Here is a 60,948-nt window from a genome sequence, read left to right on the forward strand (position 1 = left end):
AACAGAACCTGGCATTAATCGGCATGCTGTGAAAATTTACTACTGAGATTTACTAATTTACTAATATTTACTAATCGGAATGCTATGAATATTTACTAATCATGCTATGAATATTTACTGATGGAGGAATGAATGAATGAATGAGTGAATGAATGATTTTGAAACTAGCCCCAACGGGCACCGTTGACACAGAGGTGAGTGAATTAGAAGAGCCTACCTTTGTGTCTGCTAATTTGCTCCCCTGGCTTAGATTTAAAAAAAAAAAAAAAAACAAACAGCACAACAGAATCTGACTTCTTTAAAAGAAAATCCACCAACAAGCTGACAGGGAAAATACCAACGGGTTGTCTTCACTGCTGGACATACTCAGCTATTGAGTAAAACATTTAGAAAGTACCCTGCATCATCCACCTCTGGGCTTCCTGACATTCTTTGAAGACATTAGAGCTAAATAATAATAATAATAATAAGCACCCAAGTCAACTATTTCACTGAACTGAACATTTATAAATATAAACCTTGATAGAAGATGCCTTCAAGGTAAAACGGTGCATACCAGAGTCGCCTGGACCTTCTGCTGCTCTAGAAACCATTTCCTATGTTAGGTGCAGACTATGTGTGATTTTATCTGTATTAAGAAAGAGAAGTCACAAATTACAATGAGACCTTACCTTATTGCAGTCATTATCATTTGGACACCTGGAAAAATTTTTAATTTTATTTTTTAACGTTTATTTATTTTTGAGACAGAGAGAGACAGAGCATGAACAGGGGAGGGGCAGAGAGAGAGGGAGACACAGAATCCGAAACAGGCTCCAGGCTCTGAGCCGTCAGCACAGAGCCCGACGCGGGGCTCGAACTCACGGACCGCGAGATCGTGACCTGAGCCGAAGTCAGATGTTCAACCGACCCAGCCACCCAGGCGCCCCTAGAAAAATGTTTAAATCACATAAGCGATTCATACACCTTACACAAAAATTGGAAAACGTAAATAAAAAGAGAAAAGAAAAACAGTTCAAAATCCCACTCCCCCCGGAAATCACAATTATTACCATGTTGATGCACCTTTTACCATATACATATTTGTACACACATATTTACATTTTTCTTGTTAAAATGGAACCATATCGAAACAACTGCTTGTTCCCTTAACATGCAGGCAGGTTCCCCAGATGAGTGGGGCCTTCACAAGTTCTCAAAGGGGGTTTTCACTTTTCCCATATGAAGCATAGTATGTTTCGGGAAAACAAGCCAGTACATGGGCTCAGGGCATCTGGATCCTGGTCGCCAGTCGGCAGAGTCTTAGATGATCGGACATCTGGTAAAGACACTGTAATTTTCGGAACCTCAGTCTCCCTTTTTGTTAAAAGGGGACAAATGGCTACCACCAGCAGGCAAAAGAAGCTTGGTGGCTTCTCCCTTTAGGCACTAAAATGTTACAAAAGAAGCAGCATCTCCCTGCCACCCCTGGCTTACTGGAGACATTCCAGAAACTGCTGACGCCCCAGGAACTGCTGAAGCTCCTGCCACGTGTATTCAAAAGCCAGGTGATTTACATGCTGATGTACGTTTCCTTGTGGAAAATGCCATTCATTCATCCACTCACTCATTCATTCCTTCTCTCCCTCAACGAATGCACATCAGGCAGCCATTCTGTGCCAAGTGCTGGGGAGAGAGAAAAAGGTTAGAGAGATGCCTGATACCCACCAAGGAATTGGTCTAGTGATAGCAGAGAGGCAAAGAGATTAGAAATCACAGCCCGGCCCAGTGATCATTGTGGAATGTGTCAAGGGCCACTAGGAAGGAATGGCTGGACTGCCGGCGTTGACTGGGACGTCCACAGAAAACTTCATGAAAGAAGCGACACCCTGAGTCTTAAAGAAAGAACAGGGTACCAGAGCACAATGATGATGGAGGAGGTTTGGAGAAGACAGACGGTGACAGGAGAGGAAAGAACTCTGAGGAAGGGAAAACTACCCCGTGCAGAAACCCACAGCATGTCTGGAAATTACCAGTCATTCGGAAGCACCAGAGTAAGGAGTGTGAAGTGTGTCCAGCCACAGACGGGACACAGAGTGGGGCAGTGAGGCTGACAGAGGGACACCTGCTTTAGAATCACAAGAAACTCAGTGGGGTCTTGGACCCTCTACATCTCATCTCTGAGACATTTCTTATCTCCAAAGTGTGAAGGATAAAACTCACTCCTTGCAGGGTTCTTCTAAGGATTAGAAAGAGTACGTAAAGTGCCTACCACCCAGGAGACACTCAATATGCTAATGTTGTGGTCACTGTTACTAAAAGTCAGCTGGAGTCAGATTGCCACACTGTAACCAATGTTTGATCCGGCAGGCAATAGGGGTCACGGAAAGATTTTAAACAGGGAGTTACATAATTATATTTGTGTTTTACAAAGATCTCTGTGGACCATGACCTTAGAACCTCTTGAAATTCGATCTAGGATAGTAGTCTGTGTAATTGTATGTGTGCTTTACTGGAGGAGGGTCCCCTAGTCCTCTTTAGAGCTCAGGGGGTCTGAGGCACAAAAAACGGTCAAGAACCACTGCTGAAGGGAAGAACGTGGTGAGGGGAGCAGGCGGGGGCGGGGGTTGGAGGAATGAGGAGATGGAATATCGTGAAAATACTCGAGGTGACCCATGGAGAGGACCACATGGTAAGTTAGGACTGAGGCCTCCTGCCAACAGCCAGATGAGAGCGCCATCTTGGAAGTGGGTCCCCTCCACCCCCGGTCCCAGCCAGCTTCTTGAGTGCATCCTCATAAAAAACCCCAAACCAGAAGCACCCAGTTAAATTGCTCCAGATTCTTGGCCCACAGGCCCTGTGTGAAATAATAAACATTCATTGTTTGGAGACAGTACACTTTGGGGTAATTTGTTACAGACTAACCATTTTCTGATCCCTCTAATGCATTCCAGCTCCATTCCTGGGCATCACTGCCTTTGGCTCATTTGAGAATCAAGTTTTCATGATATTCTCCTTCTTGATATTCTCTTTAAAAAAAAAAAAAAAAAAAAAAAAAAAAAATATATATATATATATATATATATATATATAATTTATTGTCAGATTGGCTTGCATTCAACACAGGGTGCTCATTCCAACAAGTGCCCTTCTCAATGCCCATCGCCCATTTCCCCCTCTCTCCCCACCCACCCTCAGTTTGTTCTCTGTATTTAAGAGTCATCCTTGACATTCTACATGTGGACCCAGGAAAACGAACTGCAGGGCCTAGATCTCAGCCACTGCACTATACTACCTCTTGCTACATAATAACATCACATTTTCACAGTGCTCTACCGTGAACAAAATGTGCTTACATACATGATCACCCTTCACCCTCACAGGAACCTTGGGGTAGGGGAACTCTTACTTTTGCATGTTTCCATTGGCGATTGATAAAATTGAGGCTCAGAGACACTGAAGTGATTTGTCCACGGTCACACAAGTTGTTAAGTGGTAGCTGGGGTCCTGACTCAGAATCCCAGACTCTCTCTGCATTAACTCGCTGAGGCCGTCATAACAACGAAGCACAAATAAATGTCAAACGGGCAGACACTTACTCTCCCACAGCTCTAGAGGCAAAATCAAAGTGTCCACCCAATTGGTTCCTTCCGGAAGCTCTGAGGGAGATCTGTTCCTTGTCCCTGCCCGAGCTTCTGGTGAGGCTGATAATCTTGCGTGTTCCTTGGCTCAGAGCTGCGTCACTTCAGTTTCTGCCTCCCTTCTCACGTAGCCTTCTCCTCCCCTGTGTCCCTCTCCTCTTATAGAAGGACAGCAGCCATATTGGATTTAAGAGCCCACTCTACTGGCCTGATCTTAACTTACTTCTTAATTATATGCGCAAAGACCCTGTTTTCAAATAAGCTCACGTCCACAGGTATCAGGGGTTAGGACTTCAACATATCTTTTCTGGGGAGGTCACAAATTAGCCCACACCACTGTCATAAATTACATTCTTGCCTAATAGACAATCCACAGAGAACCATCAGACTGGGCCTAAACCAGAAGTAATCCTTGCTGCTGCGGTCTTGCGTTGCCAGAGCCAAGGTTCCTGGAGAGTACATCGAAGTACCACAAGGGGGCACCACTTGACCAAGAAAGTAACAAAAATGCCTGCGCTCTTATTAAATCCCTCGCTGAATTTGTTCCTCAACTTTTTTTTTTTTCTAAGTTTATTTATTTTGAGAGTGTGTGCATGAGTGGGGAAAGGGCAGAGAGGTGGAGGCGGGGAGGAAATCCCAAGCAGGACCTGCGATCAACACGGAGCCCGCCACCAGATCATGACGCCAGCCGAAATCAAGAGTTGGACGCTCAACCAACTGAGCCACCCAGGCGCCCCATCTTCATTCTGTTCCTTAGATCAGGATCTTCAAATAGGACAGCCCAGAGAGATTCAAAGATTTCCTGATTTCCCAACGATGATTTCCAAGCAGCTTCAAAACTCACTGTTCCCGTCGTGTAGCAGTGGATCTGCCCTGTGCTGGTAGATTTTTCAGGAAGAGAGAAGTAGCTCCTCAGTGTCCTTACCACGGGGCACCCTCTGGGGATTCCAGAAAAGCTCAATTAGAGGGGCCAGAAGCTCCCAATGAATCCAAGATTCAAGTGAAATCACTCGTGAAAAAATAATTTGAAGAGTAAGATGGCCACCCTTCCAGGGATGGACCAACCTTGCATCTCTGAGCTAATTTTCAATGCTAAGCAAATCTGGCCAAGAAGAGTCTGCATTAGGCCACCACTTCCTTGTGGACCCCGTCACTCCACCCCTTCTTCCATTCAGACACATGCTCCAGCCACCTTGTTCCCACACCCCCATTGCATATTTGTTCCCACAGAGCCCCTCAAGTTCCGAAACCACTTCTCCTGCAAACAAAATTTCCATTCCTTTAAGCTCAGTAGTGAGGAAAGACGCCTCTTGACTCAAACACGGTGTGAAGCCTTCTAGGCTGAGCAAACAAAGGAGGCTGGAAGGAAAACCCATAGAAAGAGCCTCAGTAAAAACAATCTCTGATTCTTACCCCTAAGTGATTCACCTGTTCCTTGGTACTCTGGCACTTAGCCTCCACACAGCCTTAACATGGGCTCATCTGAAATCGTTTAAAGGCTCCATATATTCTCCACAGTCAGCTCTGCTGTTTACGGGTGGTAACAGCATTCATTTGTTCATTCATTCATTCATTCACTCATTCAATTCCACAAATACTTTGAGGCACCTAAAATGTGCCTGGCACTAGGGCAGGTGCTAGAGGGGGGAAAAGAGTGAGAACAATGAAGGTCAAGTCTCTGCACTCAGAGAGTTTACATTCTAGTGTCAGAGGCAAACTCCTTGCCCGGTGAATCCGGGACTCTTGCTAAATTATGGGGGCAAGCAGAGGAAAAGAAAGAAAGAAACCAGACTGTGCTCTTAAGGAGATTCACCACCTCAACAGAGGATCGAGGGTAAGTCTTTGAGTCAAGATCCTCCTTAGGAAGGATCAGTCGGTCAAGTGTCCAACTCTTGATCTTGGCTCAGGTCACGATCTCACGGTCCGTGAGTTCGAGCCCTGCGTCGGGCTCTATGCTGCCAGCTCAGAGCCTGGAGCTTGCTTCAGATTCTGTGTCTCCCTCTCTCTCTCTCTGCCCTTCCCCCTACTCATGCTCTGTCTCTGTCTCTGTCTCTCTCTCTCAGGAAGGAATAAACATTTTTTTTTTAATTTTTTTAAAAAAAGAAGAAGCAGCACACTTCACCCAGCTGTTGGTTGGAAATGGTATTGACTGCTGTTTGGGCTCAGAGAGCAGCAAACACAAAGGCGATTAAAAGAGGGAGAAGGACAGTCTGTCAAGATGTCTGCAGTCAGAGGAAACCGTGGTTAGTCTCTGCAATGGGAAATCCCTACCCAATCTCATACGACATATTTTCTCATGTGACAGCCAGTAATCCTCTATCAAAGCTTCCTACGTCAGCCCAGAAGGCATTGCAAAGGGACGTGGAAGAAGTTTGTGGGGGATATAAAGGTTCTATATCAAGGGGCGCCTGGGTGGCGCAGTCGGTTAAGCGGCCGACTTCGGCTCAGGTCACGATCTCGCGGTCCCTGAGTTCGAGCCCCGCGTCGGGCTCTGGGCTGATGGCTCAGACCCTGGAGCCTGCTTCCGATTCTGTGTCTCCCTCTCTCTCTGCCCCTCCCCCGTTCATGCTCTGTCTCTCTCTGTCTCAAAAATAAATAAAAAACATTAAAAAAAATAAATAAATAAAGGTTCTCTATCAAGATTGTGTTGTCTTTTGTCATACAACTACGTATAATTTGTCAAAACTTACGGAATTGCATAGTTAAAATTGTTGAATTTTACTGTATATAAATTATACCTCAATAAAGCTGATTAAAGTAAACAAATCAGCTCATAACATAAAGTTCTGGCTAAACGTATTTGGTAATCAGGAGGAAAATCCAAAAACAAAAACAAAAACCACTCATTTTGCAATCTTTTTTTGAAAAAAAAAATTTTAACATTTATTTCTTTTTGAGAGACAGAGCGAAACAGAGCATGGGTGGGGGAGGAGGGGGGGTGGGGGGTGGGGGACACAGAATCTGAAGCAGGCTCCAGGCTCTGAGCTGTCAGCATAGAGCCCAACGTGGGGCTTGAACTCACGGTCCACGAGATCATGACCTGAGCCGAAGTCGGATGCTTAACTGACTGGGCCACTCAGACGCCCCTACAATCTTTTTAACAAGAAACCAGACTGGAAATAGGCCAGTTGATTCAAAATGTGTAGAAAAGTTTAGATCTAAAGATTTAGAAAAGAAATGGAAAAATAAAACAAAGATAATTGTAGTTTTAACAGAAAATGGGAAGAAAACACATGTATTCTAGTATCCTCAGTCAGATAGTTAATCTGAGCTCTAAAACATGATTAAAAGAGGGGTGCCTGAGGGGAGCTGGGTGGCTCAGTCGGTTGAGCGTCCGACTTCGGCTCAGGTCACGATCTCGCGGTCCGTGAATTCGAGCCCCACATCGGGCCCCTGTCCTGACAGCTCAGAGCCCGGAGCCTGTTTCAGATTCTGTGTCTCCCTCTCTCTGACCCTCCCCCGTTCATGCTCTGTCTCGCTCTCTGTCTCAAAAATAAATTTAAAAAAATTTAAAAAAAAAAAAAAAGAGGGGTGCCTGGGTGGCTCAAGTCGGTTGAGCTCAGGTCATGATCTCACATTCCGTGAGTTCGAGTCCTGCTTTGGGCTCTGTGCTGGCAGCTCAGAGCCTGGAGCCTGCTTCCTATTCTGTGTCTCCCTCTCTCTGCCCCTCCCCTGCTCATGTGCTCGCTCTCTCTCTCTCTCTCTCTCTCTCTCTTTCTGTGTGTGTTAAAAACAAATAAACATTTAAAAAAGTTTTAAAATATGATTAAAAGAAAAGAAGAACCAGAAAACCCTCTTTACTGAATGCAGAACAAAAATCAAAAGGACTCAGAAAAAAAAATCTCTGAGTATCAATGTTGTTAAATGCAGAAATAAGCAGAGAAGCATTCCCATTAGAACTAAGAAGATTTGCTGGTAACTTTCAAATTAAAAGGTGAAGGTGAGGGACTATTACGTCACCGAACTAAGCACTGTGCCCACAGCTCTAGCCTCTACCTTTCATACTGTTACACGGAACATTTGCAGTATATTCTTGTTGGGTAAACACAAGTCTGTTTGCCTTTAGAAACAGGTTCAGAGACTTGAGTGGAGTACTGGAGAATTGGATGTGACCTTCAGGGTTCATGTTCTAGCTTAGAGCTAGCTTGAGCTTATGCTTAATTTATAGAGGTGCTCAGGGAATTTTTTTCTCCAGGAAACACTTTCCCACTCCTGTCTCCGTCTTTATTTAGCATCATAGTGCAGTAAAAAAAAAAAACAAAAAACAAAAAAAAAAAAAACCCTGGCCTGGAGCCATCCTCGACTATACAAGGAGGGTGAGGAAAACCACCTTGTCAGGAGACGGTCAGGGAAGTTACATAAAGCATCCAGTACAGGGCAAGACCCCAAGGGCACTATTTTCCATAGGTTCCCTTCCATTGAACAGTTTGATGCCTTGTGAAGTCACGCTTGTTTGGGATGTTTTTATACTGCATTTTCTTCCCTGTTACACACTATCGATGAACAGGAGAGGTGTCTAGTTCAGTGTGGTTTAGAGAAAACTCCAAACATTGACACACATTAGCCCTGAGAATTGGGGCAGACTATATAATGCACCCGCACCTTTGTTTCCTCATCTACAAAACAGGATAACATCTCATGAGCCTGTAGTAAGAAGCAGGTTTTGCAATAATACGTGTGAAGCAGGAGAATCTCAAGCAGGCTCCGTGCTGTCAGCACAGAATCCAACGTGGGGCTTGAACTCACGAAACTGAGATGGTGACCGGAGCTGAAATCAAGAGTTGGGTGCTTAACCAGCTGAGATATCCAGGTGCCCCACCAAAGGCTATTTTAGGCACGAGGACAGACCTGAGAATAAGAGAGATACAACCCCTTCTCTTATAGACCGTGCCATCTAGAGGTAGAGTAGACAACATACTAATAAATGATATATGTGTTAGGTGGTGGTAAATGCTATGAGGGGGCACCCGAAGTAAGGAGTGTATGAAATGCTGTGCGGGGGTGGGGGGGGGAGCAGGGGAAGAGGGATCACTGTTCTGAAAGGGAAGGCCTCACAGATGAAGTGCCATATAAGCAGAAAACATAAAGGCCACGAGGGCACAAGCCATGTAGAGATCTGGGACAAGAGCATTCCAGGCAAAGGAAAGGGCTCGTGCAAAGGCCCTGAGGCCAAAATCTTCTTGATGGGTTCAAAACACAAGAAGGCCTATGTGAGCAGAGATAAGAGACTAAGTGTGAAAGTGGAAGGAGAGAAGTTGGGAGACCATAGACGATCTTTCAAGCCAGGGTAGGTAAGATGAAGGGTTTTGAGCAGAGTGGCAGGATGGAACTTACATTTCCCTTCCCTCCTTCTCCACCCACCCACCTGCCCCCAACCCTGGCTGCCTTTAAAGCGGTATTGTTCTTCTTGCTTTTGTTTTTGTTTACTTACATTCACTGGGATCGCTCTGGCAGCTGCGTAGAGAACCGACTGCCAGGAGACAAGGACAGAAGCAGGAAGGCCAGTTAGGAGCATAATGCAGAGAGAGGTGACGCAGGCTTGGACCAAGAGGGAACGACACAGGGGTAAAGTGGCCGGGTTCTGGATGTCTTGAAGGCAGAAAACTTGCTAATGGACCAAACGTAGGCATTAGTGACAGTGAGGAGTCAAGGAGGAAATCAAGATTTTGTCCGGCACAAACTGCCACTTAACTGAGATGGGAAAGATTGCACAAGTTCGGTTGAGGAATTTGGATGTTTGCTTTTTATTCTTTTAGTGTGAAGAAGCCTAACAAACGTTCAAGTGGAGGTAGCAAATGAACAACTGTATGTAGGAGCCCAGGCAAGAGAGAACTTGGAAGCATCAACTTTAGACGGTATTTAAGGCCTTTGCAGCTGGATGAGATCCACTAATGAGTAAGTGAATTGGACACGGGAGGAGAAGGTAGCACTCCCTGAGCTCGGGAGACGGTGCTGGGAGGCCATGGAAGCTGAGAGGTAGCTAGGGTCCTCAGGGCCCAGTAAGGGAAGGAGGGAGCTGTGCAGAGACATAGCACCAGAGATTTGAAAGGGTTCCCTTCCAGCCCTCACCTACTGATGGGTGCAGGCACCTGGGGGAAGTACCCAGGGCCAGGTAGAATCACGTCTAAGGGCGCCTGGGTGGCTCAGTTGGTTAAGTGTCTGACTCTTGATTTCAGCTCAGGTCATGATCTAATGGTCTGTGAGGTGGGGCGCTGGGCTGACAGTACAGGGTCTGCTTGAGATTCTCTCTCCCTCTCTCTCTGCCCCTCCTGCACTTGCTCTTTCTTTCTTTCTTTCTTTCTTTCCCTCTGTCTCTCTCAAAATAAATAAAGATTAAAAAAAAAGGATCCCCTCTAATTTTTACATCAATCCCCAGCACACACACAAAGCCCAGAAGAATTCCTAAACCTTATATATTATACATACAATTAAACAAAGTAAGCTCCTCAACGTCTGGCATCTAATCAAAAATTACCTGGCACGTAAAGCAGGAAAACACCACCTACAACAATCAAGGGGAACTGTGTCAGAAATTCCTCAGATGATAACATTAGTAGAAAATGACGTTAAGAGCATTATTATAACACATTCTATACGCTCAAGAAGCTAAAGGAGAAAATGAGAATAAGTACTGAATATGATAGGCATATATGCAAATGGAACTTCTAAAAATGAAATTACAACGTCTGAAAGGGAAAACACACTGGATAGGATTAACAGAGTAAATATCGCAGAAAAGATTAGCGAACTTAAAGACATGGCAGTGGAAGTGATCTAAAATGACACAGAGAAAGAGAAAAGGTTGGCAAAAAATGAACAGAGCATCAGTTACCTGTGGGATAAATTCACATGGCCCGATACATGTACGATGGAGTCACCAAAAGAGAAGAGAGGGAGGGGCAGAAGAGACATTTGAAGAAATAATGGCTGAAAAAAAACAAACCAACTCCGATAAAAACTATAAATTCACAGACCAAAGGAGCTTAATGGAACGTGAGGACAAGAACTAGGAAGAAAACCACATGAAATCACATTGGAGCACCCCATACAAAAATGCAAACACTGGTAATAAAGACAGCATCTTTAGGGGCGCCTGGGTGGCTCCGTCGGTTAAGCGTCCGACTTCGGCTCAGGTCGCGATCTCGCGGTCCATGAGTTCGAGCCCCGCGTCAGGCTCTGTGCTGACAGCTCAGGGCCTGGAGCCTGCTTCCGATTCAGTGTCTCCCTCTCCCTCTGCGCCTCCCCTGCTCACGGTCTGTCTCTTTCTGTCTCTCAATAAGAAATAAATGTTAAAAATTAAAAAAAAAAAAGATAGCATCTTTCAAAAAGGCAGAGATTTAAAAAAAAAAACAAACCCAATGCATACAAAGGGATCAAGAATGGCCACAGACTTATCAGAAACAATATAAGCCAGAAAACACCGTGTTAGAAGGAAAAAAAGAAAAAAAAAACTTCTGAGAAATCTAAACTTAGGAAAAACATCACTCAAAATAGAAGTGAAATAAAGATATTTTTAGATATATGAAAGCAGAAACAATTCACTCCCAGCAGACCTGCCCTTCAGGATCTGCAAAGAGAATTACTTCCAGCAGAAAGGAAATGATACCACATGGAATCTGAATCCACACAAGGGATGGAAGAGTGCTACACATAGTAACTAGGTGGATACATGGAAGTATTTATTTAAATCGATTGAGGACAGAATTTTCTGGAAACTATTCCAGAATTTTCTGGAAACGCATATGTGTATGCGTGTTTTATAGATCTCATACACACACATAGAATGTACACACACACACACACAGGAACATTATTCATTCTCGAAAAGGAAGGAAATTCTGACACATGTACGACATGGATGAACCCTAAGGACATCATGTTAAGTGAAAGAAACCAGTCACAAAAGGACAGATACTGTTTGACTGCATTCATACGCGGTACCAGGTTCTTATACTCTGCATAAAATGGCATGGCACTTGAAGGTGGACTGTGACAAGTGAAAAACCTGTACCATGAACCCTAAAACAGCCACTAAGATAACCTTCCAAGAAGGTATTCCTAATCAGCAACAAAGAAGATAGAATGGAATCGTAGAAAATGTCTCCACTGAAAAGGCCCACAGTAGTGACATCCCAGTGGCACAAGCATGGGTAGACACCTATACCAAAAGTCATCACTTGTGTACTTCAAATACACTTCAACAAAGTTGTTTCAAACCAGAGCAGACCGAGCTGCCTCGACAGGTACAAAGCCCTGTGGTGGTCATCACATCTTTCCAAATACACCCTCTTCTCCTTTCCTTCTGGGACATACAATGTGGTACCCCCCACCCTCTTCGAAATCAGGTGTGGGCACGTCACTTGCTTTGGCCCATGAAACATAAATGGAAACGATTCTATCCATTCCCGATGGAATCTTCAGGAGCGGATGCACAATCGGTGCCGGTTCCTTCTCCTGCCTGGGTAATGGTGGGAGCGTGTGTTTATCCGAGACTTGGGTCAGCCTGGGTCTATGGGTGCTCACGCGGAGCTGAGTCTCTGCACCATGAGTGGGGCAGGTGGTCTGAGAGATGAACGCCATTGTGTCAGTCATAGGCATGTTGGGAGATCTTTGTCACTGCACATAATTTAGCCCATCCTGACTGCATATTCCCGAACAACAGGCGTGTCCAATGAGAGATGTGGTAGTCTTGTTCGGCCCTGGAGAGCAAACTGGTCTAGTGGCCTCTGAGGTCTCGTTCAACCTGAAGAGTTACAGGTCACAGGTGTCACCAGCCTGGGTGTTTAACTGAGGTCACCTTTTCAAGCCTCTACCTACCTGGGCAGAACCTGGGTCCTTCTTTTTGTTGTCGTTTTTTTTTTTTAATTTTATTTGAGAGAGCATGCAAGCAGGGGAGGCAGGCGAGAGGGGCAGAGGGAAAGAGAGAGAGAATCTTAAGCAGGCTCCATGCTCACCACGGAGCCTGACAAGGGGCTCGATCTCACGACCATGAGACCATGACTTGATCCAAAATCAAGAGTCAGACGCTTAACCGACTAAGCCACCCAGGTGCCCTTCTTAAAGTAACACCAAGATATTTCTGAGTCTGCAAGGACCCAGACATAAGTTGGCTCGTGTTCTTCAACTCCAGCCATCAAGTAAAGTCACCAAACCACATAGGCTGTAACCAATGCTCTCCACCAAGCCTAGCTCCACCAAGGATGCCATTTCCTTTCATTCCCAATGCCATTACTTTCTGGGCCAACAAGGCTATGCTGGATTCTCATTCCTAAGCCTTTTTAGGGCTCCACTCCATGGGACTGGACCACTGGTCTCGGTCCAACCCTTGCCTAGGAGTCTAAAAGGCCCCTTCAGTCATTGTCCATCTGTGCTCACTGTTCCCTACAGAGACCGCTGTCCCTACCCCTGTGGTCCTCTGCTGGTCCTGGAGAACATGAATCCTTGTGAGGCCGGCAGCCCCCTGAGATTCCTAATTGCTCATTTCATGTGAAGCATTGCCAGGGAGCAAGAAGGAAAGTAAAGGAGGCATTGGAGGAGTGGATCTTCTGGAAGAAATCCTTCTCCCTTCATTTCCTGTGGACACATCCCCAGTGTGCTGAGGCTTTTGGAAACTTACTTTTACTCCACCACAACCCCCCCCCCCGAAAAGAAAGGAGAAAATAACTGGAGAAAACACTAATTTTGCAATAAGTTTTCCTTCCACAATCAACAGCACCTCAAAATCAAAGGTGGTCTCGAAGAGATTTTAGGAGAAATTTGGTTTCTCTCAAAGATCCACAGTTACTGAGATGCAAAGAATCTTCCACACTGCTATTCCAAAAATGTGGCTCCTTCAAGCCTCAGCTCTTGCGTATTTCCTTTTCTAATTGTGATATGTGCCTCTGTATTTGCAAACTAGATTTCTTTGGGTAGTTTTTCCAAAACAAAGAGTTTTCCCCAAAGATCTAAGTTCATGGTCCACAGAATAGAAAACGTCTCTCAGCTTTGAAACAGCAGCTTAATTTTTTTATTTCTACCACTCTGTCCAGGTTTCAGAAATCTTGAGGTCCAGTTTTAATCAATAACCCAAGCAATCACTGTAACTCAGTGATTTCTTTCTTAGCCACAAAAGCTTCTGGCAGGCAGAAATCTTAGATTTAAAGAATGGGATCCCTGTCTTTCGTTGGAAATCGTTTCCATCAGATTAGCCTGCTATACTCAGGAGTGTAAATCAGAATTGACATGCAGAAAACCAAATTAAGAAAGCAACAAAGTATCTCAGCCACCGAACAAGAAATATATGCAAAATATTTCCAGATTATAGTCCTCACAATATTTCAGCATGGGGCTTCTCTGTGATTTAGAAGCAAGGATATCTATTTGCTGTTAAGATCAGAGAGAAGAGTAAAATGTAGAGCCAAATGGCCATTGGGGAAGAGGGGAAAGTTCTCAGTCAAAGTCTGATGCCAATTTATGAGGAGGATGGAGCCAAACGGACTCGAAAAAAACGTATTTACTAGCCTTTTCCCCACAGTGCATGTTACTTGCGAGCTTAGCCAAGGCATATTTTAGTATCTATACCTTTTGAATAAGGTTGGGCCTTAGGACATATGACGTGACTCTGGTCATGCTCAGACCAAGCAAACTCCCAGCCAAAATTCTCTTCCTAATAAACATTTACCTCTGCACTTCCAGCAGAAGGGGATTCTGAATTCAGCCTTGCGCCTTAAATCAGAATACCCAGCCACCGAATCCTAACCTAAGCTGAGGTCCGGGAGATGCTTCCTGCCCGTAAGCCAGATTCCCTTAACATGGGACGCAGAAGGGCCAATGTCTACAGTCTTCTGGGGACTCTCTCCAGCACCAGGGCACCTTAAGTTCTGACCGTTTTCTCCAGACACCAGCTTAGCCCTACAGGAGAGGGCCTGGCAGGTCTGCGTAAAGCTGTTTCCCGGCTAAGCCAGCCTCCTCGGCCACAGGGGCTGGTCTTCTAGCTGGACAACTGGGGCTACCGCCTCCTAGTTACCCATTAACCACGTTCCCCGGTTGACCATAATAGTTTAAAGAAGTCTTTTCCTGCCTGCGAGCCACTAACGACGACGACGACAAAGTCTTTACCGCGGAGGGCCAATCCGGCAGGACTGTCTTCCCACTGCAGGCATTTTGCCGTCCCTGCCCAAGAGCTAGACCCCACTGTCCCCAACACTCGGTCACCCCACAAGCCTGCGGATTGCAGGCCCCTCCCCACCCCTGCAACCCGACCTCGGCCAGCCGCAACCCTCCGTCCGCGTCCTGCCCCACCCCGGTGCTCCCACTCCAGCCCCCGCCTCCCGGCGCCGGGCGCCCCCCGCCCCCGCCTCCCGGCGCTCCCCGGCCCCGCCCCTGGCCCGGGCCAGCTGCCCCCCCACCCCCGCCGCGGTCTGCGTGCGCACGCGCGACCACGGAAGGGCCGGGCCTCGCGCCCCCTTTCCTCCTCCTCCTCCTCCTCCTCGTCCTCCTCCTCCTCCTCCTCCTCCCAGTCCCCGTCCGGGCCCGGCGGGGGGCGGAGGCCGTGCGCCTGCGCGGAGCCCGCAGTCCGGCAGGGCCGCAGCCGCGGGGTGGCCGGCCGTTGCCGTGGGGACCGCGGGCCCCTCCCTCCTCCGCTCCCCTGCCGCTCGCCGTTCCCACCGAGGCGCGGAGGACGACCCCGGCCCCCCACGCCCGCCGGCCCGGCCGGAGCTGCAGCCGGTGACCCGGCGAGAGGCGGTGCCGCTCCCAAGATGTCGCAGACGGCCATGTCCGAAACCTACGGTACGAGGCGGCCGGGCGAGGCGGGCGGGTGCGCGCGGGGCCGCGGGTCTCGGGGGCGCGTCCGGGCCGCGGGAGGTCGGGGGCGGCGGGGACGCGGGGGGCGCGGGCCCGGCCGTGCGCAGCCCGTTTACGTGATCTGCTTTCTCAAGTTTCCTCCGGCCTTTTCTACGCGCTCACGCGCGGAGGGTTTTCCAATTTTCAGTAGCTCCGGGTCTGGAAAGCCAGTTGAAGACTTTCCTCTGCGATGTTGTCCCCGGCGAGGGGCCGTGAAGGACTTAGGGCGACGCCTGTATTTCAGTGTGTTCTTCGAGTATTCCAGCATGACCTTTCCTGGGTTGGAATTCCTTTCTTTGCCCTGGGATTACAGTGAGAAGTAATCGATAGACTAACCCGTGTCTTCGTGCGGAGACCTCTTGCCTCATTTATTTCTTTCTCCGTCTCTCGGGTGTTTAGTCCTTTCTGGGTTGCATTATGGCTGTTTATAAATGTGCCTTTTTAAAATCATGAACACCCTGGAAGCAGAGCCCTATCTGCTTAATCTTTGCTGCCCCTGTAGCACCCACACCTGGATGCTATAAGGGAATCTTTTTTTTTTTTTTTTTTGAGTAATCGAAAGCCTTCCCAATTCATATACTGTGTTGTTGTGCTTTGTTTTAGTCCTGCGTGGTAAAAATCACTAATATCGTACACGTCTCCTTTGCATCAGGCTCGAGATGTTTACCAGTCTCTGATTCCTTGTTCGGAATTGTGCGTTCTCAGATTAAGACTTTGGGAGTTTTACAATCCCAGGGAGAGGTTCAAGTTCAAAAGTATGTACCCGGACTCAGATCACGTGTGGTGGCCCGCTGCTCCTTCAACAGACACGCGTGGAATGGCAGGGTGGAGGCAGCAGGATGCTGCAAATACCGCAGGCCACGCGACAGGCGTGGTTCTGGTCTCACGGAGCATGCAGTCTAGTGGCGGATACAGGGTTAATGCCATCAGGACACTAACGAATGAGTAGTTAAAACAGCGGGCAGGAGTTCTGGAGGATTGTGCCTTCGGAAAGTATGTTAGGAGGAACCCTGGCCCAGAGTGAGGAGCCTAGGCGGTAGTAACTGGTCAGGGCGGCAGAATGGCAGATGCCCAGGGCTGGAGAGAAATGGAGTTCCAATAAGGGGAGCCTAAACAGTGGTACAGAGGTGAGGGCGAGGTGGAGAGAGCCTATGGAAGGTTCCATCTTTCTCCTAAGAGGGGTGAGGTCACAGTGCATTTGCTTCACCTTCAGCCTCTCCTGTGACTTGTGATTGCCCTGTTCTTGGTGCCCCTTGGGGCATTACACCCATTCCTAGAAGGCTTAGGACATCCTCCAGGAACCCGATGGCTTTTGAAGTGTTGTCAGAGCCACAAATGGTCGCGTTCGTCCATGTGGTCGGGTCCTCCCTGTACAGAACCACAGTCGGGAGATTTTGCAAAGAAAATACGCTTGTCTAGCGATTTTTGGTTGTCCTTGTGCTTTTCTTTATTTTCGAGTGCTCCTTACCCACACTTTTTTTCTCTTACCTGGATAGGAGCGTTAGGGAGGGGTGGAAAGTCTGAATAAGAAAACCAGGTGGGGATTTTGAATGAGGAGGAAAGGACTGGAAGAGTTCGGGAGACGGAGCTTTTACATTTCATTTGTGTTATATGAACTAACCTTCATAAAATATCGCATATCTCTACTACACTTTGGATGCAGTTAATTGAACTTTTGAGCATCACAGATTAACTGATTAAATTATGATCATAAGGGGGCACCTGGGTGGCTCAGTTGTTTGGGCGTCCGACTTCAGCTGAGGTTATGCTCTTACAGTTCGTGGGTTCGAGCCCCACATCGGGCTCTGTGCTGACAGCTCAGAGCCTGGAGCCTGCTTCGGATTCTGTGTCCCCTCTCTCTCTGTACTCCCCTGCTCACGCTCGCTCTCTCTCAAAAATGAATAAATGTTAAAAGAATGTAATAAATAAATAAATAAATATCATAAGGCTTTAAGCAACAGTATTCTTTTGTCATGATTCCATCCAAATGTGTTTTTACTCACAATTTAATCTTTTTCTCTAATAGAGAAAGTTAGAAGAAACTAATGGAATAGAAAATTGGTTTTTAGGGGCACCTGTGTGGCTTCAGTTGGTTCGGCATCGGACTTCGGCTCAGGTCAGGATCTCGCGGTTTGTGAGTTCAAGCCCCGTGTCGGGCTCTGTGCTAACAGCTTGGAGCCTGGAGCCTGCTTCGGATTCTGTGTCTTCTCCTCTCTCTCTGTCCCTCCCATGCTCATGCTCTGCCTCTGTCTCTCAATAATAAATAAACGTTAAAAAAGAAAAGAAAAGAAAAAGAAAGTTGGTTTCAGAAACAGCAAATGTGGCAGTTGAAACAGCCAGCCAAAAGTCGTAAGCTGTCACCTTCATTTATCATTGACCATATTTGCACAGCATTGTTCCCCAAAAGTAAAACAATCAGGTTCCACCTTCCAGACGTGTGCCTCTTGGCTAGCTGGTAAAGGAATGTTTGCCTAACCTTTAAACTCCTTTGTGCTCTATACTTATTTTCTCTTCCAGAAAAGGAGGCTCTGTGTAGCTTAACAGCAATAGGGTGAAAAATAAAGAGCCAGTGCTTATAAAGTACTAGTGATGAGCTATATCTGCCTTTAATGCTTTTTAGCAAATTAAGGCAATATGTCTTCTTCCATAGACTGAGTAGTAAACATTTTGCCCGCCCTGAAACTAATAACCACATGAATACTGTATGTAAGATTGTAACACAAAGTTAAAATCTAAAACAGATCTGTTTCCGTTTGAAACCCTTGTCTAAGTATATCTAAACTGAAACAGTGTTTCCCCAGTGTAGATTTCAGAGCATTCTTAAAGCCAGTTAGTATGGCTGAAGAACTCCAGCCATCTGAGACTTCGGAGGTGACACAAATTGGCCTTAAGTAATTCCTGACACCAAGATTTGCGAGACAAAATTAACAAGTGGATTAGGTAGTCCCAAGCAATGATGGCCAAAAAGGGGCTAAAAAATATATAAGTGGTGCAGAAAATGCTAGGGGAAAAAAAAGTAAGGACTAAAGCAGGCTAAGACTGAGGAAAAAAATCTAAGCTCAGTCTCCACACTTTGGACTTTATGCTTTCTACAACGAACACGGTTTAATGAAACAAGAACGCAAATTGTTAGTCGTGTGCTGAGTTTATTACAATATAGTCTTCGTATTTTTATTTTGTGCCTTATTTGGAAAGCACAGTATTACAGTATTTACCACATCACTTGGAGAATTATCAAGATGTTTTCTTTTAGAAATATTTCATTGTAGGCCGTTGCGGGTTGAATTGGATCCCCCGAAAGATACGTTCAGGTCCTAACCCCAGGTACCTGCGAATTGTGACTTTATTTGGAAATAGGAATGATGTAATCCGGTTAAGATGAAGTCCTGTGGGATTCGGGGAGGCCCTAATCCAATGACTGCTACCCGAATAAGAGGGGAGAGATTTGGGTATAGACACGTACAGGGAGAATGTGATACGAAAGGCAGACTGAGACGGCAGTGGCCAAGGACCACAAAGGGGGTGGGCACCCACCAGAAGCTAGCAAGAGGCAGGGATGGGTCCTTCCCTAGAGCCTTCAGTGAAGGCATGGCCCTCCTGACATCTGATTTCAGACTTCTAGCCTCTAGAACTGGTGGACAATAAATTTCTCTAGTTTTAAGCCATCCGGCTTGTGGCATTTTGGTACGGCATCCCTGTGACACTAAAACATAGGCCTTGGTAGTCAGAATATGACTCATGGAGAAATTTGGGCTTAATAGGGGAAGTAGAGTAAGGATATTTGGGGTAAAGGAAGTAACATCTTCAAAGGTATGTGGTGCCAGTAAAGTATAAAATAACTTACTGTTAGAGAAATCACCAAACTAACCATCACCTGAATTTCATAAAAGACATAAACGTCAGTCAAGGAAGCGTCTAACAGCGGCATAAAGGACCTTTCTCCAAATCGAATCTATTTATCATTTCTAACGTTTGTGTTTTCCTTTCCTCACGTGCTGGAAACGGGTGACCATTTAAAGAACTAGAGTGTGGGGAACACTGCACCAGAGGTCCTCAAACTGCTGGGCCCCCGAGTCCCCTGGTGCGTAAAGTGGCAGTTCTGATTCAGTAGATGGGGGGTGGTGGCGGCTCCACGGCTGATCAGCTCGCAGCCCACGCAGGTGCTGTTGGTCCGGGAACCTGATAGAAGGTCGAGATCCTATGCTACATAATGGCTCCCGTGCCCAGACCTTTGAAAACTTGTTTGTTCGCTTTTTGGTGGTGTGTTTGTTTGTTTGTTTGTTTGGGGGCACTCTTGAGATCAAGGCTGCCCTTGATTTTTTTTTTAATTAATTAATTTATTTTCCAATGTATATCCAAGTTGGTTAGCATCTGATGCAACAGTGATTTCAGGAGGAAACCTTGTTCTTTAGAAAAGCAAAAGTGGACGATAATTTTCGCAGTCACTTGAACTATAAAGCATTCCGTCCCAGTCCTTGCCTGTGACTCCTGCCACTCCTGAATCTCTGTTTCCAGTCATATCAGTCCCTCAGGCTTAAGAGCCTGTTTTGAACTCCATACCTAACTATTCCATCTGGATGGCCTGGGGTAGCCTCACACACTGCATCCCAAACCCAACCAACCCATTCCTACTCCCCAGCCTTCTATTTGTCCCTGGTACCCATCCGCCTGAGAGAAAGTTGGAATCTTTAATTCTTCATCATCCCATCTCCCGAGTCCAGTTGGTTTCTGTCTCTTAAATAGACCCCTTAACGTAGTCCAAGTTACTGTTAACCCCAGGAGAGGCAAGGGAAGGCTGGGGGTGGGGGCAGATTAGTGGATTATAAAACAATGCCTGTCTCCAGGCACAGCAACCCAAGTAGTTGGACCAGTCGTTTGCTGCTGGTGGTATGGCGTCCTTGTAACTGGCGGTAAAGCAACCTCTGTAGCTCCCACATGCAGGAAGGGAAACCGACCGCCTGGGCAAGGGTGAGGTGGGTTCGGGTAGGGGTGAGTTAGAAGGGGTCCTGGTAAAATCTATTCGGGAACCCGGACTACTGGCAACTTAGGCCACAGCTTCACGGGAATATCATCATGATTTAAGTAAATGGTGTTTCCAAAGCTTCTTGTGCTCCTTGAAAAATAATTCCACGTAAGCCTAAAATGTGAACTTTCCTTCTTAACTTAGTAATAATAGTAATACCTCTTCTGTTAAGAACCACGTCACCAATGTGTTTTGAAAAGTATCTCACACTTTGGGCCCCGAGGCATGGAATTAGCCATAACACGATTCTTTCCACTTTTAGCATATCTAATCAGGGAAGCGTTTTGCTCTGAATATTTCTTTGAAATGAGGAGAAAGCTGATGTTGTTTCTTGAACGTCTTCTCATAATCCACCCTCTAGAGATTGGTTAGGCTAATGGAATAGATTTTCTTTTTTCCCCGTTCCTGAAAACTCCGTTAGGATACATGCCAGTGAAAATAGTTTGAGAGAAAAACCTTTGAATCCTCTGTGCTCTGTGTTCTCTGAATATCGCTGCTTTCTCTACCAGTCTGATCTTAGTAATGGACCATGCTCTGTATGTTTGAAGAATCCTTTTGTGCTTCTCTGTAGCCGTGAATGTAATTTAAAACCTAAAATGACATGCAGGGTACTGTGGTTTAAAGGGCGAATAAAGCTGGGTAAATGTGAAGAATAAACACCACTGTAACATATGAGTCAAATAAACGCCGTGTAACTACAAGTTCTCTCCCTTTGTAATCCCCCTCTGAGCTCCCCAAACCAGGGTAAATTAATGTGGAGAGGTTTGGCCAATACCAAGAAGTCCCTGATAATGATGGCTGTGACACCTGGACAAAGATGCTTTGTACTCTGCCACAGCCAAGTGCATTCCTGCGCTACTCAGAATGGCAGGCTCCTGTATGACAACGCAACGCGTAGTTATCTTGGTCTTTGTTTCTTTCTGTCTCTTCTGTGCTGTGTGTTTGGCACCTAAGTCCTTAAAAAAGCAGCTAACGATATTGAGGTGTGCAGGGTAGGGTACACCGTTCATCAAGGGCTAATAAATTATGGGCGAGTGGACGTATGTTAGAGGGAGGCTTGTAATTTTTCAAATATGAATTTTTAAGCATGCAGAAAAAATTTGGAACTTAAAAACAAAGTATCTCTCTCTTTTGTTATCATTTAAAATGTTACTGTATGTGGTGTGCTCCCTTAGTTATAAGACTGTTTCTCTTGTTCATTTGCTTATGCCCTGTTATTGCAGAAGTCCTCATAAAATATATACTATCTTTGCACTGGACTTTGCATGTCTTTTTTTTTTTTTTTTCTATGTTTATTTATTTTTGAGAGAGAGAGAGAGACAGAGCAGAGCATGAGCAGGGGAGGGGCAGAGAGAGAGGGAGACACAGAATCCGAAGCAGGCTCCAGGCTCTGAGCTGTCAGCACAGAGCCCGACGCGGGGCTTGAACTCAGGAACTGCAAGATCATGACCTGAGCCGAAGTCGGAGGCTTATCTGACTGAGCCACCCAGGCACCCTGCATATCTTTTTTTTTTTTTTTTTTAAGATTTTATTTGTTAACTAGTCTCTACACCCAGCGTGGGACTCGAATCCACAAGCCCAAGGTCAAGAGTTGCATGCTCTACTGACTGAGCCTGCCAGGTGCCCCAGGACTTTGCATATCTCTTTTATAATTTGCTCAAATCTCAATTGCCCCAAAGAGAATGTTTCTTTCAAGATGAGACCATGAGCTCTTTGAAAGCAGGGGTCTGCTGAGACGTCTCTGTGTCCCTGGTGCTCCTGGACACAGCCTTCTGGGACTGCTAAAAGCACCTTTGATTTGATTCCGTTTGAGAGGTGGCGTTTTTCTTCTGAGTTACAGAGTATGAAACAAAAGGCCAGGTTAATAGGAAAACCCACTTTAAGACATAGTTTTTTTTCTTTATGGTACAAACCAAGCAGTCTTTACATCGTGTGTAATATAAACGCAACACTAATTAAAACGTCTTCCACGGACCACGTTTGCTTGACTTAAAGAGGTCACACAGGGCATCCTTTAAAAAATAGATTTCCCTTCTGAGAACTCAGATCTGAAATCAGTTCACAGTCCACGGGGGGGCAGAGAGTTGTGGAGGTACTTTCACGGCTTCCTGGAGCTTCAGGGCCTCACGGCTGCCCAGTGGTGAATGTACCTAGGGAGAGAACAGGTCGACCAAGTGGAAGGAAGTTGGTCAACCGTGGAGGTGAACGAGCCGTGAGGGCAGGCTTTGGTGTATCCATCAGGCACGTCAGCGGGAGACTGGCACCCCGCTCAGCAGCCCGGGAGCACTTGGGGGCAGACATAACCCTGTTGTGATGGCAGATGTCTCAGATGATCTGAATGTGTGGTTCCTAAGCATTCAGATGCCTGGCACTTGGTAGTTGCCAAGTAGCCAGTGGTTGGGTGAACTCCCCTAGTCCTAAATCCCGGCTTACTTGACCGCCTTTTGATTTTAAACCGATTCCATATGACCAAAACTAAAAGAATTTTTGAAATTGTGCGTAACACAGTTTCTGTTTAGTCGATGATAGGTGATGAGCCCTTTGGGTCGTTTCATCAGGCGGAATGCTTCCAACTGCAGGGGGCAGAAAACCCCACTCAAAATGCTGGAGGTAATATGGAAAAGTATTTTTTTCAAATAACTGTCAGTGGGGAGGGTGTTCAGGGTTGGCTGAGTCAGGAGCTCAGCTGTGAGGGCAAGGACCTGTAGCACCGTCATCCTCACCCCTGCAGAGCCATAAAATGACTACTCTTTGTAATCCGAGTTTCTTTCTTTCTTTCTTTCTTTCTTTCTTTCTTTCTTTCTTTCTTCTTTCTTTCTTCTTTCTTTCTTTCTTTCTTTCTTTCTTTCTTTCTATTTATTTAGAGAGAGACAGAGAGTGCAAGCGGGGGAGGGGCAGAGAGAGAGAGAGAGAGAGAAAGAGAGAGAGAGAATCTCAATCAGGCTCTGCACTGTGAGCGCAAAGCCCCACTCCCGGGGCTCAAACTCGCGAAACTGAGATCATGACCTTAGCCGAAGTCAAGCGTCAGATGCTTAACTGACTGAACCACCCAGGCACCCTTCGGTCACTTTCTTCTTACGTCTGTAGGAAAGAGGAGCTCTTCCCTGCATTGATGGAGTAAAAGTTCTTCCTCTCCACCCGGTTGAGCCACATTGGGTCAAGTCCCTGTCCCTGGACCCATTATGTGGCCAGGGTAATAACACTTTGCACTGATTAGCTTAAGGCTGTATATTTTTCTTTTTAAAATTTTTTTTAAGTTTATTTTGAGAGAGAGAGAGAGAGCGAGCAGGTGAGGGGCAGAGAGAGAGGGAGAGAGAGAATCCCAAGCAGGCTCTGCACTGTCAGCACAGAGCCCAGTGTGGGGCTCAAACTCATGAACCTCAAGATGATGACCTGAGCCGAAACCAAGAGTCTGACGTTAACCAACTGGGCCACCCAGGCACCCCAAGGCTGTATGTTTTTCTAATCCAGTCTGGCAGGGAGGAGGGGGCTGGGAATGGCCATAATTGGCTTAAAATAACCAATGCCTGTCTCCAGCTTTGGGGTCACATTCACCTGTTCCTTTGGCTCCTTGGGGAGTAGCTGTTAGGCAGACAGTTATCTGCGACGACAGCATCTACCGCAGCCTCCAAAACATGTAAGCTGCAGTTCCCTTTCAACTGTTTGTTCCAAGTAAGGATCTTCCCGAAGAAGATGATGGGCTTAAACGTTCCTTCACGCCTCCCCTCCTCCGGTGAGGAAGCAGTCCGAGAAAGCACAGTAGTGGAAACAGCGTGGGCTTCCACATTGGCCGTATGCACACACGTTAGAATCCCTTGTCTTCTTAGAAAACAAGAAATTTCTCCTGTCGTTTTGCAAACGGGATACACTCGCACTCGTTCTTAGTTCTTACGGTCTTTGTGAATGCGCTAAAAATGTTTGGTGTTTTGAAGACTAACGTTCCTCTTCAGAGTCACTTTGACCATGGTAATATTTGGGGGGGAAATGGAAGTTGCTATTTGGTGGCCATCGCTATTTTCCCACTTGTCGTACATTAGCACCTTGAATAATTTTGTCATAAATATGTATATAACCTAGGATACTATATAAGAATGAAGTCCAGGGGCTCCTGGGTGGCTCAGTCGGTTGAGTGTCTGACTTCGGCTCAGGTCATGATCTCACAGTTCGTGAGCTCAAGCCCCACGTCGGGCTCTGTGCTGATGGCTCGGAGCCTGGAGCCTGCTTCAGATTCTGTGTCTCCCTCTCCCTCTGCCCCCCCCACTCCACCTCGCTCACGCTCTGTCTCTCTCTCAAAAATAAATAACCATTAAAAAAGAGAAGGAAGTCTATATTTTGGATTATCTTTTTTTCAATTTCATGGAGACCTCCATAAGTCTGGACATTGACTGGTAAAACTTTATTGGTAAAATTGATTTTGAAGTGTCTTCTGTTACCATGTAAACAAGTTCCTTTAAACGTTTACAAGTATAAAAACATTGTGAGTTAGAAGTGACCCATCTCTGTATTTCCTCTGGGACCTAGTATACAGTAATAATTTTCCTTATTACATTTTGCCAAGAACAGTGTTATTTCTAGCTATTGCATGACCAAAGAAGCTTTTAGGTCAGTATCTTTGAATATGTACTGATTGAAGATTCTTCTGGTATTAACGTGTTGCTCTGTTTCCATGGTTGTACAGGAAATTTTTCCTTACTGAAAAACCGATGGTGTGCCAAGCCTAAATTATAACTCTTACCTCTGGATAAAGATGAAGTTAGGGCACGTGGTTGGTTCAGTAATAGAGGACCTCTTTTTTTTTTTTTTTTTTTAACGTTTTATTTATTTTTGAGACAGAGAGAGACAGAGCATGAGCAGGGGAGGGTCAGAGAGACAGGGAGACACAGAATCTGAAACAGGCTCCAGGCTCCGAGCCTTCAGCCCAGAGCCCGACGCGGGGCTCGAACTCACGGACCGCGAGATCATGACCTAAGCCGAAGTCGGACGCCCAACCGACTGAGCCACCTAGGCGCCCCGAGGATGCACCTCTTGATCTCAAGGTTGTAAGTTGAAGCTCCACATTGGGTGTAGACATTGCTTTAAAAAAACAAAAAAGATGAAGTTCTAATAATCTACGCAGAATAATCTACTGGGCTTTGTGTCCAGTGTCTCTGACCCTTACAACAACAGTGTAAGGTAAACACTATGTCCCACTTACAGGTGAGGAAACTGAGAGGTTCGGTGCTCTGCCTGAGTCTCAGAGCTGGGAGTTGTAGAGCCAGAATCTGGGCTCAAATTTGCCTTGTGTCACATTCTCAAGGGTAGTTAGGTTTTTATTCTGCATATCTTATACAGAAATCTCTTCCATAAAATCTCCCCTCAGTGGTGACCCAGATTAAACATTGCCACTGGATGTCATTGCTCCCCTGCATGTTCTAAACAAACATGGACATTTAACATGAGTCAAAATCTATCTCTGAACTCAGGGTAAAACTGGGGGGTGGAGGGTAACGGGGACCAAAGCTTATACCTTCCAGACCAACGCGGAAGACCTTTAACATTCACAAGGGATGCTTTCACAGATCTTTGTAAATGTGCAAATATTGTTAACGGTATTCAGGTTTGCTCCAAAGTCGCAAGTCAGAAAGACAACATTTTGTGTATGTATCCTCCAATAAAAAATTAACTGTTCACGTTCTCTTTTTTAATTACACCAGTTGGAGTGTTCTCTGAGATATTTGACAAACGACTTGCCCTTACTTCTTAATATGATTTTATCTTCTCGTGTATCAGAATCAAATGGAACATCCTACTCTTGGAAGTATCCAAAACTGGGCACCTGGGTGGCTCAGTTGGTTGAGCTTCCGACTCTTGATTTCAGCTCAGGTCATGATCCCAGGGTCATGGGACTGAGCCCCTTGTCAGCTCCGTGCTGAGTGTGGAACCTACTTAAGATTCATTCTCTCTCTCTCTCTCTCTCTCTCTCTCTCTCTCTCTCTCTCTCCCCCCTCTCCCCTCCTCTCCCCCCCTCCCCCCTCTCTCTCTCTCTCCCTCAGTCACTCCGCCACCCCTCCCCCACTCGTGCATGGTCTCTGTAAAACAAATAAAATGAAAAAAAAAAATGCTTGAAGTATCCAAAACTTGTTCCCTGCTTAAAGATGATTGTTTTTATTAGGTCTCTTTGTCTCTGTGTACCACACTGGTCACTGATTTCCTTTTCGGGACAGTTTTGCATGTTGGGAGAATTCTTTCTGTTTTTATGTTATTACATCACGTAGAAAGCAACTAGGAACTCACAGCTTCAGTGCTGGTGGCTGACCAGGCTCATTCACCTGCTAACTACCTTGCATCCACACCCCCGGGCCCCACAGCGGATTTGATCCAAATGAGGTCTTCGGCAAAATCACAGAGCCCGTCACCGGACCTTGAGCAACCATCAGAGTCTGTGGTGCAAATGTTAAATCCACAGACATCATGGTTCCTCTCTGCCGGCATCTAACTCAGAGTACCAGAGTCGGGCTTTAGGCTTTGCCTTCTTTCCCACCTCCCTTGCCTTATTTTTACCTGTCCTTCACAGGTCACGTGTTCTTCCACCACCCGAACCATCTCTCTCTCCCAAGCCAACACTTCAAGCTTTTGCAGCTTAATTCCTGCCTGACCAGCGTTACCAGAACGTTTTTCTCTTTGAAGCTCGTGCCATCTTGCGTTCTGTGCCCTACTCGATCCTGCTCATCGCTGTGACGTGATGACCTCGGGGCTATGCCTCATTCTACGAGGTCCCCTGGTGTAGGGTCTCATGCCCCGCCCCTGCACCTCACCGCTCCTGGGTGACTGCAGCGTCCGTGCAGAGGGGTCAGTCCGCAGCTTAGTGTCCATTTCATCACTTCGTCTCTAGGCACCTTCTCTTCCCCGCCCCCCCCCCCCCCCAGGTACTCATTTCCCTGGCTGCTCATTGGACACAGTCGCATGGCACCTGCTCCCCTTCTGTCACGTGATGAGCTGCTCGCTCTCCACACGTGATGCTGTGATGCCGTCGCCTTTCCTTCCGCCCGTCCCTTCTTGGTCCTTCAACCGTGCAGATCCCCGGCCCTGGCTTCCCAACCCTCGTGACCTGCCACCATGCAGACAGAGCGCTCTTTAGATTAAGCTCACTGCGGATTTGTGGTCTGCTTCGAAGGGGCTCTCGGTAGTACTTGGCGATGCCCTCTCATCCTGGCCATCTTGCCCTTTGTCCCCACCTTCGCTAGACCCCTTGTCTCCTGTCCAGTAGAAGACAGGGGAGAACGTGCCATGCCCAGGAAACCACCTCTCCTCCCCTGCCCTTCTCCAACCCGTGAAGTGACTTACCTCCACACTCGCTCGTCCTCTACCCTTCTCTTGCAGTCGTGGAAGAAGGGAGGTCTCTCTTCCTGTCTGCGACCAAGCCCTCCCTCCCACCTTGGACTCACCCCTCGAGTCTTCAGACTCGCGCCACCGATCACCCTGGAAGTTCCACTTTGTTCGCCCTACACTCTGCAATCCCCCCGGACGCCCAGGCTCCTTGTGAGGCTGTCAGTACTTTTCATCCACCGCGTCCCACCTCTAAATCTTCAGCCGACTGACTTTGCCCCGTCTCAGGCGAGGATGAATTCACCTGGGGTGCTGGGGCCTCCTCCCTTGGGAGCACCGCTCCCCCCACATCTCCACCGTGTCGGCTCACCGGTATTTTAAGTTTCACCTCTCTGTATTTGCACTCATTATTTTGCCACGAAATGGATTCCTCTTCCAAACCTCTTCCCACACCAGCGGGTTGCCGAAGCCGGAAACCAAGGAATCCTCTCAGATGGCCCCACTGTCCCAGCACGCCACATTTCTTCTGCCGGGAAGTGAAACGTGGAACCAGTCCTGTGGCCCAGGCCACCAGCCCTTGCCTCCTTTCTGACCTTTGGAAATCTTAAATGCCAAACCATTGCTCATGGGAGAAACTAGGAAGGCAAAGGCCAGCTTGTCTGCTCACTATGACTTAATTTTCTGGAAGATTCAAGGTCATCGTTGGCAATCAATTGCTGAATAAGTGTGCTGTGCTCTTAGAGTCACTTCCTGGCTCATTTCCTGGTCCGTGGTTGCCTTTGCTGTGAGCACTTGATTGTCCTTGTACCTGAAGTTCACAGTCCTACTTAGTATATATGCTTCTAACCTGCTCTGGTCTGAGAAGTTAGAGGTTCTTGAAAGGAATGTAAAGACAAGTCAGCGAGTCCCCAATGAGTGAGGTTTCTTCCATAGAGTTAATCCTTTGGCTCTCTGTTAGCTATTTCACTTGGCATGGAGGCCATTTGTTCCTGATCTGTACTTTGTCCATGTTCCTGAATTGCTGACTTTTAAATAGGAACTGATTTTTATTTATGTGATACCTTTCCTATTATCACATTTAAATTTCTTGTGAAAAATTAAAAGTACATTGGTAGCATATATTCATTTAAAATTTTCTACTTTGGGATATGGTCTTTCCCCCACTTCTAGGCTAAATTCATGCCAAGGAAACCCTCATCAGGTGAATGTAATTATCATAGATTCGATGCAGAAAACTTCTTTGTGATTTTGAGCCCCCAAGTTAGCAACCATTATGATAAAACTACATCAGGTCTGCTTGAAGTAAACCTAATTATTTAACAAGTTCTCTTTAGGTTATCTTATACAACCCACCTGGGCATTTTTCCTTCCTTAATTACTCTGTAATATGGTTAGTTACCTGCTCCTAATTAAAGCCTTTTGTAGCCGTTAAGCACCGTCCGCTTGACATATAAAACGTATATGTACTTTATATTTGATGTGTATGTCCTTCAGTTTCAAAGACAAGAGAAAAAGAAAGTAAAACCCCACGGTGATAAAAACAAAATAAGTCAGTAAAATCAATTCACATTCTACCCTACCCACGCACATGGGGGCATGAGGCCATCAGACCTCAAATACTACCTCTCTGAAGAGAGAACATCAGGCTGTACTCCTGACCCCGGGGTTGAACATGAGCACACGGGGCTCCCGTCTCCTGGCGCTCAGTTACAAGAAGGTGTGTGAAATCCAGATCCCCTTGTAAACAGGAGGGGCATTAACTGAAACTCCTCACAGAGTTGGATTCTTCTCACCTACAAAGAATAACTCATTACCCATTGTGGTGCTTGGTTTTATCTGTGTTAGCCAAACACCTATATCTCCAGGCAGAAAATAACATACTGACTGCACTGCTTGGCTTTGTAGCTGCCCTGCTTCCTTCTGGGTACCATTTCCTTCTTGAAGCACATCCGTTGGTAACTCTTCCAGTTTAGGACTGTGCATAGTAAACTTATAGAATCATTATTTGATATGTTATCCTTTTTTTTTTTTTTAATTTTAATTTCTATTTATTTTGAGAGAAGGAGACAGAGAGAGAGCACATGCAAGCACAGGGAAGGGGCAGAGAGAGAGGGAGAGAGAGAATCCCAAGCAGGCCCCATGCAGTCAGCACACAGCCTGACATGGGGCTCGATCCCCCCAAACACAAGATCGTGACCCAAGCCAAAATCAAGAGTCAGATGCTTAACCAACTGAGCCACTCAGGCGTCCCTATTGTTTAATTTTTTGTAAAGCTTTTTATCTTGAGATAATTATAGATTCACGTGCAGTTTTAAGCAGAATTACAGAGATCTCATGTCCCCTTTGTGTTTTTCCCTGGTGGTAACATCTCGAAAAACTTGTAAGACACCACAACCAGGATATTGATGTGGCCACAGCTGCAGGTACAAAACATTCCTATCAGCACAAAGATCCTTTGCCCTTTATAGGCACACACTCTTCCTTCCTGCCCCCACCCCCTCTGGAGGCCCTGGCAACTACTAATCTGTTCTTTATTTCTATAATCTTGTCACTTCAACGATGCTGTATAAATGGAATCATGCATTGCATAATCTCTGGGGATTGACTTTTTCATTCAGTGTATTTCTCTGGCGATTCCTCCAGGTGACTGCATATGCCGACGGTTCATTCCTTTTTACTGCCCAGTAGGATTCCCTGGTATGAATGTACTAGAGTTTGTTCACCGGTTAAAGAGCATCGGAGTGTTTCCAGCTTGGGGCTATGACAAATAAAACTGCTGCAAACATTCATGTGCAGGGTTTTGTGTGAACATAAATCTTAATTTTTCTGGGATAGATGCCTAGGAGTGCAATTGCTGAGTGATACGGTAGTTGCACGTGTAGTTTTTAAAAACTGCTATTTTCCAAAGCAGCTACACCATTTTGTATTTCCACCAGCAGTGTGTGTGATCTGGGTTCCGAGCATTCTTGCCAGCATTTGGTGCTATCACTATTTTTTATTTTAGCCATTCTGATAGGTGTGTAGTGATACCTCACTATGGTTTTAATTTGCATTTCCCTGATGAATGGTTAATGATGAGAGACATATTTTCACATGCTTATTTGCCATTTCTCTATCTTTTCAGTGAAATATCTCTTCATATTATGTGCATTTTCTAATTGGATTATTTGAGTTTTTATTGTGGAGTTTTGAGAGTTGTTGTTTGTTTGTTTGTTTAACGCATATAACCTAGATGCTAGTCCTTTGTTGGATATATGTTTTGCAGTCTTTTCTTCCATCCTGTAGCTTATCTTTTCATTCTCCCAACAAAATTTTCTACAAAGCAAAAGTTTTCAGTCTTGAGGAAGACCATTTGATCAGTTTTTCCTTCTCTGGCTTGTTTTGGGTTTTTTGTTGTTGTTGTTTTTCTGAGTCAAGTCTAAAAACTCTTTGCTTTTTCCATAGATCATGAAGAATTTTCTCCTAATTTTTCCTAAAAGTTTTATAGTATGATGTTTTACCTTTAAGTCTGTGATCTGCTTTGAGTTAATTTTGCATAAGGCATGAGACTTAAGTCAAGTGTCATTTTTTCCCCTTATAGATGCCCAGTTGCCACAGCACTATGTGTTGAAAAGGCTAACTTTCTGGCACTGAATTACTTTTGCAGTTTTAACATCAGTTGGATGACTTCGTGTACGTCTATTTCTGGGTTCTCGATTCTGTTCCATTGATATGTGTCTCCTCATGTCAGTACCATTCAGTCATGATTACTGTAGCTACATAATAAATTTTCAAATCGGGTACAGTGGTTCCTTCCACTTCATTCTTCTTTTTCAAAGGTGTTTCATCTATTCTAGTTCCTTTGTCTTTCCATATAAATTCTAGAATAAGCTTGTCTGTATGTACCGAAAAGTCTTGCTAGATTTCTAGTAGAAACTATTAAACATATGTATCAATTTAGGGAGAATCGACATCTTTACTGTGTCCAGTCTTCTAATCCATGAACATGGTATATCTCTCCCTTTATTTAGATTTATTTTGGGTTTTTTTCCATTATCATTGTATACTTGTCAGTATAGAAGTCCTTTACATGTTTTCTTATATTGAGACCTAAGTATATTTTTTGAGTGATTGTGAGTGGCATTATATTTTTAATTTTGATGCCCACGTGTGTGCTGTTAGTATTAGAAATACAGTTGATTTTTATATTGTCTAATCTTCACCTTGATGAATTCACTTATTGATTGTAGGAGGTTGTTTTGTTTGAGAGTCCTTGGATTTTCTATGTATACCGCCATATCGTCTGCCAATAGGAACAGTTTTATTTCTTTTTGATCTGTGTGGCTTCATTTCCCTTTCATGTCTTATTGCCCTGGCTGGAACTTCCTGTATGATACTGAATAATAGTGGCGGGAGCAGATATCCTTACTGTGTTCCTCATCTTTGGGGTGGGGGGTGGGGAGTAATCTTTCATCATTGAGTATAAGGTTAGCTGTACAATTTTTGAAATGTTCTTGATCAATTTGAGGAAGTTCTATATTTATTTTTTTGAGGGTTTTATCACAAGTGAGCATGGACTCTTGTGAAATGCTTTTTCTGCACCAATTGGTATGATCGGCTGGCTGACTTTTCTTTTTAGCCTAAATAGAGTAGTGACATTGATTTTCAAATATTGAACCATCCTTTTATCCCTGAAATAAAGCCTACTTGGTCATAGTATATAATTTTATTTAAATTTGTAAATGTAAACATTACTGAATTCAGTTTCCTAGTATTTTGTTAAGGATTCGTGAGAGATATCGTTCTATAGTATGTTTTGTTTTAATACTGCCTTCTTCCAGTTTTGGTGTCACTGTAATATATGTAAATAAAAATTTTTAATATTTTTATAATATGCAATTATGTATTTAATAATACATACTTAATATATTTTTAAGCTTAAAATATGTATATGTATATAAAACATAACATATTTAATATATAACATTAAATATATAACATTAAAATATTTAAATAAAAATGTATAATAAATCAGGTAATAATAAATATCAGCTTCATAAAATGACTTGGGAAGGATTCCCTTTTCTATTTTCTCAAAGAGGTTATATGGAATTGTGTTCTTTTTTAAATATTTGGTAGAATTCTCTAGTGAAAGCATCTCAGCCTGAATATTCCTTTTTTGTGAGTTTTAAAATTACAGATTCAATTTCGTTAGTCACTGGAGGGCCATTCAAATTGTCTATTTTATGTCGGGTGAGTTGTGGTACTTTGTGTTCTCAAGGAATTGGTCCATCTCATCTAAGCTGTCGAATTAATGTGTATGGAGTTGTTCGTGTTATTCCTTTGTTATCTTTTTGATGTCTGCAGGGTCTCTGGCGACATGCCCTGTATCATCCCTGAGACTGACTATTTGTGTCGTCTTTTTTTCCTTGTTATAGAAATGGATTAAAGATGGCCCTGTATATTGGTCCCTCTGTTGTTTTCTTTCTCCTGGCAAGCTGGGACATCAGTTCAGAGTCTACCAGCACTAACCTCAAATTCTTACACACTCAGTTGCTTAAAATTCAGCCCAAATAAGCGTATTTTTAGCCATTTAGAGACTTCCTGCTTTGCATACCCTGTGAAATTACAGGCACCATCTGCTAACCTTTGACAAACTCAAGGGCTATGAAGGATCTCAAGCTGCTAGCTGCCCCACCAGACTGCTGGCGACATCATCCAGACACATAAATCCCCTCTCAAATCCCTTCCCCCCCAAAAGTCCCCTTGCCCTGTTCCCCTTCTGGGCATCTTGTCTGGAAGTTCTCCTGCTGAGAGGGATATCCCCTCCGATGCAGCCTGTCCAAGTGTGCCCAAAAAAGTTTATTGTGCCGTCTCACAGTCTTGCCTTTTTCCTTGCTCAGACCTCAATTCCTTGAACTCATTATGGTTTTGCCAGAAGCTTATCAATTTTATTGATCTTTTCAAGGAGCCAGCTTTTGTTCATGGGTTTTCTCTTTCGTTCTCCTATTTTCAGTTTCATTGATTTCTGCTCTTTATTATTTCCTTCCTCCCGCTTGCTTTATTTTGCTCTTCTTTTTCTAGGTTCTTGAGTTAGGAACGTAGATAATTGCTTGTGACTTTCTTTTTTTCCTGATGTATGCATTTAGCGCTCCAAGTTCACCTCTCGGCCCTGCTTTTGCTGTATCCCACAAAGTTTGATAGGATGTGTTTTTTTTCCATTCGGCCCAATATACTTTTTCGATTTCCCGCGAGACTGCTTTCAATCATAGATTATTTAGAAGTGAATTATTTAGGAGCACCTGGGTAGCCCAGTGGGTTGAGCATCCGACTCTTGATTTTGGCTCTGGTTACGATCCCGGAGTTGTGGGGATTGAGCTCCACATCAGGCTCTGTGCTCAGCATGGAGCCTGCTTAAGATTCTCTCTCTGTCTCCCTTTCTCTCTTTCTTTTCTCTTTCTCTGTCCCTCTTCCCCACTCGAATTCTCTCCTTCTTTCAAATAAAAATTAAATAAATGTTAAAAAATTTTTTAAAATAAGTGGATTATTTATAAGTATCCAAGTATTTGGAACTATTCCTACCGTCTTCATCTTATTGATTTCTAGTTTGATTACATTGGGGTTGTAGAACACATTGTATATGATTTCAGCTCGTTTAAATGTGTTGAGGTTTTACGGCCCAGGATATAGTCTAACTTGATGGGTCCCTGAAAAGAATGTGTGTGCTCCTGTTGGGTGGCATATTCTATAAATGTCAGCTGGGTCTGGTTGGTTTACTGTGTTTTTGTTCTTTATGCTTGCTGATTTTCTGTCTCGTTCTCTTGGTTGTGAAGAACTCTCAGTGGTGTTGAAGTCTCCAACCATAATTGTGGGTTTCTCTGTTTTTCCTTTAAGTTCTCTCAGTTTTTGCTTGATAAGCTTTTCAGCTCTGTTATATACACATTTAGGATTCCTAGTCTTTTTTTTTTTTTTTTTGAGATATAAATGACATAGCATTGTATTAGTTGAAGGTGTGGATTCCTGCACCTTACTGGTCGATTTATCCTTTTATCGTTATATAATAACCCTTTTGGTCGTAGGCAGTTTCTTTGCTATGAAGTCTGTTTTACCTGATAATAATATTGCTTTCCTTTGATTAATGTTTGCATGATACGGCTTTTTCTATCCTTTCACCTTCAGCCTGCCTGGGTCATTATAATCAAAGTGAGTTTCTTGTAGACAGCCAATAGTTATGGCATATTTTTAATCTAATCTGCCAATTTTTGTCTCTTAATTGCTACATGTATACATTACCCAATTATTGTAATTACTGATATATTAGGACTTATTTTTGCCATTTTTTTATTCTGTTTTTCATTTCTCTTTCCAGCGTTCCTGTGGTTTATGTGAACATTTTTAAGAATTCTTTTTTATTTATGTATACTATTTTTGAGCATCTCTCTTTGTATAGCGTGTTTAGTGGTCGCTCTAAGTATTACATTGTATATACATCTCAGTCTACTGGTGTCACCAGTGTATGCATTTGAGGGAAATATAAAAACTTTAACTTCTTTGACATCCCTTTACAGCAACGCACCTTTAACAAAATTGTCTGAAATGTTTTCTGCACTCATATTTAGAATCACATTGGACAGTGCTAATCATTGTTGCTTAAATAGCCAGACATAATTTAGAAAACTCAACAGGACAAGAAGAAAAAGCCTATTGTAGTTATACATGGTTTTGTGTCCCATGGTCCTCCTTCCTTTGAGGATAGGTCTGTTGCTGACAAATTCTGTAGTGTTCCTGCCCCCCTCCCCAAGAACGTCTCGATTCCCCCCTTCATTCCAGAAGGTCACTTTCACCATATATAAGATTCTGGGTAGAGAGTTCTTCTGTTCCAGCCCTTGAAAAATATTGTGCCACTTCTTTCTGGCCTCTCTGGTTTTTGATGAAAACTCTGCTGTCATTTGGATTACTTTTTTCCCTATTAGGTAAGCTGTGATTTTCTCTGGCCTGTCATTTTTCTCTGGCTGCTTTCAAGATTTTTTTTCTTTGTCTTTAGCTTGCAGAAGTTTAGTTATGATGTACATTGGCATGGATTTACTTGGATTCATCTTCTCTGTGATTTACTCAGCTTTTCAAATCTGGGTTTATGTCCCTTGCCAGATTGAGAAAGTTTTCAGCCATTGATTCGTTGAGTATCTCTGCAACCTTGTTGTCTTTTTCCTCTCCTTTTCTGACTCCAGTGACACAAATATTAGAGCTTTTTTTTTATAGTCTCAAAGGTCTGTGAGGCTCTACTTATATACTTTTAGTCTATTTTCTCTTTGTTGTTCAGAATTGGATATTTTCTATCATTTTGTCCAGTTCACCAATTGTTTCCCTGCCCCTTTCCATTTTGCTGTTGAGCCCATCTGCTGAACTATGTATTTCAGTTACTGTATTTTTCAATTCTAAAATTTCTACCTGATGGTTCTTCCTTATATGTTTTATTTCTTTGATAAGACCTTCTCTTCGCTGAAGATTTCTGTTTTTCATTTGTTTAAAGAGCAGTTAATGTGTAAAAGTTTTCTCTCTTGCTAGGTTGCCCTTGCCTAGTCCTATGGCCAGAAAGAGCTGACTTTTGTTTATGTTTTTTATTTAATGTTTATTTTTGAGAGAGAGAGGCAGAGCGTGAACAGGGAAGGAGCAGAGAGAGAGGGAGACACAGAATGTGAAGCAGGCTCCAGGCTTTTAAGTTCTACTGAGCAGGAGGAATAGGGAAAAGTCTCAAAGTCTCCTATCCTATTTCTTGGAAGCAAAAGTCTACCGTGGCATTGAGTATAATATTGCGTGCATTGAATTCTGCATTAGACAGTTTTTGGTTTTGTGCTCCTTCCTTCAATACTGTGAAGGTATTATCTCATTGCCTTCTCCTGTTTGGGGTAAGGAACTTAGTTTCTTTATAGGGAGTTTTTCCATTCTTTCTGATCGCCTTTATAGTGTTTGTCTATAGTTTCACTATGGTAATGAGGTGTTTAAGTGTGGATTTACTCTCCCTGACAGTCCCGTATCTGGGCCCCTACTGCTTTTTTTCTGTTTCTTCTCTGTTCCAAGCATCTAGAATTTTCCTTTCTTTCCTGAAAACTCCGCTGTGCATTTTTTTTTGGGGGGGGGGGGGGAGCGGGAATGTGATATATTTTATCCAGCATTTCTAGATGGTGACACAAAAGGGTTTTCCAGCAAAAGGGTTTTCCACTAAAGTATGAATACTTAACCTGTTTGAGCTACAAGACAGAGTATAAAGAGTTTTTGGAGGAGCTTTTACGTCTGGAGACGACATATCTTTTGTCCAGCAAGGTGCAGCTCAGTGGATATGTTACCCTTTTGCCTTTTGGAGCTATGGGACAATCCGGGTAGCAGTTACCATAGTAAAGTACATTTAGCAAAATTTCCAAAGGAGAAGAAAACAGTGGAACAAGAGTCAAGCCAAAGTCTATGTTTAGCTGTATGAGTTTTTGTTCCAGGAGCACGTAGATTTGTGATCCTCATTTTTCTGTGTAGACGTAAAACATAAACGTTTCAATTTGCGTGTACAAATTCTTTTCTTTTTCAGTACTTACTGTTGCCTGCATATTGGCAGCATCTTTATTTAGCCCTCACCCTTTTCTGTTTCTAACTTATAGGGTTGACTCTCGAACAACACAGGGGCAAAGGGTGCCAACCCTCTGGACAGTTGAAAACCTTCATATAAATTTGACCACTCAAAAACTTAACTGCTAATATCCTCCTATTGACGGGGAGCCTTATTAATAACATAAAATACCAGATGACACGTATTTTCTATACTGTATGTGTTATATATCACGTTCTTATGATGAGGCAAGCTAGAGAAAAGAAAATGCTACTAAGAATATCACAAGAAAGAGAAAATACGTTTACAGTACCGTACTGTTAAAAAGATCCACACGTAAGTGGACACACTCAGTTGTTCAAAGGTCAACTGCACGATGATCGGGCTTTATGTCTTAAGTAGAAGAAGATATTGAACAAGATTGAAAGATTCCAGTGTTTTCATTTTAACCTGGCAATCTTAACCATCTTCCCTTCGACGTCTTAGGTTATAGAAGCCGTTTGATGAAAATGATTAGATTTGGCGTGTTTTAGTGTGTGTGGGGGGGGGGGGTAGAATTACGTAAGATTTGCCATTCCCCCCATTTTTAAGTCTGCAGTTCATTTGCATTTAGCACATTCACATTGGTGTACAACCGTTACCACAGTCTGTCTCCAGAACTTTTTCATCTTTCCAAACTGATGCTCGTTTCCATTAAACAGCACCTCCTCGTTTCCCCTCTTCCCCAGCCGCTGGCAGCCACGGTTCTACTGTCTGTCTCGGAGTCTGATTACTCTAGGTACGTTATAGAAACAGAATCATACAGTATTTCTCCTGTCGTGACTGGATTGTTTCCCTTAGCATAATGTCTTTGAGGTCCATCCGTGTTGTGACATGTGTCAGAATTTCCTCACTTTCAAGCCTGAGTAATACCCCGCTGTTTGTATGCGCCATATTTTGTTTATCCATTTATTTATAAATAATGCTTCTTTTGGACTACTCCGGATAATGCTGCCGTGAACCTGAATGTGCATGCTTTCAAAACACACAATGAGAAGCATAAAACTTGTTATTTTTAAGCGCCGACAATTCTGATAGCACTATCCACTAAGCTCATTGCCTGTAACCTTGTGGAAATCGTGAGAGGTTGAATCGGCTTAATCTGGGAGTGATGATGAATATAGGTCTTAAGAAACAGGGCTAGGCTAAGCTTCAGCAAAGAAATGGGCTGTGTGAGCTTCCTTGGGGGAAAGAGAGAGCCAGGGCTCGGAGCGCTTGGTCTGGGTTTGGAAAAGATGTATGGAGGCAACACTTTCAGAGGTGCAAACCGGGGAACCCGCAGTACAGACTCATCAGGGCCACGCAATGAGTCCAGCAGCATGGGGGCTAGCGGTCGATGGGTTCTGATCAAAGTGGGAGGGGTCGGGGTGGGAGGGGTCCTCTGCAGCACCTGGGCTCCGCATAACTCAAGTTCTTTGCTAACAGCAAAAGCAAAATGGATTATTAAGGCATCGTGGGGCTACCGATGCTACATCATACTGATTAAATAACAAATTGCACTGGAGAGTCTTCATTTCCATTTCATGTAAAATAATGTCCCAAATTAAACATATTACTCTGTGTAAAGAAGAAATGAGAAATTCTTTCTACGCTGAATGAGACAAATTTCACATTTGGAATGCTGACTCAAACTTGGCTCAAGCTGTCCTTCCCACAAGTTACAGATAAGGGGATAGAAGCAAGACCACAAAAATCCGCAAGGGCGGGGGGAAGCGTACCTATTTTTTTTTATCTTTTTAAAAAATTTTTTTAATGTTTTTATTTTATTTTTGAGAGAGGGACAGAGTGAGAGTGGGGGAGGGACAGAGAGAGGAGGAGACAGAATCCGAAGCAGGCTCCACGCTCCGAGCTGTCAGCGCAAAGCCCGACACGGGGCTCGAACCCACAGAGTGCGAGATCACGACCTGAGCCGAAGTCGGACGCCCAACTGACTGAGCCACCCAGGCACCTCTGGAAAGCATACCTATTTTTAAAAGGAAAGGAGTGAACTTCTCAAAGTTTCCCAGGGTTTTCCTTTTGTACAGAAACACTTGAAATTTCTAGGCTATTTTTTCTTGTCACTGCTTATGCGTATTTCTTAGAATAGTGACTCGCAAAGGGACAAATTTTATACATTACAAGAACAGTCGCCAGACTTCCAACATGAAAGGAAGTTGTCCCAGGAGCACAGTTTGGGAAACCACTGAATTGGCATGTAAGCCAAATATCCAAGAGGTGAAAAGGTAAGTTGACACATGTATTGTTGTTTTCACAGGGTAGTTACCTCTCTTTTCTGTTAACAAGTCAGGTCTTACTTTTTTTTTTAATCATAGTCTAAGAATAAACATAGCACGTTTTAAAGGTTTTTTTCATAGTCTCTTTTTGTTTTTCAGATTTTTTGTTTAAGTTCTTGGTTATTGGAAATGCAGGAACTGGCAAGTCTTGCTTGCTTCATCAGTTTATAGAAAAAAAATGTAAGTGACATCAAATGGTCAGTGTTTCGTGCATGTCTTTTTCTGAGAGTGCTCCCTTGCTCAGATTTGTTTGTAGTAAAACTTGTGAATATATTTCAGCAAAGAGTTATAGTTTAAAATATGTTAAAATAACGTTAAAAGTTTATGTCGTATTAAGCTTTCAGCAAATGCCTGTGGTTTTCGTCAAGTTATTTCAGTTTCATGATGGCTCATCATTCAGTATATTATCATACCATCCATTTTCCCACATACTCAGATACATTCCAGATACTGAGATACAACATGGTGAAGTGGAAGGCAAAGGAGGAATGTCATTCCCTGACAGGGAGCCAGCCGCCCAAAAAGCCCTAGCGGCACATTGTAGATAAGACAGTCATGTGGGGTCCTCGGCAGCCTTGTACTACAGTGAAGGCAGCTGTTGTCCTCAGTTCCGTTTCGCAGGTAAAAGGCGCAGGTGTAGAGAAGTGGGTGTGTGGTCTTGGGACGGTCATCCCACCACCTTGGGAGGGTAGTTGATTAGACTCAAGCCCGGACCTTTTGACCACAGACCCATCTTTTTGCCATTGACTTGGCGCTCTTTTGGTAAGGGAGGTTGGATTTTTTACTCCGAGATACTGTAAAAGACTTGGTTAGACCTAGAGACCCTGAAAATAAACAGTGCTCTTAGAGCCATGGAAAGAATGGTGGGGAAAGACCTGTTTCGCGGCAGGTGGGTAAAGGCACGGAAGCAGAATTAACTGCCCTTGCTGAAGTCGGGGTGGGCAAAATGGGCAAAGAGACGGCAGAGGGTATCCAGGCAAAGAGCTTTGAGGAGTAAAACTGTAGAAGTGTATTCTGCTATTTCCATTTTCAATCTCCAAGGACTTGTTGGAACCTCTGTCGAGTGACACGGCCCCAGCATGGATTAGTCACAGAGCCAGTCCTTACCGAGTGGAACACATATTCCCCCCCTGGGGGCCCAGGTCCCCTCACAGGTTGCCAAGACTGCATTGTAGCATCTCAGAAGAGAAGGCCCCCAGGACATTGGGCCCAGTGCCCACCTGCTTATTAATCCTTGTGTCCTCTCTCTGTGGCGAGCTCTCCCTTGATCGTCCTTCCCTTAAGGCCTCGCCACAGAGACCGGTACCTGTGTGGTGTTGGTCCGCATGGTCTAGAGCATCACGGGAAAGGTTTCACTTTATTCCTCTTGTGGCCATGTTGTAATCAGAATGCCCTCCGACCTTAGCCATCACCCTTTGAGCCTTTTACTCCGAGGTTTCTCGGTAGCTTGAATTCTAGAACGTCCACACTAGCTCCACACTGTCTGGGACAGGCTTGTGTGGACAGTATGAACCTGTTTTGTGCACCCGCACGCGCGCGCGCGCGCACACACACACACACACACACACACACACACACACACCAGGAAGCTCAGCACCCCGTCACGTGGCATCCCTGACTTTGGCCCTACGGCTATAAAGTGGAAGCCAGTCACAGGCCGTGGAGCCACAAAGTGGAAGCCAGTCACGGGCCGTGGAGCCATCCTCGGTGTTCATCACCACAGCAGTGTTCCTTCACAGACCGCTTACTCGGGGTGGGCTTAGCAAGCTGCTTATTTTGCCCGCCTCCCGGCACAGAGAGTATTGACTTCTCCAACAAGTTCACTCCAAGTTATTGCCACACAGTACTAAAATCCACGATAATACACATAGAGGCTTTGGGTTTGGGGTTTGTTTGTTTTTGTTTTTGTTTTATCTTTTCCTCTTTTTCCCTTCATCTCTGGTGTCCATCAAGTTTCTTTTGGGGGCTACGGTGTTTTTCCTCCCCTTTGATTTCTTTGGAATATTTATCCATTCGAATAGTGGGAATTCTCACCTCTTCATTACTGACTGAGGTGCAGTGGGCTGTAAGCCCTTTCGGGGGGCACCCGGGTATTTTATGCAGTCACCATTTGTGAGTGCCCTCCCCGTGGACGGGTACATGTGGTTCTCATGTGGTGTAGCCATTTCCAAGCCTAGACTTTAAAATGTATGGTTTGTTTTGGGGGTCTTGCAAAAGAGCCTTATCGCCTCCTTCAGAAGAGGAAGTGTGTGTGTGTTCTGTTTAAAACAGTGAGTGCTTCGTATCAACCGACTGTTGGAAAAATGAAAGGCTACAGTAAATTACATTTCCGTTGACTTAAACCTTGATTTCACTTGTTTAAATCTGTAAGCCTGTTTCCCTAATGTTCTAAAATTAAATATCTTGTTCTTTTTCTTTTTCAGTCAAAGATGACTCAAATCATACAATAGGAGTGGAGTTTGGTTCAAAGATAATAAATGTTGGTGGTAAATATGTAAAGTTACAGATATGGGATACAGCAGGCCAAGAACGATTCAGGTAGCTTTCTCTCTAACTTAACAAAAATATTTGAAAATTGGATTTGAAATAACCAATTATAGCCTTTTAATATGTGTAGTTGTCTTCTCCCCTACACAGATTTCAGAACCTTCACCTCTGGAAGCTTAAAGAGCAGCTTCTTGTCTTAAAGGACTGTTTTCTCCAGGTGGCATTGACTTGCTAAAGAACGCGTTAGAATCTCTTTTGAGCGAACGCATCCTAATGTAGAGGCTGAGTTATTCTTTGGGACTAGCGAGTACATTTGGAGGATGTGACATTGTGTATTCTGCAGTATACTTTGAGATTAAAATTAAGGCAAAGTAATAGCACAACAATTTCTTCTCTATCTTCCACTTTTAAAGGAGAATTTTTAAAAACCTCTTTTGCGGTTTTATTTTGTTTTACATTAACTAGCACGTCCTGACGGCTGGTATACGTTCCACCAAATATTCTCTCCTGCACATTTTTATTACACTATAGTCATAACTGATGTTTGAAATTATGACCCCAGATCACTGCATAGGAGGTTACATGTTTAATAGTCTGTAACTACTAAAGCAAGAAAGTAGATTGATATTTTAGGTGTGTTTTTTGAACAGATACACAAAGTCAAAACAGAACGGATATTCACGGTCTTAAAATTCAGTTAAGTAAAACTCACTCTCACTATAAGCATTTCATTTCATTAAAGTCAGGAGTATATTATATTTTAAATGTTCAATAATTGTTTGCTTCAGAAATATCGAAACCATTTTTAATCACGATCATTCTTCTGGAACCACTGATCAAACACACAGACTTGTGTTTTCTCAGCCCCAAACCCTCACCGGAATGACTATAAAATAACAGAAATGGCATTAACTCGCAAACACCCAGAAAGGGAGGGTACGTGATTAGTGGATGGTGACTGACTAAAAGCTACATCTGAGTGCCCATAATGGGAGGGCAGGGAGCTGGAGGCCACGTCCTCCTGCTGAGTCCCAAGAAAGGTCAGGATTTGGAAGCTTCAGGTTCTACAGGAGGGAGGTTTAAAGTGTTTCTGTATGTGTGCACACACACACACACACGATGAGAAGTTCAGTCTCTGAGTTAAAGCAGGGTCTAGACGCGAAGTCATAAGGCGCAGCAGAGGACAGGGACGAGGGAAGGACTGAAAAGAAGGAAATCGGTGAAAGTCTGCGAACCCTCGCCCTCTTCTCCCACCTCTTCCCTGGCTGCTGGCCGCCAGGTGCGTATTCAGGAGAAACAATTTTTCTCTGCAGAAGAATGAGTAGCCCCAAAGGAAAGGCCTAAATATAATAACATGCTGGCGTCTCCAATGAAATAGCCCAATGTCTGTGATTTTTCTACTGAAGAAACGAGATTCCAGATGTATCGGGCCCGCCTTAGACCAAATGCAAATGAATGGGGCAAAAAATCCCAACTGGCGTGCATGTCGTGTGAAATTTCAGAGGACAAAGAGGCAGTGGAGACACAAAAAGATCCCCAGAAGAAAAACACAGTCACATTAAAGGAGCAGAAATGGGGATTGCATTTCACCATTCAACAGCAGCATGCAGAAGCCAGAAGATACGGAAGCCTCACCCTGCCAACTCAGCATGAAAAATCCCATTCCGACCTTCGAAACTTAGCCAAACTATCAACCAAGTGTGATAGATAATAAAGTCAGAAGACCTTCAGATATTCAAGAGTAGGGGAAACAAAGGTTATCTTTCACACACTCTTTCTTAGAAACTTCGGGAGGGTACGCTTCATCAATACAAAGAAGTAAACCCTGAAAGAGGACGGTGAAGCACCGCAGGCCGGTCGGTGGCAGGCAAGGGTGCTCCCCGGGAGGAAGAGGAGACGGAGGGAAGGGGGTGGGAGGTTATGAGTGTGCTAGATTCTTATCAAAGCAGGAAAGCAGTAAGCCCTGAAACTCACAAGTCAAATAGTTTCATAAGCATCTTACAGAAAGATGAAAGCAAATGCCGGAGAAAGGAAACGAAGATCCGTGAAAGTAGGGACGTTTGTGCGTTTCTTTGTTGCTTCTCCAAAGCCCTGGGGAGAAGATAGCACGTAGGTGTTCAACATGTATTCTGTTAGTGACTTCATTTAGGAAAAAAGTCAAGTGCAAGGGAAGGAACTCGCCTTGGGAGTGGGGCTCCCAGGAAGAGTGAGGCGGGAGACAGCGGAGTTTCATGTTGAGACTTTCAGCACTATTTCCTTTTCAAACTACGTACCTGTATTACTCTGCTTTAAATGACTTTTGAGAAACATTAACTGCCTCAAAAAAAGTACTCTTAAATGCTTATATTTGTATACTTGAATAATTTGTTAGACACCACATGTCAAAATACCGTGTTTTAAAGTGAATGACGCGGCCGATATAATTCAGTTTATCTTGAGGAAAACTCTTACCCCTTTCTCTGGATACTAGATGTCTGCTAGTTTCTGGAAACTAAAATAGAAAAGAGTTGCCTCCGCGTATGTGGAGAAGAGGCCTCCCTCCAGTCCGAGAGGCGGCCCCAGGAAGCACTCACAATGCGGCCCTTCCCACGCTGCACCTGTCCGCCAGGTCTCCAAGCATATGCCCTGCAGAGCGCGGTCGACGGGTAGAAAGGAGAAGCCTCAAGCTATCTGTGTGCCTTTGGAGTTTAAGAGCCGAAAAATACATTCAAAAATAGCTGCCCTTTTCAAAGTATCAAACTAATCATGAGTCATCTTGTTTGTTTTTGATAAGTTCCCCAGTTTCCTTTTTGCCCTAAAGATAGGCACTGTTCTGTGATGTGTATTTTCGGACACCAAACGGGGGGTTTTCCACACCTGTTCTCCAGTTTTCCGATACCAACTCGGTGTCCAACAATTCAACTCCAATTCTGACTCTCTCTGGAATCAGCATCCGACCCCACAGGCTAAGGGGTCCCACAGACCTGCTCCCACTTCATACACTAGTCCTAAATTAGGTGCCCAAGCCATCCTCCCTTCTGCCCAGCAAAATACAAATTCACAGGTTCCCACAACACATCCCCCAGGTTCAGTAATTTGTTAGAACAGCTCACAGAACTTAGGAAAGCACTGCATTCACTGTCACCAGTTTATTATAAAGGATACAACCCAGGAACAGCCAAGAGATGCATTGGGCAGTGTATGTGGGAATTGGGTGCTGAGCTCCCAGACCCTCTCCGGGTGCTCTGCCCTCTCTGCCCCTGCAAGTGATCATGAACTCAGAAGCGCTCTGAACCCTATCATTTAGGGGTTCTTACGGAGGTGTCGGTAGGTGAACACGGTTGATTCAATCATCGACCGTTGGCAGTTGAGGTCCATTTCCAGCGTCTGAGCACAGGAAGCCTTGTAGGTGTTGACGAGGAATTTGGTTGCTCAGGAAAATGGACCAAGGGGCACAAGTGGCAGTGGGGACACGCGTGGTAGTGGGTGACTGCAGGGATCCAGGCGGAGACCGGTGGTTTGGGTTAGGATGGCCCTGCTGAAGCTGGAAGAACATGGACGACACAGGAGACGTCAGTTAGCGAGCCAAGACCTGACTGGTGGGTCCAGTGTGGAGAAGGTTGAGGATAAACGCAGAGTTTTCTGGCTGATAAACAGAGGGGCGGTGGCGTTCCCCACCCCCCAAACCAGAATGGACGTGGCGGGTAGGAGCCAAGACGTCCTGTCTTGTAAATGTTAAGGGTGACGTGTTCATTAGGCAGTCACGAGGGGGCGTTGGGGCAGCAGCCGGATCTTCCAGAAGTAGCCCGAGCCGCAGATTACTCTCGGGTCAAGGTGTGACTAGAAGAGAGAACCCGGGACTGAGCCCCAGCTCCGAGGAACTCTGGTACAAACAGGGCAGGCTGGCTCGCGAGAGTGTGACCCCGAGCTGGAGGAGGAGAAGCGGCCAGTGAGGGAGGAGAGCGGGGCGGCTGGTTCAGGGAGGGGTGAGGCGGGTGGAGGGATAAGGACCCAGAAATGCCGCCGGACTCGGAGACGCGGAGGAGCGGACACGGACGCCAGAGCAGTGGTGAAGAGAAGGAAACAGCTGCTGGGGACAACTGCTTTGGAGGAATTGGGGTGCAGAGAGGAACAAACAGCGGGACGGTAGCCGAAAGGACTGCGCCGCATGTCTTGCTGTTCAAGATGGGACGTAGCGGAGCACATTTTATGTTGCTGATGGGGGGTGGAATCGAACAGAGAAGGAGAGGCTGATACTACTGGGGAGAAAGCGTGTTACTGAGAGAAAATAATCCTGAGGACCGTGAGAACGGATAAGATGTGTCAGAGGCACTCAGTTGGCATAGGCGAAGCGGCCTTTCCTTGTTAGGAGTGGGGAGGGGAAAAGAAGGTGAGTACGGGGGCGGTGGGGGCAGTGGCTTCCCGGTTGGAAGATGTAGTGGATTCCCACCCGAGGACTTCCCTTTTCCCGGGAAAAGAGGGGGGCAGCTACGCAGGGCCATGGAGAAGGCCTGAAACTCCCCAGAGGAAGCAGGGCAGGAGTGCTGGGTGCTGAGCGCCCGCCTAGGGGTTCTGATGGCTCCCTAAGACGCTTTGCCCCTCCTTGTAAGTTCAGAGCCGATCTTGGGTGCTGGGGGAGAGCTTCATCTACCTGTTAGGAAATGTCATCGTTGTCTCAGCCGCACGTCCCCCCACCTCCCCAGCGTTTCTGTGACGTGATTTCAGACAGGCGAGCCCGTCGTGCGCTCGCTCAGATGTCTGCATCATTTCTGTTTTAATGCAACACCTGTCCCTGCGTGGTGGTCTGCAAAGCAAAAATAGGTGACAGTGTTCAGTGGGAGAGGATCTTGATTGGCCAGAAGTAAGAGTAGTGTAACTCTTTCAGGTCTGTGACGAGAAGTTATTACAGAGGTGCCGCGGGAGCACTCCTCGTCTACGACATCACCAGGTAACGTGACCCCTCCCGCCCCAGTCCCCACCCCCGGTAGAAGAGGCAGCCCTGCTCCCCGGAGCCTGGTCTTGCCAAAGCGCACCTGCGTGCAGTGTGTGCTTTGTGCCTGGGCTTCTGGAATCCCCTCGGCCCCTTCATCCGGGGCTTTAGAGGTGTCTGAGCCAGCCACTGCTGCCCCTTTGCCATGTAAGGAAATGCATCGGTGAGGTTTTAGATAAAGCATCCCCAGCAGTTCATTATGTTTCTTAGCTTGATGCTTTGACACATTCCTCAAGGTTCCCAAAGTGAATGTTTAGGTGTGGTAAATTATTAGAAGTCATCGATGTCGACGAAGGGTGAGGGCCCAGGCTCTGGGCTCTGACCGCCTGGGTTCGCATGCAGCTCTGGGCGGCTAGCTGGGTGGTCCTCGGGGAGGGTGCCGTAGCGTCTGGACTTCAATGTCCTGGTCCGTTACAGGGAGCGCTGATAATTGTGTAAGACTTGGGAGGTTTGCAGCTGGTTAAATCGGTTGGTGTAAGGCTCTTGGCACATCATAAGGATCTGAGTGCACTGTCACCCACATATCACGAATTAAATTAGAAATTTGGTTCCTTGGTCTCACTTGCCCCATCTCGAGGGCTCAGTAGCCTCATGGGACTGGTGGCTGCTGAATTGGACGGTACGGATTATAGAACATTCTTGTCCTTGCAGAAGTCCCATCAGACAGCACTGATCTCAGTGTGTGCCGGCACCACCTTAACGTTTATTTATTTTTGACACAGAGAGAGACAGAGCATGAATGGGGGAGGGTCAGAGAGAGGGAGACACAGAATCTGAAACAGGCTCCAGGCTCCGAGCTGTCAGGACAGAGCCCGATGCGGGGCTCGAACTCACGAACCGCGAGATCATGACCTGAGCCGAAGTCGGCCGCTTAACCGACTGAGCCACCCAGGCGCCCCCGGCACCACCTTAAAAATGTCATCTATACCCTATCATCTGGCAGCTCTTTCCGGTAGGAACTTGCCCAAAGAGTGTCACCTTGCTGCTGTGACACCCAGTCTGTATGTTCGGAAGGAGGCACGCTGGCAATGAGGTGGCAGCTCCTGGCCCGGCCCTGCCGCACTCGCTCAGGCAGTGAAAGGCTCAGCTTGCCAACTGCAAAGTCATCAGGCTAAGTAATCTGCCCGCAGGGCAGATGTGTCCCTGAATGTATCCGGACAGAAGACAGCAGATGGCGGAGCTGGTCCTGGAGTCCAACGGACCCAGTCAAGTCCTGGCTCCGCCACTGGCTGCTTGTGTGACTTTGGGCAACTTAATTAATCTCTCCGGGCCTCAGGTTTCTCATGGAAAAGGGAGGTAGAGTTTATGCACAGAGTCTTTATAAAGAATGTGATAAATTCCTACAAAGTACGAGCATGCCGCACGGACCTGCTACATGATAGCAGCTACCTGTTAGAACTTGCTTCCCCACGTTGCACACAACTGAGCCTAGAGCTAAGAGCTCAATAAATATTAGCAAAATGAATAAAGGAACTTCTGTTTCCTTTTGCACCGATTGGGCAAAAACAAATAGCAAAGTATCTGACTTGCTGTCGCCATTTTTCTGGAAGAAAAACAAACCCTATGGCGTGGTGTGTAATTGAGCGTTCAGGTTACCTGAGTAACCTTAAAGGTTGTTGACCTTACCCTGACATGTTTAAAAGCAGTGTGAGTAGTGTGAATGATTGGAAAGAGTTGCTAGTTTTATAAAAAACATGTATTATTTTCACAATCTTATATTATGCAGCCGAGAAACCTACAATGCGCTTACTAATTGGTTAACAGATGCCAGAATGCTAGCGAGTCAGAACATTGTGATCATCCTCTGTGGGAACAAGAAGGACCTGGACGCAGATCGTGAAGTTACTTTCTTAGAAGCCTCCAGATTTGCTCAAGAAAATGGCAAGTGACCTTTTACTTGATACTACCGCTTTTCAAATGGGCGGATCTGGGGGTGACAACATTGCTTTGGGTTTACCGTATCTACTGAAATTTTAGGATTAAGCCGTACTTAAGAAATGTGAGATCTCCTGTGGTTTTTAGTAAATTTAGACTTACTTAACCTATCTTCACTGTATTCTGCCCGCCAGGTTACGATGAGGATAAAAGCAAATGTGCAAATACTGTGTAATGACCTTTCAGTCCAAGGTCTTTGAACAGCCCAGGCTTTGGTCTAAAGTGAAATTTATAATATTAATTTTTAAAGGCCCTAATCAGGTGATGTCCTGTCCTTTTTCTCCCCCCCCCCCCAATGTAATTTGGAGCTAAGTTGGTAAAATGTTAGATCTAAATAGAAGAGGAAGCAGTGGAAGAGATACTAGGCTTATTGGCTTTATTTTAGTTACATTAAATTAAAGTCATTTGGTTCTAGATGCCCTTGAAACCTCTATGATTTTCCCTACAGAACACCAGAGAGCGACACATAAAATTAATGGTTGCTTATAGATCACAAAACGATCAGAATTTAGACATTTTAAATAATTTTTAGAACCAGTCAAGAACTAAAATATCCTAGCGCCAATTGTCCCTTGGAGTCTAGGACTACCAAATTACACTCTTACAGATTGGTGTTGTGCTAAGAAAATAAGCATGGGAGAAGAACCTAAGCCATCGTGAGTTTGGAAAGAAACCATTTAGAAATACAGAAGCAAGGCGAGCCGGCCTCCCCACTGGGGTAGTAAGCGCCCCGGTGGATACGAAGAGTATTAATTCATAGAAGGCCTCTTCGCCGTCAGCATGACAAGCTGCCGTGTAGTCCCTTCCAAAATGAAAAACCTTTCGGTTGTATCCATGGTGACATGAAGAATATTTGGAGGATCTCCATCTCGTGTCGACAGCTGGGCCTTCTCTAGCAGCCTGCTTCCTTACCAAACGCTGGAGCTCGCACAGTCTCTCCAGTAGACTTGAGTGCTAACACAAGGTGTCTCCCGCTTTTCAGGAAAGCGTAGATGTCTTCTAACATTTAAAAAGCCGTATTTACATTTATTGATTTTATTTGCAGAAATATGTGGTTCCTAAGTAATAAATTCCTTTTTTGCCTGCTGTTCGAAGAGAATTCTGAACAGGCTGTTCGTTATTGAATTGTGATCGTCCTCTAAACATGGCTTCGTGTTTTGTTTGATGTCACTTTTAGAGCTGATGTTCTTGGAAACAAGTGCACTAACGGGGGAGAATGTGGAAGAGGCCTTTGTACAATGTGCAAGAAAAATACTTAACAAAATTGAATCAGGTAAAAAGTTTTCCATCAGTAAACTTTTCTTCAGCGTATTTTACTGTCTAGCCCAGCAGTATCACCTTTTAGTTTTCCAGGAGTGATTTAGTCCAGGAGTGTTCTCTCTACATCCGCCAACCTAAAATTGCCACTTACGGTTTTGAAGGCCTTGTGCACATGGCTGAGGTGAAACCCCACCCTTGTTCGTAGTGGCTTCCATGGCCCACTGGTGACAGAGGATGGGCAGTCGGGGCCTCAGTGGGTGTTGGCTTTCAGAACCCCGGCCTTTTTGGGATCCATCGCTTCGAGGAGGAAGATTGGAGCTCTGTTCGCTCTCTGACCACAGCTCACTAGCCCTGCTGGGCCACGGTCATGTGGCGTGATGGTGGACCGCCTGCGTGAGGTTAAGGAAGTTATGGGTACATGCACGATGTTGGTACTTGAAGCTTGTACCTCGTGGATAATTTATTTCTGAAGCTAACTGAGCGTGCTTCGGTAGTAACGTGTCTCATTATTTTGTTGTATTTGTCGCTTCAGTAAAAATGAGTTTAAAATAACCTGGGGCTCCGGGGTGGCTCTGCCAGTTGAGTGTCCGACTTTGGCTCAAGTCATGGTCTCACGGTTCGTGAATTCGAGCCCTGCTTGCGTTCTCTGCTCTCGGTGCAGAGCCTGCTTCAGATCCTCTGTCTCCCTCTCCTCGCCTGCTTGCACACACTCTCTCTCTTTCTCTCTCCCAAAAATAAACAGATTTTTAAAAAAACATAAAAAAATAAAATAATCCTTGTTTAGGCAGCAGACAAAATAGTATGTAGTTGTCATTATTAAAGTTGAGTTTTATTAAGATACCGAAATTATATGTAGATGTTCACTTTTTAATTGATTCACTCAAATATCTGAAGGTTGGTTCTTTGTCAGGTGCTAGGATACAAAAACGAATTAATCACAACCTTTGCCCTCAAGAAACTGTCTTTCATGAGACACATCAAAAGAATTACAATACGGTGTGGAGGATACAATAATTGGGAGGCGCATAGAATCCTGGGGTCGCACAGAGAAGGGGAACCTGCCCAGCCAGGTCGTGGAGGTGGTGTCCCTCCAAGAGGAGGTGATAACCGAGCCCAGTCTTTCAAAATGTAGGAATGAGCCAGCCTAGGGAGTGGAGAGGAGGGTAGTCCAGCAGAAGGGACAGCAGGAGTTGAGACTGGCAGAAAATGACCGCAAAGTTGAAATCACTAGAACAGAGAGACTACAGTGGGGGGGTCGCAGAGGAGAAGGTTGGAGAGAGGCACCCGCCAGGCCAGTGATTCTCATCAAGGATCTGGAACTTTGTCCTGTGGGTTACTGAGTCTCACCTCTGGCTGTCCACTAGAGTCACCTGGGACACGAAAATTCAGATCCCAGGCCCCACCTCTTGAGATGCTGATTAATTGGGCTGAAGCATAGTCTGGGCATCAGCATTCTAAAAGCCCTCGTATGTGATTGACTCTAGCGCTCCTCCAGGATTGAGAACCACGGCTGTACGGGATGGGAAGCTATTCAGGGATGGGAGCAGCGAGTGGTAAGGTCAGGTCGGGACCTGAGATACATCATGCATGTAGGCGGCCACGTCGAGGACAGAGTGAAAGAACAGGACTAGAGACCGGGAGAGCAATTAAGGCATTTTTGAGTAATCCAAGTAAAATATGACTGATTAAAGCTTTAAGGAGGATGTGGAAGTAACGATAAGGAGATATAGATGAATCTAAGAAATATTTTGGTAGCAGCGTCATGTGACTCCAACGCTAAATAGTAGGGCAGTTGGTTTTGGGGTGAGGGGGGCGGTGAGGCGGTGGGGTCGGGAAGGCATGAGGAGCCAAGGATAACTAGATGTCACACTTGGGTAACTCGGTAAAGAGATGTCATTAAGCCAGAGGATAAGCGGGCTCAAGGGAATGAAGGGGAGTCCGTTTCTGATGGGTTCCCTTTGCAGTGCCACTGGCACAACAAGCACGTGCAGTTACAAGCTCTGGGGAGAGGTCTGGGCTGCCGGTATCCATTTGGGAGTCATCAGTACGTAGGAGTAGTCGAAACTACGGAAGGAACGTGATCATCCGAGAGCAGTTGAGAGTGAGAAAAGCAGTGATCAAAAGCAGAGCCTTGGAGACCGAGAGAGAAAAGGAGGAACCTACAAAAGAGAAGGAAATGGTCAGAGATGTCTGGAAAGAACCAGGGGAAAGTGGGTATCATCTCAGCCCAAACACTAAGCGAGTCAAAGACTTGTTCGCGATCGAGTGAGATGGAGACCAGTCTGATAAGCTAAGAACTAAGCTAAGAAATAGCCACAGGGGTGGGTAATAGGAAGTCACTGATCATCTTCATCAAGAACAGCTCCAGCAGAATTATGAAAATAGAAGACAGCAAATGAGGAACAAAGAGGAAGTGAGAAAGCAGAGTGAGTTTTGATTCCTCTCTTGAGGAAGAAGGTACTGGTATGGCAGGGTACAAAGGGGTAAAGAGGTTTCGGTGATGGAAGACATTTTAGCATTTCTAAGTGCCGAGAGAACATGAGGTAGAAAGTAAAGGAGAGGAGGTAGGGAGAGGGCATGACAGGGAAAGTAGGGCACTGGGTGAGGTAGTGGGAGAGAGGGTCGAGGGCCCAGATACAAGAGAGGGACACTTCATCCTTCTGGGTTTTCTTGATCTGAAAACAGAATATTTTTTCTTTATGAAATTTGGCACAAAAACTGTTACTTTTAAAGACTCTGTAACATAGTTATTAAAATTGACTTGGTGTTGAGTGTTGCCAAGCTCAGCCTGAGGTTTCATTTAATTACCTTGCCGCCTTAATACTGCATCCATGAATATAGTACACATAAGTTGACTCATATAAAACTTTCAAGGTCTATTTCTTCTGAGATCCTCAAAATCATAATTATGTCTAGGTGAAAGAATATAAAGATATTAGTTAAAATTTTTCAGCAGTATTTTTTAAATATGGTTCAAAAGCCATCATTTCCTCCTCTTTTTTTTCTTTTTTTACACAAAAGTTAGCCTGCTATAAATTCTGCTGCATCTTGCTTTTTGTACTTAACTAGATCTATGGATGATTACAAATCAACATACAGAGACTTCCCTATACATACATATGCTAAGGTACACATGTACGTATTTTGTGTGCACGTGTAATATTCAGTTGTCTGTGTTGCCATAATGTATTTAACCAGTCTACTTTGGACATTTGCTGTCACAGATAATACTGCAGTAAATAACCTTTTATATTCTCGTTTCGCATGTGCGGAGTGCGTGTGTAGGATAAGTTCCCAGGAGTGGAATTGCCAGGTCAAAGAACCTAAGCATTTGGATATTAGGTTGAGGCTGTCACATTCCTGCTATATATGAGGAATGGAGCCCCACTCTAATGAATAGAAGTGCTTATTGCACTAAAGCCACGCCCACGGGGGATATTACCACACTTGGGTTCGTACCATTCTGGTAAGTAGGCAGTGGTCTCCTTGTAGTTTAACTGGAAATTAATTTAGTTTTGTGTACATACTGCGTTCACATAATTCCAAATTCAAAAAATACAAAAGAGGATACAGCGAAAGTCTCCCTCCACACCCCTCTCGTGGCCCCTAGCCATCTAAAACTCCTTCTTTTTTTTTTTAACGTTTATTTATTTTTGAGACAGAGAGAGACAAAGCATGAATGGGGAGGGTCAGAGAGAGGGAGACACAGAATCTGAAACAGGCTCCAGGCTCTGAGCCATCAGCACAGAGCCCGACGCGGGGCTCGAACTCACGGACCGCAAGATCATGACCTGAGCCGAAGTCGGCCGCTTAACCGACTGAGCCACCCAAGCGCCCCTAAAACTCCTCCTTAAAGCCAGCCGTTATTATCACTTCTTTATATATCCTTCCAAAGGTATTTTTATGCCCATGCAAGAAAATGTGTATATGGTTTTACTCCTTTATTCAAAACATTGGGGTTTTTTTTTAATGTTTATTTATTTATTTTGAGAGCGTGTGAATGGTGGAGGGACAGGGAGAGAGGGAGTGAGAATCCCAAGCAGGCTCCACACTGTCAGTGCAGAGCCCGGTGCAGGGCTCAAACTCATAAACCGTGAGATCATGACTGGAGCCAAAATCAAGAGTCAGATGGTCAACTGACTGAGCCACCCAGACCCCCCTCAAAACACTGTTTACACACAGTGTTCTGCACTTTGCTTTTTTCATTGAATATATTTGGGGCACCACAGAAACGTAAAAACTTCTTTTAAAGAAGACTTGCTTGGTCCTTAGGTGAGCTGGACCCAGAAAGAATGGGCTCTGGTATTCAGTACGGAGATGCTGCCTTGAGACAGCTGAGGTCACCACGTCGCGCACAGGCCCCAAGTGCTCAGGAGTGTGGTTGTTAAAAGCAGCACAGGAGTGCACAGGTAGGTGCTCACATCACGGATCTTGGCTGACACAACCTTGTACTCTTCGTTACTTGGGCGTTCTATACATGCTTAGCTGTAAAGGTTGCTGTCGCTTTTTGCAGCTACGTTGAAATGGAGAGGTGATTGTATCATTAAAATTAGGTGTTTTCAACAACAGCGTTGAAACATTCTTCTCAAGCTCACATGGAACATTCACCAAGATAGACAACATTCGGAGCTATAAAACACACCTTAACAAATTTAAAAGAATAGAAATTACACAGTGTCTTCTCTTAGACCACAATGGAATTGAACTAGAAATCAATAACAGAGAGATAACTGGAAAATCCAAAATCTGTGGAGGTTAAACAGCACAGTTTTAAATAACTCATGGGTCAAGGAAGAAATCTCAAGAGGAACTTAAACACATTTGGAATTAAATGAAAATCAAAACACTGCTTATCAAAATGTGGAATGTGGTGTAAGCATTGTTAGAGGGAAATTTAAAGCATTGAATGAATAATTAGAAAAGAAGAAAGATCTAAAAATCCGTCATCTAAGTGTCCACCATCAGCAACTAGAAAAAGAGCAAATTAAATTCAAAGTAGGCAGAAGAAATAATAAGAACTAGAGCAGAAATCAAGGAGATTCAAACCAAGAAATCAATAGAGAAAAATGAACAAAATCAAAGCTGATTTATTGAAAAAGATCAATACAATCAATAACCTTGTAGCCAGGCTAATTAAGAAAAAAGAGAGACATAAATTACTAATATCAGAGATGAAAGAGGGGAATCACTGCAGGTCCTATGGACATGAAAAGGATAGTAAAAGAACACTATGCCCACAAGTTTGATAATACAGATGAAACAGACCAATTCCTTGAAAGACCTATTTGCCAAAACCCAAGAAAAAAAATAGACAATTTGACTAAGTCTACATCTATTAAAGAAACTGAACCAATGATTAATAATCTTCGAAAATAGAAAACACCAGGCCCAGATGGGTTCACTGGTGAGTTCTACCATTTAAGGAAGAAATTACACCATTTCTCTACAATCTCTTCCACAGGACAGAAGCAGATGGAATACTTGCTACTCGTTCTACGAGACCAGCGTTACCCTAATTCCAAAACCAGACAACGACATGACAAGAAAGCTACAGACCAGTATCTCTCATGAATATAGATGCAAAAATCCTCAATAAAATTTTAGCAAATCAAAGCCAACACTGTACAAAAAGAATTCTATGCCACTTCCAAGTGGGATTTATCCCAGGTATGCCAGGCTGGTTCAACATTCCAAAATCAGTTAATGTAATCCTTCATATCCATGGGCTAAAGAAGAAAAATCACCCGATCACATCAAGAGAAAAATCATTTGACAAAATCCGACACCCATTCATGATGAAAATTCTCAGTAAACTACGAATAGAGGGGAATTTCCTCAACGTGGGGAAGAGTATCTATAGAAAACTGCTAACATCATTAAACTTGAAGCTTTCCAATTCATAACAAGACACAAGGAAGGATGTCTCCGCTCACCGCTCCTTTTCAGCATCATCCTGGAAGTTCTAGCTCATGCAGTAAGACAAAAAAGGAAATAAAAAGTACACAGATAGGGAAGGAAGAAATTAATGTCTTTGTCCACAGATAACATGGTTATCTATGTGGAAAATCCAAAAGAATCCACAAGCTCCTACGCAAGCGGTTATACGGCAAGGCTATATGGCAAGATACAAGGTTAATAGACAAAACTCAATCACTTCTCTATATACCAGCAATGAACAAGTGCAGTTTGAAATTAAAAACACAATACTGTGTATATTAGCATTCAAGAAAAGGAAATATTCGGGTCTAATTCTAACAAAATAATGTATAAGATCTATATTAGGAAAAACCAAAGTGATTCTAAAGTTGACACGGAGTGACAGAAGACCCAGAACAAGCAGCACTGTATTGAAGGAGAAGAACAAAGCTGGACGACCATAGATCCTGGACTTCAAGACACTATTCAGCTATGGTCGTCCAGACAGTTTGGTATTGATGAAAGCATGAACAAAGAGATCAGTGAACCAGAACAGAGAGCTCAGAAATACACCCACGTCAATATAGTCAGCTGCTCTTTGATGAAGGAGCAAAGATGGTCCTTTCAACAGACGGTGCTAGAACAAGTGGCTAGCCACGTGCAAAAAAAAAAAAAAAAAGACTCTAGACACCACACACACACACACACACACACACACACACACCCCTACCCCTTACCCCCCTTTTCGCAAAGATTAAATCAAAATGGATTACAAACCTAAATGTAAAACATAAAACTATAAAACTCCTACAGGATAACGTAGGGAAAAAACCTAGGTGATCTTCAGTGTAATGATGACTTTTTAGATACAGCACCAAAGGCACCATCCACGAAAGAACCAGTCAATAAGCTGGGTTTCATTACAAAACTTGTGCTCTAGGAAAGACACCAAGAGAGTGAGAAGACAAGCCACAGACTGGGAGAAAATATTTCTGAAAGACATCTAGTTAAGGATTGTTATCCAAATAATACAAAGAACCCTTAAAACTTAACAGAAAACAACCCAGTTTATAAGTGGGCCAAAGACCTTAGCAGACACCTCACCAAAGACGACGTACCATAGATGTCAGTGAGTATATGACAAGATCGTGCACATCATATGTCATCAGGGAAATGCAGATTAAAACAACGATGAGGTACCACCACAGCATACTTACTAGAATGGCCAAAATAAAAGACGCGCACAACACCAGATGCTAGCAAGGACGTGGAGCGGGAGAACTGTCATACGTCCCTACTGGGGATGCAAAATGGTCCGGCCGCTTTGGAAGACAGCGCGGCAGCTCTTAGAAGACTAAACATTCTCCTACGATGTGATCCGGCAGTCTCACTTCTTGGTATTTACCCAGAGGAGTTGAAAACACAAAAATCTGCACGTGAACGCTTAAAGCAGCTTTATTCATAATTACCAAAACTTGGAAACAAGTGAGATGTCCTTCAGCAAATGGATCACTGAACTATGGTACATCCAGGCAATGGACAATTCAGCGCTAAAGAAAAAACAAAACAAAACAAAAACTCTCAAACCATGAAAAGGCTACATATACTGTATGCTTCCAACAAGATGACATTCTGGAAAAGGCAAAACTATGAAGATAATTAAAAGATCAGGGGTTGGGGTTGGGAGGGACGAATAGGCAGGGCCTAGAGGATATTTGGGGCAGTGAACATACTCTTATGATACTGTAACGATGGATACGTTTCATTATATATTTGTCCAAACCCATACAATGTACAGCATCAAGAGTTAACCGTAGTGTAAATAATGGACTCGGGGGGATGACGATGTGTCAGTGCAGCTTCATCCCTGGTAACAAATGTTCCACTCTGGTCTGGGATGCTGATCACGGGTGAGGCTCTGCATGTATGAGGGGCAGCGGGTATTTGGGAAACTGGGAAATCTATGAACTTTCCCCTCACTTTTGTCGTGAACCTCAAACTGCTCCCAAAAAGTAAAATCTTAGTAAGAAGAAAGTCCTAAAGCAACCGCTACAATAACATGACGAAGAGTTTTGGCTCATTAACCAACATAGGAATGAGAAGGAAATAAACACATAATTAATCTAAATAACCAAAAAGAAGGCAGAAAGAGGAAAGGGAGAGTAAGGAACAGATCAGACAAACAGAAAACAAATAGGAAATGGTAGATTAAACTCTACAAATTAAAAAAAAAAATGTTCTGCTTAAAAGAATGTAAACTTTAGGCTCTTAGAAAGAAAGGAAGGGTGGTCGTTGATGGGAGTAATTGAGATAGAGATTCTTCTGCCTTTGTATCAATACGGAGACTTTTTTGGGTTAAGTGAAGTCTAAATGTGTCTGTTGCTAAAATAGGCTTTTTTTAAATAAAATTTGCAAGTAGAGATCGTAGCTTCGTAAAGCTTCCCTTTTCCCATTTGCCACAGTGGACTTTTTTATGCACCTGCAACATCATCTAACAGGTGTACGTGACGTTTAAGTGGAGTAGGAAGATCTGTCCACCAAGTCCCTATGGGACTTTAAGCTGTATTTGCCTGCACATTTATAGTTACGCGGATTTCTAAATTGTTCTTCATATTTTTTAGGTGTTCAGGTGTTATTTGGGGCACAGTTGTCGGAGCTTGAAGGAGAAGTTTTTTACCACCGTCTTTTTCTACTTTATACAGAAGTAGATATTCCTGCGAAGAAGAATTCATTTGGGGTGATATGCAAGCTAGTAGATGTGGCACAGCAAATGATATAATAAATCTCATTAAGTGGACAGTTACCGTTAGAGGTATACATGTATGTAAAAATTTTCTGGTCCATATTTTCCCTTTCATCTTTGGTTTAAATCCTCACTGTGTGCTGTATATAGACTCTTACTCAATACGTCTCCACGGCATGGTATCTGATGTAGGATCTGTTAGAACGTTGCTCCCAGTGCAGTCTAAAATTTTATTTTTCTTAATCGTCTGAACTAAAACCTGTCGATGGCGAGTGTACTTTGATCATCTTGTCAGCTACATTGCACAGTTGGTTATATTGATGACCCGGTATTCGAAGACTCTGGCATTGACGGCCAGTGAGATGCTTCTTTACTTCCCATTTGCCACGGTCCACAAAGTGTTTACGTAACCCACACTTGAAATACTAGACCAGTAGTTACTCAGACACGGAAATAAAATGGGAAATGGGAGTTTTTCCATGAACTTGATGCTTTCCAGCACTCTGTTGATTTTACAGCACCTTCGTCCAGATCGATTCAGGAAGCGTAGCCAGAGTACCTGCTGTGTTTTAGGCACTGTGACCAGCACTAAGGATTCTGTTACCTTTACCCAGACTTACCAGGAAATCGATTCTGCTTTCGGCTGTTGGTAAATGCGACGGACGGTATAACTGGGGCCGCTCACCTGTTCCCCGTTTGCTGCTCTGTCTGGTCTCCCTGCTGGAAAACACTGTTCGTTACTGTGCTTTTCCTAGGATTCGGTGTATGACGTCACTGCCTCTTTTTTAAGTCTTTTATTGTTTTGTGTTCATTTTAAGGAAACCCACTAAATCAAGTTAATATTAAAGGAATACCACTCATCAAGAAATTGCTGTATAGCTTTTGCTGAATACTGAAATGCCTTACTACGGTTATCAAGTTGACATGTTTTTAATTCACATAAGGTATATCGAAGTGTAAAATATATTGTATTACAAAGACTTGTTCTAATATTTTAAAATGTCGATGCAAAAAACATATAATAGAACTTTTCTTTAAAGTTGAAATACAGTATTATTTAAGGCCAAAAGGTTAAAAAGCATTCTTCACCTTATATATGTTCTTTCACTGTGACTTTTCGCTGCAGACTGATTGGTGGGTTTCACTGCCTTTCAGTTAGAAGCTGCCTACTGCTTTTGTTGTTTTATTTAATCAACAGAGCACAGTGGCACTAGAAACTCTGGGAGGTGACTTGGGTAAAAAGATCAGTATGTATCTGTTTTAGGCGTCTTAATTTTGCTTTTTTTTTTTTCATTATTGCCTGGAATATTTTTGTTTTGAAAAGTCAGAAAATGAAGTAAGTTTTCAGACTGAACTACTACTGGACCTCGCTGGAAGAATGTTCGATTCGGCATCTCATTTATGATAGTTCTGCAGGCTGCTCATTTTTGAACAGCTCTTTGCATGGGATAGGAGCATGTCTGTTCTGCCACATCGCTTGATTCAAAAGCAAGAATTTTTAAAATAAGATGTTAACTTGGTTTACAAATGAGCCTATTAATTAAACCACAGGTACTGCATATAATTCCACATCGTTTGACCAATAAAAGTTGCTGGAGAACCAAACCATGGTGGTTCTTAATAAAGGCCTTTCAGGAAAAATGAAGAAGGGAGATAATTTAGTATATTGGTCAGTGGAGTGTTTTCCAACGCCCTCAACCAGTTCTCTGATTCTCCAGAGGTGTGAGGGGGGCGGCCTACAATTCAGTTCCAATATTCTATACCTAGAGATAGCATCAGATCCCACAGGTTACGGGCTTCGTCTGCCCCACCCCAGCACACACACACACACACACACACACACACACACACACACACTTCAGATACCACTGGCAAAGGGATGTGTTCTTGTTCCCCAACCTGGAACCTCATCACATCTTGTTGTTCAAGAGTTCAATCTCCAGCCTGCACCCCACCCTTCCCGAGTTGAGGTGGTGGGCCT

General features: G+C 44.4%; 1 protein-coding gene and 1 long non-coding RNA gene across 2 annotated transcripts; one reads left to right on the plus strand and one right to left on the minus strand.

Moving 5' to 3' along the window:
• The first annotated feature begins 15,058 nt into the window (after window positions 1-15,058).
• Window positions 15,059-60,572, plus strand: RAB4A (RAB4A, member RAS oncogene family). The gene is made up of 8 exons (XM_060642767.3): window positions 15,059-15,389; window positions 39,757-39,837; window positions 42,081-42,195; window positions 47,009-47,071; window positions 48,840-48,994; window positions 50,226-50,321; window positions 54,581-54,717; window positions 58,846-60,572. Exons 1-7 carry the CDS (start codon window positions 15,359-15,361, stop codon window positions 54,694-54,696), a joined length of 657 nt encoding a protein of 218 aa, XP_060498750.1. The 5' UTR covers window positions 15,059-15,358; the 3' UTR covers window positions 54,697-54,717; window positions 58,846-60,572.
• On the minus strand, window positions 53,107-57,776 carry LOC132685434 (uncharacterized). Its single transcript, XR_009613094.2, has 3 exons — window positions 57,694-57,776; window positions 54,730-54,821; window positions 53,107-53,220 (listed from the first exon to the last, which is right to left on the minus strand). It is a non-coding gene; the product is annotated as an uncharacterized LOC132685434 (long non-coding RNA).
• Window positions 60,573-60,948: the final 376 nt, after the last annotated feature.

Source organism: Panthera onca, chromosome D2, assembly GCF_046562875.1.
Source record: "Panthera onca isolate mPanOnc1 chromosome D2, mPanOnc1 haplotype 2, whole genome shotgun sequence".
Lineage (NCBI taxonomy): Eukaryota > Metazoa > Chordata > Mammalia > Carnivora > Felidae > Panthera > Panthera onca.

Coding starts and splice junctions, on each gene's coding strand:
- RAB4A (XM_060642767.3), top strand. CDS start 15,359: ATGTCGCAGACGGCCATGTCCGAAACCTACG. Junction 39,838..42,080: donor TCAGTTTATAGAAAAAAAAT/GTAAGTGACATC, acceptor TTTCTTTTTCAG/TCAAAGATGACTCAAATCAT. Junction 50,322..54,580: donor ACTTAACAAAATTGAATCAG/GTAAAAAGTTTT, acceptor CTTGGTCCTTAG/GTGAGCTGGACCCAGAAAGA.